The 72,089-nt window shown below is 38.6% G+C and overlaps 4 protein-coding genes and 1 long non-coding RNA gene across 8 annotated transcripts in view; all 5 read left to right on the top strand.

Moving 5' to 3' along the window:
• The window catches only part of LOC127959063 (sterile alpha motif domain-containing protein 3-like), a 5,380-nt gene extending 3,173 nt beyond the window's left edge, over window positions 1-2,207 (top strand). Inside the window, exon 3 of the mRNA XM_052558053.1 lies at window positions 2,184-2,207. Coding sequence (XP_052414013.1) covers window positions 2,184-2,207 — 24 coding nt within the window. The remainder of the gene's footprint in view (window positions 1-2,183) is intronic.
• Window positions 2,208-16,136: 13,929 nt separating this feature from the next.
• LOC127959325 (uncharacterized) lies at window positions 16,137-16,831 on the top strand. Of its 2 annotated transcripts, XR_008154241.1 has the most exons (5): window positions 16,137-16,153; window positions 16,245-16,361; window positions 16,479-16,526; window positions 16,615-16,698; window positions 16,786-16,831. It is a non-coding gene; the product is annotated as an uncharacterized LOC127959325 (long non-coding RNA). The 2 variants fall into 2 exon arrangements; XR_008154240.1 differs by lacking the exon at window positions 16,137-16,153 and having other exon boundaries at window positions 16,160-16,361.
• LOC127959323 (structural maintenance of chromosomes protein 5-like) lies at window positions 16,829-18,857 on the top strand. 2 transcript variants are annotated; one of them, XM_052558406.1, is made up of 6 exons: window positions 16,829-17,364; window positions 17,477-17,530; window positions 17,648-17,692; window positions 17,778-17,842; window positions 17,909-17,975; window positions 18,208-18,856. In XM_052558406.1, exons 2-6 carry the CDS (start codon window positions 17,522-17,524, stop codon window positions 18,523-18,525), a joined length of 504 nt encoding a protein of 167 aa, XP_052414366.1. In that variant the 5' UTR covers window positions 16,829-17,364; window positions 17,477-17,521; the 3' UTR covers window positions 18,526-18,856. The 2 variants fall into 2 exon arrangements, with proteins under 2 accessions (XP_052414366.1, XP_052414367.1); XM_052558407.1 differs by lacking the exon at window positions 17,648-17,692 and having other exon boundaries at window positions 18,208-18,857.
• A 629-nt stretch (window positions 18,858-19,486) lies between these two features.
• Window positions 19,487-61,480, top strand: p4hb (prolyl 4-hydroxylase, beta polypeptide). Of its 2 annotated transcripts, XM_052558435.1 has the most exons (12): window positions 19,487-19,788; window positions 20,917-21,123; window positions 22,165-22,298; window positions 22,374-22,511; window positions 29,976-30,029; window positions 48,906-49,010; window positions 49,160-49,285; window positions 49,368-49,568; window positions 53,541-53,661; window positions 55,643-55,824; window positions 58,446-58,556; window positions 60,212-61,480. In XM_052558435.1, exons 1-12 carry the CDS (start codon window positions 19,650-19,652, stop codon window positions 60,275-60,277), a joined length of 1,584 nt encoding a protein of 527 aa, XP_052414395.1. In that variant the 5' UTR covers window positions 19,487-19,649; the 3' UTR covers window positions 60,278-61,480. The 2 variants fall into 2 exon arrangements, with proteins under 2 accessions (XP_052414395.1, XP_052414396.1); XM_052558436.1 differs by lacking the exon at window positions 29,976-30,029 and having other exon boundaries at window positions 19,488-19,788.
• Window positions 61,481-61,624: 144 nt separating this feature from the next.
• Window positions 61,625-64,192, top strand: ppp1r27b (protein phosphatase 1, regulatory subunit 27b). Its single transcript, XM_052558437.1, has 3 exons — window positions 61,625-62,963; window positions 63,235-63,385; window positions 63,561-64,192. Exons 1-3 carry the CDS (start codon window positions 62,732-62,734, stop codon window positions 63,679-63,681), a joined length of 504 nt encoding a protein of 167 aa, XP_052414397.1. The 5' UTR covers window positions 61,625-62,731; the 3' UTR covers window positions 63,682-64,192.
• The last annotated feature ends 7,897 nt before the right edge of the window (window positions 64,193-72,089 follow it).

The following is a 72,089-nucleotide window of genomic DNA, read 5'->3' as shown; positions in this document are numbered from 1 at the left end:
AAAATATCTTATAGTGACAAGGAGAGTTATTTGTACTATTCTCTAAGAATGGGTCTGTGCATAAAGAAGTTTGCACATGCTTGTGTGAGCTGAATATATGTGAGGGTTTTTCTTGTGATGTTTTCATATCTTTGCAAGCTAATAGTTTTTGAGTGCAGTGCATCTGTTTGAAAAATAAATGCTGAGAGTTTCAATTTTGCAGCTGTGTTGATTTCATTTAAAAATCTGGTTCCAGGTAGATATCTAGAACTTCTTGTGAAAGCAAGCAGTGAAGTCTAGTAAACTCAAAAAGTTAAGTTCTGATGTTGATGAAAAATTACTATTTTATGTCAATTAGACTTGGTTAATGGTTGTGAAAACATGAAAAATTAAGTTCAGCCAATATGTTTTTAAGTTGACTTAACAAAAAAATCTAAATGCTTATTAATTGATACAATACGTTGGCCCAATTTACTGCAAGTTATTTCAACAAATACATATAAGTTGAGTGAACTTAACTCCTCATGTTGGCTAAACTTAACTGAGTCAATGCAATAAGATGACTTGACCAAGTCAAGTTGTGTCAACAAATCATTTTTTACAGTGTATTGGAGCAAATGATATTGACTCTAGCCCAGCTTCATAAACCCACTCCTTTATTTTCCATGCAAATCCTTTACCAGTTGCATTTAAAATTTCCCAGCAATCATTCAGAACTTCCCTTACAGGATGACTATCTTTTTGTCCTTGTAAGTTTACCCAGTATGCCATTGCTAGTTTCTGTCTTCTTATACTTAATGCCATTTCTGAAGTCTCTACTTGTAATGCTGCAATAGGTGTGGTTTTAACTGCTCCTAAAATTAGTCTTAATGCTTTAGCTTGCATGACATCTAATTTCTTTAACAACGTTGATGATGCCGACTCGTAAACAATACATCCATAGTCTAGGGTTGATCGCATAAGCTCAACATAAATGCCCTTTAATGACTGCTTATCAGCACCCCAATCTTGACCTGCTACTGCTCTCATTCCATTTAACATTTTTCCACATTTCTTTAATATAAAATCTACATGGTCCTTCCATGATAATTTGTCATCAAACCATACTCCTAGATACTTAAATTTTGACACTTTCTCTAAAGAAGACCCATATAATTTAAGTAGTTTATTCTCTTTAATTTTCTTCCTTATAAATATCTGGTAACATGTTTTGGATATTGAGAATTTAAATCCCCATTCTAATGACAATTTTTCAACTACTTCTATAGTTTCTTGAATTTTATTCATATTAAAAGATATATTCCTTCCTCTTTTCCACATTATTCCATCATCTGCATATAACCCAGTGCTAATTCCCGGAGCCACTTTTCCAAATATGTCATTAATCATTATATTAAATAATATAGGACTAATCACACTTCCCTGAGGTGTTCCGTTTTCCACACTTAGAATTTGATATACTTCACCACCCGCTTTAACATGAATTGTTCTGTCAAATAAAAAACTTAAAACCCAATTCTTCCTTCTATTCCTGTGCTCTTCATTTTAATAAGTAATCCCTCCTTCCACAACATATCGTATGCTTTTTCCATATCAAAGTAAACTGCCACTAGTCCCTCTTTAACTGCTATAGCTTTTTTAACATCTGTTTCCAGTTTTACTAATGCATCTAATGTTGATCGTCCTTTCCTAAAACCATACTGATTAGATGCCAAGGCTCCCTTACTCTCAAGTACATAATTAAGCCTGTTCACAATTATTTTTTTCCATCAGCTTACATAAATTTGATGTAAGCGCTATTGGCCTGTAATTCCCTGCTATCGATGCATCTTTCCCTGGTTTAGCTACTGGAATTATTACTGCATGTTTCCATGACCTAGGCAGTCTTCCTTCTGTCCATATCTTATTAAACAAGTCCAATACTGCTTTAAGAGTTTTATCATTTGCGTATTTAATCATAATATAACAAATTCCATCTTGTCCAGGTGCTGTTGGTTTTATCCTCTGTAATACTCTTTTAAGTTCCCATATTTCAAAGTCAGCATCTTATGCCCCTTTTCCATCACGTCTCTTAGTATAAATACCAGGATGTTGATTTAAAATTCCCTTTCTATTCATTCTGTATTTCTGATCTAGATTTTCTGTACTGTGTGCTTTCTGAAAGGTTTTAACTAATAATTCTGCCTTGTCTTTTTCTGTTATAGCTGTCCTTCCATCTCCTGAGATAACTGGTATGTTCCTGGTTTTATATACTCCAATCATCTTCTTTAACAATCATCTTCCATACCTCTCCTAATTCAGTTTCCTTCCCTATGGATGCACAATAATCTCTCCAATATTTATTTTTTGCCTGCTTAATTGTCCTTCTAGCCTTTGCTCTCTCCCTCTGATATTCTATTACTGCTTCTGATGTGATAGTTCTTTTCAGCCTTTTAAAATGCTTTCTGGTTTTAATTGACTTTCTGCATTGATCGTTCCACCATGGAACAGCTTTCTTCCTCCCATTTCCTTCAACTTTTGATATACTTTTTTCTGCTGCTTTGACTAAACTCAAAGTTAATTTCTCTGCACACTTATCAATATCATCTTCTGTACTATAATTGTTTAATTCTAATTCACATGTTTCATTATACTTCTCCCAATCAGCTTTTTCAAATTTCCATCTATATTGTTTTACCATCATACTTCTTTGCATTTCAACTCCTACCGTACAAATTATTGGAAAGTGGTCACTCCCAACTGAAGACTGTTCTAACACCTCCCATTGACATTTTGCTGTATTGACGCTGAGACTATTGTTAGATCTACACATGATTTTATATGCCTCCTAATGTCAAACCTTGTTCCACTACCATCATTTAATGGAGCTCCCCTGTTAATTATGCATTATAAAACATGTTTACAGCAAAATCACAAGCATGCTATATTTTGTAGGTAACAGACAGGGTTTAGATTAAGCCTGTGAAACCTGGGGATAGCGTCTTTAGACCTTTTGCTTATAGGTTGCTTACTTTACACCTTAGTTTTAATAAATTAGTAACTTCAAAAACAATACCACTATATGAAAATGACTTATACACTTCAATTTAAATAATTATTTCAGGGAAAAAAACCCATCTCGGTTATGTATGTAACCATGGTTCCCTGAATAGGGAATGAGATGCTGCGGTGACGTCACCACTATGGGAACACCTTCGATATGACGAATATCTGAAGCCCTATACCATCCCGCCAATCCTATTGGCCAAATAGCGCATGGCACCACCCTACGCATGCGCACGCATCATATACCTGGGTGCCGCGCACCATTTCGCTCAGATTTCATGACTGAAGAAGAAGAATGCTATCCAGGCCAGGACCGCAGCATCTCGTTCCCTATTCAGGGAACCATTGTTACATACGTAACCGAGATGTTCCCTTTCATAGGTCACTTCGATGCTGCGGTGACGTCACCACTATGGGAACGCTATACCATAACGCCTGACGTACCTGATAGCTGGGATCCGAGGAAGCATCTGCTCAAGCACAGAGAACCCGGGAGCCAGGAGCCATCCTCACATCCAGACTGTAAGACTTGATAAAAGTCGCAGCACTGCCGCAGCACAGATATCATCCATTGAAGATCCACTGAGAAAAGCTTGAGAAGAAGCCACAGCTTTTGTGGAATGAGCTTTAACTCCTAAGGGTGAAGTGAGCCCGCGCGACTCATAGACTAAAGATATTGCCTCCACCAGCCAATGGGACATGCGCTGTTTTGTAACTGCATGGCCTTTATTCTTATGTCCAAAACAGACAAACAGCTGGTCAGACTCACGGCATGGGGCTGTACGATCCACATAAGCCTTTAATCAGAATCAGAATCAGAATGAGCTTTATTGCCAGGTATGTTTACACATACGATGAATTTGTTTTCGTGACAGAAGCTCCACAGTACAACAGAATGACAGTGACAGAACATAAAACACATAATAAAAGAATAAAAAATACAATAATAATGTGTGCTTTAATAATTAAAGCTCTCACAGGGCAAAGACTTAGATCTCCTGACCCCGCCTCAGCAGGGGGTAAAGCCTCCATGACCACTTGCTGAAAGCGAAAGGGATTAGATGCGACCTTAGGAACATAATTAGGCCTCGGTCGCAACAGCACCTTCACAGAGCCTGGTGCAAATTCCATGCACGAGGATGAAACAGAGAGAGCCTGTAAATCCCCTTGAGGGAGGATAAAGCCATAAGAAGAAGTGACTTCAGAGTAAGGATTTTATCCGGTACAGTTTCCAAGGGCTCAAATGGATGCCCCGATAAACCCTGCAACACAATGGATAAATCCCATGAAGGAACTCGCACGGGGCGGGAAGGCCTCAGCCGTCACGCACCATGTATGAAACGAGAAACCAGTGGATGACGGCCCACTGAGGCACCATCTATATATCCGTGGTAAGCTGAAATGGCTGCCACGTAAACCTTTAGAGTGGCTGGTGTCACTCCATCAGAAAAACGGTCCTGAAGGAACTCCAGCACTGAAGCCACTGGGCAGTAAACTGGATCCACATTACGATTTTCACACCAGGTTGTAAACAGTCTCCACTTGAAAGCATATAAGCGTCTCGTAGAAGCTGCTCTAGAATTCAGTATAGTCTCAGTGGTTTCAACCGAAAGACCGGGACACACTACTGATATTGGTTATACAGACTGATCAGGTCCGCAAACCACGGCTGCGTGTGCCACCGCGGAGCCACCAGCAGCAGCTGTTCCACTCTGTCCAGCCATATTCTGGATAATACTGCTGGGATCAAACAAATCGGGGGAAAAGAATACAAACTGGTCCTGGGCCAGCTGTGAGCTAACGCTTCCATGCCCAGGGGCGATGGGGGGCATAGGGAGAACCATAGCGGGCAATGCGTAGTCATGTTCGACGCGAATAAATCCACTCTCGCTTCTCCGAAAATCTGCCATAAGAGATTCACCGTCTGGGGGTGTAATCTCCATTCCCCTTGTTCCAGAGCCTGTCTGGATAGCAAATCCGCTCTGAGGTTCAAACGTCCGGGGACATGAACAGCTCGGATCGACAGAAAATTGTTCTGAGACCAAAGAAGAACATGTCTCGCCAGCCTGCACAGGGGGCGAGAGCGTAATCCTCCCTGATGATTCAGGTATGACACAACCGATGTGTTGTCTGATCTGAGCAGCACATGACGGCCAATCAGCAGATTCGAGAAATACTGGAGGGCCAGAAAAACCGCCAGTAATTCCAACCTGTTTATGTGCCAGCTGCGTTGTGCCACTGTCCACACTCCGTGGGCTGGGCGCCCTTGACAAACAGCTCCCCAACCGTCCTCCCCAAAAGACGCGTCCGTCGTGACAGTCTCTCGGAAAGCACAAATCCCCAGCCGGACCCCGGTCAGGAGAAATTCGGTTGGCATCCATAGTTTTAACGACATCACACACCGCCGTGTCACCGAAATCGTCCGATGCGGAAGACAACGAGGTGAAATATTTCGTCTTTTCGTCCACCACTGGAAAGGGCGCATGTGAAGTAATCCAGACGAATTATGGGGAATGCCGCTGCCATTAGACCTAAAAGTCTGAGGCATAATCTCCCTGTCACTGTGCGACCCGCTTTGAAGCGCCGCACGCATGACACAATTGACTGAATGCGCGGGAGAGAAAGCTTCGCTGTCATCACGTGAGAGTCCAATTATATTCCCAGAAAGGTTATCCGTTGAGAGGGGATTAAAACACTTTTCTGGAAATTCGTGCGTAAGCCCAGGCTGTTTAAATGATTCAGCACAAGATCCCGATGAGAGTGTGCTTGAGTCTGCGATTGAGCTAACACCAGCCAATCGTCCAAGTAATTGAAAACACGAACGCCCTGGAGCCGCAATGGGGCAAGAGCTGCGTCCATGCATTTTGAGAAAGTACGGGGAGCTAAAGCCAAGCCAAAGGGAAGAACGCGGTACTGATACGCTTTGCCCTCTAAAGCAAATCTGAGGAACTTCCTGTGTCTCTTGATGATCTGAATATGAAAATATGCATCCTTCAGAACATCGGGCTCTGCCGCTAGCGGAAAAGCGGTGGCTGTGCAAGCCGTCATAAATGGGTCGTTTGTGCATGACTCTTGAATCGCCCCTCAAATTTTGAAAGCAGGATTGCGAAGAGTGTCTGAGGGAAAATTTGGCATTACAGCTCAATCCAATGCTGCTCGAGGCGCTGACGCTGGTGAGTTGGCGGAAAAACCTTAGGACCCCAATCCTTGTGAGGGGGCGCCATAGGTAAAGGCTCCTCCTGAGAGGCTGCTCGCTGGTGGTGAGAGGAGGTTGAGTGAGAACGCGTGGGCGCTTGCCGGCGTTCAACCTCCCTGGGTCTGCGGGGAATCAGCTGGCGGAAAGCGGCTGATTGCTGTTTCGCTGCCCTGAACTTTTCCACTACTGAAGTGACAGCCTCTCCGAACAAACCATCCTTGGAAACAGGGGCATCCATGAGGAAAGGTTTGTCCTTTTCCTTGATATCGGTGAGATTAAGCCAGAGGTGGCACTCAACTGAAATCAAACTGGCCATGGAACCGCCCACTGCTCGAGCAGTATGTTTGGTAGCACGTAGCACCAAATCCGTTGCTCTTCGCAATTCCTTCACTGCCTCGGGTGTGATACCCTCCCCTTCGTCAAGTTTCTTCAATAGCTCCGCTTGGTAGGCTGCGAAGTCCTCAGACCCCGAGGCCGAGGTGGATAAAACGTCGTCATCATAGCGTCCACATCCGAAGGAAATGGCGCCACATGCCTCCGGTGTGGGCTGTAAATCCTCATTAGAGAAGACGACAGGCTCAATAAAACTTTTACTCTGCAACAGGGTAGGGGAGAGCGAGCGATGCGGAGAATATTCCAGAGCTGCGCTGTCCACGAAATCCATGTCGCACGTGTCACCCCAAGCTATCGCCTCGTGCGGTGCCTCGGCAGTCACAGAGGTGACATGACAGGGGTTAGACTCGGGGGCGACATCGGAAAATACTTCCACCCTGGAGCGCAGTACTCTGAGCCGCAGGCCCTCACAATGGGGACAGGAAGAAAGGCCACTTTATCACCGCCTGTGTGTGATGCAAACCAAGACATACTATGCACCTGTCATGAGTGTCACCCATCGTGATGTACCTGGTACACGGCTCCTTGCATTTCTGAAAACTCATCGCGTCCACGAAGAGGAGTTAAACACTGCTCGAAGAAAACCGCTGGAGAACACGAGATGAATCTTAGGGCACAGATGATTCGCTTCCCTGAAGGAATGTAATCTGAGCGAAATGGTGCACGGCACCCAGGTATATGATGCGTGCGCATGTGTAGGGTGGTGCCATGCGCTATTTGGCCAATAGGATTGGCGGGATGGTATAGGGCTTCAGACATTCGTCACACCGAAGGTGTTCCCATAGTGGTGACGTCACCGCAGCATCGAAGTGACCTATGAAAGGGAAATATTCTCACAGTTGTCTCTCACAGCAAGCTGTCACATTCGTCTTCTTTCCAGTTTAACGGCGGTTGGCATCCAGCTTATTGGTGCATTACCGCCCTCTTCTGTTCCGGAGTGTGGATCAGATAATACGTTTTCCTACTAAAACGTACACATCTCTCACATTGTCCCCTAACATTAATATCTACACACACATCATGCATTAAAAACCTGCCTAAAACCCCTGCCTCCCTTAAAACGTAATCAATATTCTACTCTGTACCCTAATTAAAGCCGCCATATTGCCAACAACTTATCGTTTTGAGATCTCGCGTGGTTCTGTGTGATTTGGACAACATCAAGTTACGCCTCCTACTTCAATTAAACTCTAAAAGAAGAAGAAGAAAACAAAGCACTAGTGAGTGTGTCTTTCCTGCAGAGACCTATAGAGTCTGGGAACATGACGTCAGCAACGCAATGCATTCTGGGACTTTAGGACACGGGCGCTGCTGTATGTATTGTATTGTATTGATAATAGACTGTTTTGTTTGCTCTCTTGCAGTAAGAAGGAAAAGAAGGATTGTCTTTTAGGTAACATTTAATGTAAGTCTATCAAATCGATTAATCACATCCAAAAAAAAGTTGTTTATATAACGTACATTTCTGTATATTTATAAATATATATATATATATATAAATGCACATACATACGTGTGTATATATCAGACCAAAGGGACAATCCTTCTTTTCCTTCTTACTGCTGCTAACCAAGCTATGTGACGCCGCTTTGTTAACTCGGAGACCTGAGTTCAAGGTGCGGTTTTCCAGCGGGAAAGCTGAAAAATCGCACTCCATTCAAATTATTTTTCCATGCCGGTCATGAGTATGAGTATGGCAGTTAATTACACAACAAGGTTTTACCATTGTAACTTATTGTTTAGCTGTAGAGAGCAAACAAAACAGTCTATTATCAATACAATACAATACAATACATACAGCAGCGTCCGTGTCCTAAAGTCCCAGAATGCATTGCGTTGCTGACGTCATGTTCCCAGACTCTATACTTGGGTCGATCTACCCATCCCTACATTTTACGTATTGAAAGATGAAACATAATTTAAATCGTTTACAAAATTGACATTGTATGACGTTTATTCCAGTATTTTTTATAATGTGCATACGTGTATGATATGAGCACACGAGAATATCTAATCAGTCTATAGATTTTATTTTATTAGTAGTATTATTTTCACCGCTGTGAATTCATTTTCAAGACTGACAGATTCACTTCCAGGTGCTAGGAGACGCGCGGTCCACTCACAATCAAGGGGCAAGGAACTCGACCGGAAGTTGAAGTCGGGTGGGGGCTGCCATCTTTTAGCAGAACTTCTTTTTTTTTTTTTTATATATAAAATTTTTCAAATAGTACAATATGTCATATAAACTTTGAACTTAAATTTACATCAACAACTCGTTTGAGGAAAAAAATAAATAAAGATGTGCTCGCATTTAAAACAGTACAAACTCACATCATATCAAGTAAGAAAAATAAAAAATACAAATACAAATAAAATAAAAATAATTACAGGGGCTGATAAAACAACATAAATGCTACAAGCGTGTTTAAGAACATAGGACTGTAAACTCAAAGAGCAAGAGACTCTGACATTGTTTCATATAACTCGTTTATGGACTGGTTTTCTTCCGATAACACCTTTAGAGATGCTATATAATTTTTTATTTAATTCTTAAAACAGTTTATGTTGGGCTTGCTGTTATTCCACTTATTTTTGTGTATATGATACTTTCCCATCATGAAAATAATGTTCACCATTTTAGATACCTTTTTTGACATACCATCCATATATATCATCACTTGAAATTTGTTAAACAAAGAGTTATTGATCCCAATATTTAACCATCGATAAACATCCTTCCAAAACCCCATTGTGACTGAACAAGAGAAAAAAAGGTGTTCAATTGCTTCGTGTTCTGTCATACAAAAAACACACAGATTAACTTCAAAATTAAACCTTTTCCTTAGGGTTTCAGCAGCAGGATAAATATTATTTACTAATTTGAACTGAATTTCTTTTACCTTGGGTAAAATTGGCCATTTAAGATAGCTACAACTAGTCTTTGTTAATGTAACTTGATTATCTGTTATCTTTGTTTTTGTTGGCTTTTTGATATCATAGAATAATTTTTCTTTAAACACACTTCCAAGTATTTTGTTATTACATTTTCTTTCTCCAAATTCCAATTCACCAATTTTTAATTCAGGAAGTTTAACAGTCACATTTGAATTTGTGAGGATATTTTTAATCATGAATTTTAAGGCAAGTGGAATAGCTCTACTGATTTGGTTAAATTCTCTATAAGAGCATTTCAAATTAAACTTATTGACAAAGGAATTAAACTGCAACAGACTGCCATTTTTATCCATCAAGTCCGTAACGTATAGAACATTTTTATCGTACCATTCTTGTTTAAATAGTGTCTTTCTGTTAATTAATATGGTTCTATTATTCCACAAAGTGGAACTATGCGGTGTGAAGTTATGAGTGAACATCATTTTCCAGTAGAGCAGTATCTGTTTATGGAAGTCAGACAGTTTGATTGGAAGTTTAGTTATTTCAAAGTCACACCTTAACAAAAATTCTAATCCACCAACATTTTGGAAAATATATTTTGGTATGTGGAACCATATGGAATTTGATTGTCTCAAATAAGCTTTAACCCAGTTTAACTTTAATACACCTATCATGGATTCAAAGTCAGCAGCTTTCAGCCCACCATGTTTATAGTCTTTAACCATCACAGACTTTTTAAGGTAGTGTGTCTTATTTTTCCATATGAAATTAAAAATGATTGAAATTACCTTTTTAATCATTTGGGGGGGGGGGGGGGGCATAAAGAGATTGACAAGGATATACTAATTTTGATAAACCTTCTGCTTTTGTTAGTAAGATTCTACCAAGAATAGAGAGATCTCTCATGAGCCAATGATTAAGAGATTTTTTCATACTCTCTATTTTCTCTTCAATGTTTAGTTGTTCTCTCTTATTTTTATCTTTAGACATTATTAATCCGAGGTATTTTAGTTCAGTTTTGACAAGTATGGAGTCTATATTTGTCTCAGCACATGGATGAAGACATAGTATTTCACATTTTTTCAGGTTTAGACATAATCCTGAAGCTTTGGAAAAAATTGATATTATATCTAGGGCTTTTCTAATTAAAGATTTATCTTTTAAAAAGATTACTGTGTCATCTGCAAATTGGCTTATTCCATATTCGTAATCGAAAATGTTGATTCCTTTAATTTGAGGGTGATTTACGATTAGATATGCTAGCATTTGTGTACATAAAATAAATAATTTCGGTGAAATTGGACAACCTTGTCTAATACCACGCAAAATCTTAATTTTTGGTGTCATTCCAGGGTTGAGGGAGATGTAACTATAAATATCATTATAAAACATTTTTATGATTTTGCAGAACCCTTCTCCAAATCCGAATTTTTTGAGCACCGTAAAAATGAAATCATGTTCCACAGTGTCGAAAGCTTTGAAAAAATCTATGAATAAAACAAGACTATCTGATTGAATGAATGATTGGTAGTCCATCATATCTAGAATCAGTCGAATATGATTATGAATATATCTTCCCTTTATTAAAGCTGATTGATACTCTTCGATAAGTTTTCCAATTACATGCTTTAAGCGATTTGCATACACTAAAGCAAGAAGTTTATAATCATTACACAATAAGGTTATTGGTCTCCAGTTGTCTAGCATCAACAAATCTTTTTGAGGTTTTGGTAATAAGGTTATCAATCCTGTTTTCATTGTAGGGGACAAACATCCTTCCTTAATGCATTCCAAAAAAAGCTTTATATAGTAACTTTTTAATATCTGCCCAAAAATGTTTTAGGAATTCAGATGTTAGCCCATCTATTCCTGGGGATTTGCCATTTTTCATTTGTTTTAATGCAGTTTCAATTTCTATTATAGTTAATTCTTCTTCGAGTATGTGTTTGTCTTCCACATCCAATTTTTTAATGTTTTCATCGATTTTTTCAAATAAAAAGTCACAATCTGATTTGTTAAATTTTGATTTATATATGTTACTATAAAAGAGACTAATTTCATCTTGGACTAATTTCTGATCTTCCATTGTTATACCATTTATTATAAGTTTATTTATTTTTTTCTTACTTTGTCTTTGTTTTTCAAGTCCGAAGAAATAAGTTGAACTTTTTTCACCCTTTTCAATCCATCTAGCTCTTGATCGAACATAAGCTCCATTTGTCTTTGTTGTGTACATGTCATCTAATTGGGACTGCAATAACTTTAATTCAGTAATGTTGTCTAAGGATAATTGTACATTACTTGTTAGTTGGTTGATTTTGTCAATTAGATCCTTTTGCTTCCGTTTCCTTGTACATGATATTTTTTTTACCTGTGTCAACTGCTATTTGTCTGGTTTTGAACTTAAACCATTCCCATTTACTGATATCACTCATGTCTAGCTTTTCAACCTCTGTGATAAGAGACTTCACCTGTTCACAAAATTCAGCATTTTTTAAGAAATCATTATTTAACTTCCAGATATTTGGAGAATGTAATTGCTGTTTGGATGTTAATAGGTTAAGACTAATCATGCAATGGTCTGTAAGCGGAGAGGCTGATATTTTACAATCTGAAACATCACTACATAACTCGCATGAAATCAGCCAGTAATCTAATCTTGAACACTGACCGTTTCCTGCAGAGTTATACCATGTAAACTGAATTGATGTTGGATTTAATGCTCTCCAATAATCAATTATATACGTTGTTGTAAATAAAGACAGTATAGTGTCGCTATATACAGGTTGAGAATTCCTATGAGGTATTCGGTCTAGCCATGAATCAGGGGCTATATTATGGTCTCCTCCCAATATCACTTTATCTGAATCATATGTTGTTTTCCATTCAATTATAAGTTGGCTTAATTTTTCATACAACTTCACATTGATTGCTTGGTTGTTAAAGCCATAAACGCATATCAAAATGTAATGTTTGTCATTTGTCTCCACAACCACCATTAACCAGTGGCCCTCAGAATCTTTTTTATGATCAATTATGTTACCTGGAAATCTATTGAATAGTATCATGACTCCTGCTGAATGTGATGTTCCATGTGCAAAGAAGGCGTAATCCCCCCATTGATTTTTCCAAAATTTTTCATTGTCCATAACAGAATGAGTCTCCTGTAAAAAGATGCATTGCGATTTCTGATCCTTACAAAACAAAAAAATGGCTTTACGCTTTGTAATGTTATTCAATCCCCTAACATTAACTGATATAAAAGAAAGTATGGTTGTTCTAAATGAGCTTAACTTTGTTTTTTTTGCAGGAATGAACATGTTGTCCTGAGAACATATCAAAAATATAGAAAAAACATCAACTCGAAATTGAAGTCCTCTAACCCCTTTTAGCAGTTAAATCAATTAAATTTTCACCTGGTAAGATTCATACTAACAGAATATGTAAAAAAAAAAAAAAAATACCTGAGAGTTTATTTCTGTAAAACTTAAATACATCTTACCATGTTACTGAATTTTTGCTCTGAATAAGCAGAAAGTGTCTGAGCATTTGCTTACTACACAGTACTTAGGGGTCAACTCTGTGTCCATCAATGAGAGCATATCCTTCTCTTAGGGAGGCCTTTTTTCCGTTTCTTCTGGCTTCTTGCACCTTAGGCCAAAGCTTTGCACGAGCCTCACGATCTTCTTTTGAAAAGTCCTCCTTGAACTGAATGTTCATCTCTCTGCACACTCTTGCCTCTCTTGATCTTCTCCATACTTCATCACGGACAGTTCTCAAGGCAAACTGGATGATTACAGGTCTGGGCATCTTGTTGGTAGCTGCATCGTTCTTCTTTCCCAAGCGGTGCACTGTGTCAACTGACTCACGTAGTTTCTCCACTGACACCGGGATCACTCTTGTCAGGATGCCGATCACAGTCTCTCTTGTATCCTCTTTGTCTTTTTCAGGAAGGCCCATCAGTCTAAGATCCCACCTTCTCTTATACCTGGCTTGCTCCAGACATATCTGCTTCAGTGATGCATTTTCTTTTTTCAACAGCAACATTTCTTCCTTCACTTTGCTTATTTCTTCCCTATTTTCTCTCACTGCTTGTGTATTAGCTTCCATTCGACTTTCAAAAGCTTTCAGTCTGTCATCTTGTTCATCAAATCTCTTTATCAAAGTTTGAATTGCATCTAAGATGGTTTCATTTGTTATCTCACCCGGCTGTTTTTCCACATCTTGATTCTTTGGTTTCATTTTCTTGGGATTTGGGCTAGGCAAAGGTGTGTGGTCATGAGACATTTTCCGATTTTCTTCCTCCATTGCCTCTATTTCTTCTTCCTCACATGCCTCGCGCAGGGCCGTCAAGTTATAGTCGTGGTCAGTTAACAGTTGAGCTTTAGCCACTTTGCTAGCGTTAGCCATCTCGTTCACGTTGCAGAACAAGAAAAGAAAAAAAACCGAGTACAGGTAGTCCGCTTCGAAAAATAGAACTCCGTGGGGCTGAGATGTTATTTATGCAGTTCTTACGTGAAGTTGTTGGGATTTTTTCTGTCCGAGATTAAATGTTTAGGACGATTTCAAGACTTTAATAACGGAGCCTGCAAAAACGCTACCGCTCACTCCGCCATCATAACTCCTCCTCCTTTTAGCAGAACTTCACTTGCGTTAGCATTCCCATTGACTCCCATTCATTTTGGCATCACTTTGACAGCGAATAACTTTACATCTGAGGCGTTTAAAGACTGTTTGTCCATTATTTATTTCTAAAGATACACGACAATGTATAAAGGGCTCCATTACCTTCTATGTTACATTATGGCCCGTAGAAACAGTTTTTGTAAAAATAGGCTAATGATTGCGTCATAACCATAGACAGTAAAAGAAATGGACACAGCGACCCCATTGGAACTCAATTGAGACAAATGAAGCCCAGTTTTAGCGTTTTTTAGCACTTCCGTTTCTGACGCGCAGACTCAAACGAAGCTTGACGACGTCAGCAACCTGTCTGCCAGATGTAAATCTTCTAAGTGGCTGTGCGTGCAAACTGCCATCGTTAATCTTGCAGAGACGGCGAGCTTGAGCGGGGAGTTCTTTGTCGTGAGTGAGCAGGAGTAAGTATTCTGATTAATTATTTTGTATAGCATTTTAAAATGTAACACCAGTACACCATATTAAGTTAATTGCCTGCGAGCTTCTCCTCCTGTCTGTACGATAATGCGACAGAGAGCCGAGTGGTTATGACGCAATCGTTAGCCTATTTTTTACAAAAACTGTTTATACGGGGACATAATGTAACATAGAAGGTAATGGAGCCCTTTATACATTGTCATGTATCTTTAGAAATAAATAATGGACAAACAGAGTCTTTAAACGCCTCAGATGTAAAGTTATTCGCTGTCAAAGTGACGCCAAAATGAATGGGAGTCAATGGGAATGCTAACGCAAGTGAAGTTCTGCTAAAAGATGGCAGCCCCCACCCGACTTCAACTTCCGGTCGAGTTCCTTGCCCCTTGGTCATAACCACTCGGCTCTCTGTCGCATTACCATACAGACAGGAGGAGAAGCTCGCAGGCAATTAACTTAATATGGCGTACTGGCGTTACATTTTAAAATACTATACAAAAATAATTAATCAGAATACTTACTCCTGCTCACTCACGACAAAGAACTCCCCGCTCAAGCTCGCCGTCTCTGCAAGATTAACGATGGCAGTTTGCACGCACAGCCACTTAGAAGATTTACATCTGTCAGACAGGTTGCTGACATCGTCAAGCTTCGTTTGAGTCTGCGCGTCAGAAACGGAAGTGCTAAAAAACGCTAAAACTGGGCTTCATTTGTCTCAATTGAGTTCCAATGGGGTCGCTGTGTCCATTTCTTTTACTGAACCATTACGTCATAACAGTCTGAGGACGACAGCGCCAGACCGACTGTTTGAGAGCGGCAGTGGGCGGGGTAACAGTCCGATGCCGGAAGTTCATGTTTAGACGTGTTTGTTTAGACTAGACAGTAAAAGGTTTTTAGACAGTAAAAGATAGACATTAAAAGGTTTAACTATGGCGGAGCACACTGTAGAACAAGGAAAAGAAGAAGAGAAAGAGGTAAAAAGAAGTTATATATTTGATAGATGCAACATACTTAACATTATAACGTTACGCTTATACAAGACGGCTCTGTACTGACATTTTTTTTTTAAAGGAAGTATTTTGTAAGTTAGACTAATATTTAGCAATATCACAGTATCACTTTGTTGGGTTACATATTCATGGTTTGTGATTTAATTTTTTGTTGGCGTTGTATTTTACAGCATTTGTTAAATTTTCTGACCATGAGAATTACATTAATTGTATTTTATTTAACCGATAGAAGCACATATCGATTCAGAGAGGGTCAGCGCCTTGTTTCTACCATGAGGAAGCAGGTGGAACTGATGTTGTGATGGAGGACAGAACCCCGGCTGCTTCAATGGTTACAACAGGTGGTGAGTGTTTTCATTCATGGGTTAAATGGTGGTAACATACTTTAGAAACTGTGTGGTGTATTTTATTCAGTGTATAATTTATGTCTTCACTGCAGCAGGAATGGTTTGTGACATTATACAGTTGTCTGCCAGTAGAAGTTTTTGGGATTTCAAGCCAAGTGATTTGGCAGTCATCATTGGTAAAATTGTTTGTTTTTATCACACTTTTATTAACACATTTTATGTATACTGAATGTAATTCTGGTCTCTTTATCTTAATCTGTGGTAAAGCTTAACCAGATTTTGAGTAAAAATGACAGAGATGAGACAATTGCTCAAGTTGGAAGCATTAAACTGCAGCAGAAAGATTTCTTGACCTTGGGCCTCAATGCAGCGCTTGAGGCAACAGTAAGTGGACAAATAATGATTTTAAAAATAGAAAAATTGACCATAGAGCTAATATATATTTTATTAGTAATTAACTAATGTTATCATATAACTAATATATAATATATTTAAAAACAGATTGCAAACAGCTGTCTTAATGTGATCGTCATGGTGGCTAAGGAAAAGGTATTTTTGCCTACAACTGTATAACTCATGATCACCTGGAGACGTAATTGTGTTTTGTAATGGATGTGCAAATGAATGTTATGCTTAGGGAACAGATGTGTTTGCAGCAAATTCCTATGTTGTAGTTACCTGGCTACCACCACTTGAATTGGACCCATTTTTATCGTTTCCAGTAAGTCCATCAAGTTATATTTTATCTAAAACTGGAACAGTTATAAATTCAGTTACAACAAATTAATGGTTCTTATGTTCACCCAAGGATAACATAGGATCCAAGGATTACTGCTTGGATGCCATGGACACTGGATGCTATGTGTATGTTGTTCCCTTCATTTTTGGGTGAACTAACTCTTTAAGATTATATGGTGATATTAGGATTCAATATACTAACAACTGTATTTCACAGGTTCTGAAGCCTAAAAAAGGCTATGTATTTTTTTGATTCAACTCACCCCTACGGGATTTGTGATGTAAAATATGTGACTGTCTTCAGGTTGCATTACATATATAAATATTATGTTCAGAGTTCGCAGTTCAAGGTTTGCTGTTCAAAGTTCGTTGTTCCAAAGTTTGCTCTTCATTGATGTTCACTGCTGATTGTTCTGTGCATGATGTTCATTTGCATGATGATCTGCATGCTGTTTTTATATTCTAAATTTTAAATGTTGTTTTTGCAATTCAGTCAGGGGTAATTTTTTTTTGTTTTAGAGTAAATATACGTTGCTTTTTTTGTCCAATTTTTTTGGTTATAATATATTAAAATATTTCTGTTTGATTTTGTTGCAGTAAATTGACAAACAGAATCGCTCCAGGACCATGGAAGCTGATCAAGAACAATGTTAGTTTTATTAGGCTTTCAAAAAAAACATAAGCTACTTATATAGATTGTGTTTTTATATGTTTGTCACATCATTTACAGGTATAACTTAATGATAATTGCATTGTTTTAGAATGTTCCACAACAGCTGACTGGCTCCGTGGACTGTGGGATCTTCATGCTGATGGTGAGGGAAAAAAGGGAAAGTAAAAAAAAAAAAAAAAAAGTTAGATAAATCATAAGATTGAAACCATTATATGGTTGCCTGAACTTGACTGATTTCCTTTTTTGGGGGGAATTTCAGTATGCTCTGCACATGGTCTTTGAGGCACCCTTTGATTTTACAGCTGTAAGTCTTTGTTAAAAATATATATTTTAACTAGATGATATAATCCATTAAATTGACCTATTAACACTTTCTCCCCTTATGCAAGTCGGATTTTCCTCTTATTCGAAAATGGTGGTGCCTTATTCTCATGGAGAATTTTGCCATTGAAAGGTAACTCTCTTGCTTTCTCAAGTTTTTCTCTGTCTATAAATTTACTTAAAATTGTATTTGTCACAGGAAACATGCTGCCGTTGATGTGCATGAGCCACCTAAAGCACAAGAAGACACCGAAACCGGCGACATGGTATGTTTTTATTGTCTCAAACAGGCACATGAAAGAGCATAATTTCAAAACATTACTTTACATGCATCCTGATTAAACCACAATGTATTGTTGAGGCCACTTCCAATCTCCCCAGGGACAACAGATGGAAATGAGCTAGCAGCCAAATGTGGTGCATCTCTTCTCTTGTGAGAATAATTCTTTTAAATGAATTAATTATTTCATTCCTTTTTTGTACTCTTCTCTCATGAAGGAACCACAGATGGTCAGAGACCTCAGGACCGCAGTTGGATGGCTGCGGAACAACTGCCACTCCTTCAGAGGTTCTGTGCAAGAGCCATCATATCTGAACCTAGAAAAGGAAGAACAGGAAGAGGCCCTTCTTAAACTTGATCGGGCGGAAAGAAAAGATGATCTGGAACTGGCCAAAGAGCCTTTCATGTTTCGGTTCCAGTTTCAACAGGACATGGAAGTTTTTCTTTTCGAATGTCACGACGAAAGGCACCTCAGAATAAACTCCATGTTTATGGAGTTTTCATTTGTTATTTATTTTTCTCTTGAGAATTATTGATGTAAAATTTGTGCCTGTATAACTTTTATAAGATTTATTTTCTTTGGTTTGATTTTGTTTTATATAATTTATCTAGTTTGATTTTGTAATTTTATTTAATTAGAAAACAGCTAGTGTGTGATTTTATTTAAAACTCATTTTATTAAATTAATATTTTTTTGTGTTTTCAGTCCATCATATTATTGTGTATGGTGGTCTATGTTGTTTGAGTATTTAAATTTATTTTCAACTGAATAAAATGTTCAAACTCTCAAGCTTTATTTTCATTGGATTATTTATTTTTAATTTTATGCTTTGTCTAATGTATAATATTGTTAATCAGTCTTAAATATACATTTTCAAATAAATCGTTTAAAACAAAGTCTTAATAATAACGTTGTTTTAAACTTTAAAAGTTCCGAAACACGGAAGTAGCGTAATTCCTTGCCCCGCCCACTTCCGCCCTCAGACAGTCGGGCTGGCGCTGTCGTCCTCAGACTGTCGTGACGTAATGGTTCTGCGGTTCTGCAGTCAGACCTATCTCCACAATTTGTCCAAAAATTTAATTTTTGTTATTCAACTGTTTATTATCTTCGGAAAATACCATATTCACAAATGTAAATGGTCTAATTCACAACCTAGCTTTAATGTATTTCATCTGGACTTTAAAACATATTACAAAACAATAGAAAACATGCAAAATATGAAGGCTACAAGAACATTTCATCTCCTGAAGGAACTGAATATATTTTAATTTTCCCCTTCTATAAATTAATATGTTATTATCCTCTGGTCTGTACATTTTTTTTTTTTTTTTTTTTTTTTTTTTGTGCAGGTTGCACAGTAGTTGTAGTGTTCTCTGTACCTATTGTCCTGTGCATTGTTCATAATAAAATTAAAAAAAAAAAAAAAAAAAAAAAAATCTCCACAATTCAACACGAACTGCGTTCGGCCTGATAAATGCGCATGCGCAGCAGCGCTGTCCTCTCTGTTTCCTGCGCTCAATGCCACGTAATTAGCGGCAGACGCAAAATTCAAGCAACACTTCAGACTGTTAAAGGTGAAAGCAGACCCGCTGCGCTAACAGTGTCCCAGGTTTCCATCACGGTATTATCAATAATTGGCACGTTTGGAAGTGATCCAAGATGCTGAAGTTGTTGATTGTGTGCGCACTGGCCGCTATGAGCACGGCTGATATCGCCGAGGAGGAGGACGTGCTCGTACTCAAGAAAAGTAACTTCGAGGAGGCCTTCAAAACTTACCCAAATATCCTTGTTGAATTTTGTAAGTAACGTTAGTCACCAACTTTGTTTGAATTGTTGCTGCGTTCATGTCGATAGCTTGTGCATGAGGAGAACGCAAAACGAAACCAACTCTTAGTGAAGTGTGTTGTTTTTTTTTATTCTTAGTTTTGCAGTACTTAATCTCTTGCAATCATAACCCAATTAATAGACGTGCGCTAACCAAATGTAAATGATAACATTAAACCGCAATGTAAGAACGTGAGTTAATGATTTGAAGAGGTATTTGCCACTCGCCCCAAAACGTTCAACGCTGAAGTACAGTACGTCGAATCCATTTAAGAATAATACATTCAAGTTGGTAGATTTTATATGTATTCAGGGCGATGGCAGTCTTGGAGCAGTAGCTCTGAGTTCCTGTCGTGTTGAAGATAATGAATTCATTGATATGCTTTTTCACTTGATTTCCTTCTGCTTTGTTTTTCGGTTTCGCCACTTAATAATGGGATGCATTATGTTATGGTTAAGCAAGAATGAGTTTTAAACCAGAACAGACTTCACAGACTGTGTGTAACCGGGCTGCTAGGTTAGTTTATCTACGCTTTATCGGGCTAAATTTATTGGGCACTCTTGAGTATATCCTGATAGAGGGACGTGATGGACTCTCGAATTAGCCAATCACTAGCCTACACGAGTGTTTCGTCATACTCAGAGGTGTGACTACGAGTAATATGGGACGGACTTTGCAGCAACATCACGTTAGGTTGACGTGTACATCAGAAAAATAACTTGAATTCAATTTGGTATTTAAAAACACTCTTCATGTGAACAATGTAATGAAAACGTAAACCATACAGTCTTTCATAAGTGTTTTATCTGATAAGAGTGAGTATTTGTTGCATGTGAATTTTTATAACCACTGACCTTTGGTCTTGACTTTAATAGCATGTCAGGTTGTGAGAGATGACGTGTTGAGAAAGATTAGAGTAATATGTTTGGCTTACTTAGTTTATTCCGTTTTACTGGGTTGAACACTAGAGTGTGTATATGTATGTGTGTATATATATCAAATTACTGCTAATGTGGCTTGTGTAATGAATGTAAAATTGCTAACATGCAGTGACCGTATATGTCAGGTTTATTGCATTTAACTATTTTTTGCTAACTGCAGATGCACCATGGTGTGGGCACTGTAAAGCCCTGGCCCCCGAATATGCCAAAGCAGCTGGTATGCTGAAAGCTGAAGGCTCAGACATCAAACTAGCAAAGGTGGATGCAACGGAGGAATCTGAGCTCGCTCAGGAGTTTGGTGTTCGTGGATATCCCACCATCAAGTTCTTCAAGGGAGGAGAGAAGGAAAACCCCAAGGAGTATTCCGGTTAGAGATATCAGCCACAATTTTCCTGTATAATATTCATGGTGCATCTTTGTCTGTGGACTACTAGACTGTGTTCAGCTTTTGACTTCTTCTTTTGTGTGAAGGAAAAAGGTTTCATTTTTTTTCCAAAATCAATAACAAGCCTGGCTTAAAACCAGACAGAAGGAAATCAGTAAGTGCACAAAGTTCTAACAGGTTTGTTTTGGTTTTAACTGCTGTGAAGTGTGACTGAGCTGTATTGATGCCATCTTATACCATAAAGCATTATTCAGTTTAGACTGGTCAGTGGTCTGCATACCATTAATGTGAGTGCTAACTGCTGAAGACGTGCATGTCATTCTGTACGTGGAAGCCCGGAGTTCCAGCCTATTTGTAGAAGGGCCCCTCCCCCTTTTCCTTCAACAGTCAGTTTCTCACGTTGCCTTTGGTATGGTTGCTGTAGTCTGCTCTCCATGGCTGTCTTACTCCTGCAGGCCAGACCTGTCTCAGCAAATGCAAGTTCCATGACTTTCAGATGTCTCAAGGTCATAAAAAAAAGTAACACTCTTCAGATTCCTTGAGCGATCAAAGAAAACTAAATTCCAGAATATTTAATCTTTGTCGAGTCCTTGATGGAAGGGCTCTATAAGGTTGAGACCGTGTCATGTCAATCACATTGACAGCATGTCGGTCCTGCCCTGTGGTCATAAATGGACATAAATTGGTGCGGATGCGTGAAAGGAATACTTTAGTTATGTTTACTGCATTTAATAGCGTGCATGTATATTTAATATCAGTGCATTATTTCTGTAGCTTAAAGTAGAACTGGGGATTAACACACCGAGGTCACATGTTTATTTCCAAATTAATGCATGAACTGATGAAACGCAGTGCAAGGTGCTTTGGGGAAAAATATATATATATTAATAATGTGCCAAATCGAAATGTGGCACATCTCCTATAGTTGATATGGTGCTTTTTTTTCTGTACATGTACAAGTGTTTGCTTTTATACCACCAGTTTCCTTTGTCTCACTTTGACATTCTCATTCTCTGTTTACAGCTGGCCGACAGGCTGATGACATTGTCAACTGGCTGAAAAAGCGAACTGGCCCTGCAGCTACTACTTTAACTGATGTGACCCAGGCAGAGTCTCTTATTGCTGATAATGAGGTTGCAGTCATTGGGTTCTTTAAGGTAAATGTCATTGTTTTCTTCAGCTAGTTTAGTTTTGGGTGCTTTTTTCACATAAAAATTTCGGCTTCTTTGCAGGATGTTGAATCAGAAAATGCCAAGGCCTTCATTAAAACAGCAGAGGCTGTGGATGACATCCCCTTTGGCATCATCTCTGATGATGCAGGCTTTTCAAAGTTTGAAGTGGCCAAGGATGGTGTTGTTCTTTTTAAGAAGGTAAAGAAGGTTCTCTACTTTAACTCTGCTGACAAAATTTCAGAACTGATAAATATTGATTTATAACTTTTTATATTAATGGATCCCAACTAGGGCTGTGATGAGATCTAGTAGCAAAAGATTTAGCAAAATTTAAATGTAACTATTAGGGATGTCTTGATCAGTATTTTGTTTTTGCCCCCCACCTGATCCTAGTCATTGAATTTTATCAGCATCTGCCAAAACCAAGTTTTCCTGTTGGAATTTCTATTTGGTGCACACTTCATTTAGTAAAATCAATCCAATGTTTAAAGAGTTGTGCAGAGAGTAAAATAAATAAAAGCACACACTTTTTGTTTATACACACTGTAAACAGACATTGGCAGATGTATATTACAATGGTAGACATTTGTAAACAGGCTTTGTGGTCAGTTATGAATATGGGACTACTAATATAAACTCCTTATTTTATGTGTGCAGTAAGCATAATAATTGCAAGATAATATGGAGATAAGGTTAGAAAGAATTTAGCTTGCGGTGTCAAAATGCCAGTCATTCAATCTGAATTGGGACGCACCCATAGGATGTTATGACGGTGTCGTCTCATAGTCTGACAGCTGATAAGTACATCAATAAATTAATGAGTGACCATTACAATGTGAAAATTAACAATGATGGCTTGACATTGAGCACATTTCCACTGCAAAGCAGCATGTACAATTAATAAAAAAATTGCTGTTTTTAAAAAAAATCTTTGAGAAAACCACTAGCAACAACTGGTTCTTGACACCACATGCTATACAACTTTTTCTGCTGATTGCAAAAAGCGACTGAGCCCAACTGAAAGAGACCTGGTTGGACTTGGCACGATGAGTTGTCAATACCAAATTACATTCATAATCAGCCTGACAGTCGTGTGGTGTGTTCTCCGCTTAAACGCCAGGCTCTCGAGAGACAATTTAGGTTATGAAATCCATAAGAGTCCATAATTTAAGTTCTCAGTTCAGCCACGGTAACATGATCCTGCTGCACCTATTGTAGTCTCCTCTGGCAACACTGTTGTTTCTATTTTGGGTCTTTGCTCGGCCATGCAATGATTTAGATTTTCTAGTTCTTACTGATTAAAGCAGACCTCAGAGCTTTCCCTTGACCTTGGAATACATTAGGAAATGATGCTCTCGTTTATCATTGTTAGTGATTAGTAGGCCTGGGACGGTATTTAATTTTTTTCTTACCGTGGTTGAAAAGCAATAAATTCCCGCGGTATTACGGTAAACCGCAACCCAACCCCCCCCCCCCCCCCCCCCACACCACCATGATCGATGGACTTCCACTTTTGCACACACACGGGAGGTGTGTATATAAGGAACAGGTTTATTTTACTTTTTTTTTTTTTTACATTTTAGAACAAGAGCATTTAAAACAGAAATGGAATGGTGTCTGAAATAAAAATTCTGCAAAACGAAATAATAGGCGAGCCATCATATTTTTTGGGGGCGATAATTGATCGCAATTCACAACAGAGATCTGAAGATAGAGCATCATAAAGACAAACAAACACATTTTTATTTGTCATATTGATCAGTAATAGATATTAATTTGCATGTTTATTTTCCATGTTTTTACCTTCAGATTAGGCTACAGTCGTCGTCATCAAACAATCACTTAAACTATAATGACTTTTGCGCACACAGAGGCTAAGGCAATTGAGCATAAGGAACACGTTTATTTAACATTTATTATTTCACATTTAGAATAATGATTTACATCCCAGCCTTCATATTTTTTGCTAGAAAAACTAGCATGGTCACTTTGTCAGGTTTAAGGGAGGCCCTGAAAGACGTAACGACGTTACCTGCAGCACTGAACACACGTTCTGAGGGAATGCTTGTAGCGCAAATGGTCATATATTTTTGGGCGAGGACATTCATCATCTCCTCCATGAGCTCATCCTGCACCTCGTCAGAAATGTCAATATCCTTATACCTAGGGTCGACAAACGCGGTCTTTGCCAATAGCTGTTGAGTTGAGGGTGCACTGTATTTTTCCATCAAAACGGCAGACATTTTTTCTTTCTATTTTAATATTTATATAGATATTACGTGTGCGCTTTTTTTGTCTCAGTGGTTGATGAAGACTCTTTAACGAAGGCATATAGAGTAATATAAATATGTAGACATATAGGCTAAATTAATATAAATATTTAAAAATCTATAATATATATAAATATTATTTATATTATATTTTTCATATTTATATTTATTTAGCCTGTATCTCGTGTGCGCTTTGGTCTCAGTGTGGTTTAAGGCTATAATTTAACGGATGCTATTTAATTTAACAAAGTGTCGGTGCTCAAAATATTGTGGTTGTTTTTTTACTTACAAATAAGATAAATATAAATATTTATAAATAATATTTATAAGTAGGCCTACTAAAAAAAAAAAAAAGACTGTATTGTAAGATGCGTCCTCAGGTTGGACGTATTTGAACGTGATACCGGAATCTTTTTGTAGCAAATTCTACAAATGGGCTCATTAAAATTGCCTGGAAGTCCTTTTTTCATCAGGTTCAAAGCCTAAATGTGCCCATATTGGCGACGTGACATTTGGCTTTGCCACCAAGTTAGCCCTCTCTGCCATGTTTCGATGGAATAGTAGCTTAAATGCACAATTGTCGGCTGCACAACCACGTGAGAGAATTGTGTTAAGCAGAATAAGCACGTGCAATTAAAAACTGAGGTCCTGCTTTTTTTGTCTTTCTCATGAGTCATCCGCCTGTATTTTATGCTTTAGTAAAATGAATATATAGGCTACAAGACATTACACAGGTACTCTAGTCAATACAAATGGATGGTGCATAGATACATTTTTTAATCTAGATTAATCTCACTGTAATCTTGGAATTAATCTAGATTAAAATGGCTCATTTTACTTCTGCCGAAGGCATTCAGATGTGCAGGCCAATGTTGTTTTTTTTTTTTTTTTTTTTTGGTGCGGTGATGACCGTTACAGGTTTAGACCCGCAGTAGGCATCACGTGACTGCGGTAGTGCGGTAACCGTCCCAAGCCTAAGTGATAGGAGTTCTGCTGTGAAAAAATAATTTGCTGATTTATAGAAATCGGTCAAATTATGAATTCTTTGAGCAAGGTGGAAGGATGTGCTTTTTAAATGTACAAACAATTTCTGGCCAGATGAAATCGGTAATTCAATTTCAGGCTGTAGCAAAGTCACATTGTGCAGGGGACTCAACTGGTTCCTGCAGTCGTCTGAGGCATGGTCTTTACAGGGGATCTGTATCTGGGGCTCATCTAGTTGTACTGGTCTCTGCTGTCAGGTCTATAGAGGTCCTTTCTAGGGCCCTTTCCACCATCTGATCTGGATACAGACTGGATCTGTTGGCTGTGGTGACCTCAGAATAAGAGAGAAACAGACTAATATTAGTGTATCCCGTTCTTCTAAAGATGTAGCCAGTACATTGGGTGTTATGGGAAGTGTTCTCGGTTCTGGTTTACCCAATTAATGCAGCCTAAAAATCCTTTAACTGATTTGGATATTAGAAGCGTATTAGTGTGTTCTGTGTAAGCCAGGTTAAATAGATGGATCTTTAATCTAGATTTAAACTGCAAGACTGTGTCTGCCTCCTGAACAATGTTAGGTAGGTTATTCTAGAGTTATTCTAGGCACCAAATAGGAAAATGATCTGCCACCCGCAGTTGATTTAGTTATTGTAGTTATTCTCAAAAAATGCAAGAGTTTTGAGAGCGCAGTGGACGTGGAGAACTATAATGTAACGAGCTTGTTCAAATACTGAGGTGCTATACTATTCAGGGCAATAAAAGTAATGAGCAAGATTTTTAAATCTATACAATGTTTAATAGGTAGCCAGTAGGGATGCAGACGACTAATCGATTATAGGTTAATTGACGATAAGAGATTGATCGATTAAGGTTGTTGATGGTCGGTTAACTGATTTAATGTTGGGTTGCATGCGGCTCGTGCGCAGAACATGTGTGAGTCGCTGTGAGTGATGGTGACTTTATATAAATTAATCATTAATTCGGTGTACTAATTAAGCTTTTAATGTGATGTAAACTTTAAAAGTACATTAAAATAAAAATGACAAGTTCTTCAACATGAAAAGCAATAGAAATGTAGTAACTAAGTCTTTTCATCAGATAACTGTGCTTTGCAGGGCTGCGGGACACAGTGACAGGACAGGTAGTCTATTCATTCCTACAACTTAATTCGTTCCTACGACTTATTAATTTGTGGCAATTGTCCATGTTTCGTTAATTTTGTTCCCTAAATAACCCATGATTTAACTGAAATAAGGGAACAAGGTAATAGAAACAAATTCTTAATTCATGAAATCTTTAATTTCCCTTCCCATGTTTACCACACACAGTAAGAGATGTGACTTTAAAAGTGAAAGATAATAAAATAAACCTGCAAAATTAGTAGATTTAAGAAATGAAACCGGCATACTAGAACAAAGCTACATTAAGGCTAGATCTCGAATGACATCCAGAGACATGGTCGCGATCTAACATTTTCCTAACCCTGCGAAAAAAAAATAAAAAATTCTGTCTCCGCTGTTTCGATCGCGCTGGAGCACACATTCTAGCGATTCAAACTTGCTACTTATAATTTAAACTATTCAAATACATTGCAAATATGGAAACATTTGGGTTTGTGCTGAAAGAGACATGAGCAGTAATCTCCAAATAAATCTAGTCAAAGCCTTGCTCGGCCATCCTTGTCTGCACGCACGCACTGTCACGATCTAAAGCACTTGTGTCAGATTTTAAAAAACAAATAGGCTAAGCCTACCGGAACACAAAAATTCTAAATATGACATTTTCTAGAAACAGAATCCAGCAGGATCAAATTAATGTGAGCACCAGTGTGTTTTGCTGCAGCAGCGCCGATGGATGCGGTTCACTTAATGCGCAGTGCAGTTAAGCGCGCCACAGATAAATTAGGATCATTTTATTTTAAATGACATAATGTCAGTTGAAAACATTGCAATTGTGTCTTAAAATACAACTACGAGCACCACAAAAGAATTTAAAGAGGTGCGTTCAGCAGTCTCCATGCAGGATAGGTAAGTCAAAGTAAATCTATCTCAAACGTATGGTGCACTCTTGATTTTATGAAATGATCATAATCTCATCTCTTTTATAATCCTGCTACTAGCATTTTATTCAGACTAAAACCCCATTAATTCAAGTGAGGAAGCGTTGTGTGTGTGTGTGTGTGTGTGGCTTTTGCACATCCTTTCATGGCAGTGTAGGGAAATTTACAGTTAAAACCCAAGGACCAGATATTTGGCAATGAAGACCAGGAGTCAGAGATGAGTTAATTTTACTTGAAGAAAATAGTTTGCAATTTCATCAGCAGCAATTTCATCAGCTTCAATACTCTCGACTGAGTTCGTAGGCCGCTCCCAGTACAACTCAAAATCAACCATAGTTATACCCTGACAGAGGATACTAATTGCGTCAATACATAAGTCAACACAATTCTGATTGTTTCCAAAACCTAGATAAACTCTCCAAAGACGTATATCTGATACGCTGGACACTGGCAGTTGATGGTTTGTCCTGGGACTGTCTGAGCTTCTCCCTGTTCAGACAGATACTAACACAAATACACAGAACTTATCTAAAATCCAAGGCTTTCTAGCACTGGCGAGTGTCTTATTATGGTTGGATACACACACATAATATGTGGACATTAATCTTGAGGAAAATAAATACAGGGTAGAACAGGATTCTTTTTCATAAGCGCACATAAGGTTACACATTTCACTCTTGCCATAACTTGATTAATAGTCAAACAAGAAATCATGTAATATCAGTATGAAGGATATGGCAACTCGGCATCCACTCCTTCAGCAGTGACTGCTGCTTGCAATAGATGCATTTTGCAGCATTATGGTTAATGATTAATTGATCGTTAATTCAAAAGACAATTATGGAATTAATCGATATTTTGCATCCCTAGTAGCCAGTGCAGTGTTGACAGAACTGGGGTAATATGGTCTTACTTCCTGGTAGACTTGTGCCGGTATTCGGTAATGCGATATATTTCAGTGATTTAATATGCACGATATTGTTATCGTGGGCACTTAAATATTGTGAATACATTACAAATTATTTAGATTTTGGAATTAATTTTAAGAATATTATTCCCATCAGCTGCTTAAAATGCACAACACCGCTGTATGCTGCTTGAAAGAGTGCATGCACTCTGATGTAAACAAGCAGCATGAGAAGCACATGGAGGAACACGTGAGCGACGCGCTGAATGAAAGCACATTCAGTTTCTGACAGCAGATGGCTAATACTTAGACTTAAAGCTGTGTTAGGTAACTTTTGACGCTCCATCGGTTAATAAACCGAACTGCTTGCGTCTTGCGGAAGAACATCGTAGGCGGAACTACTTCTCTCTGTTTATGTCTACGACGAATCACAAAGGTACTGGGTTACTCCGCCGCGGTACCCCCAAAGCAATCTAAAATAGTCCGAATATAAACACTTTTTATAGGTGCACCCTAGTGATTCAGGGCAAGCTAAAAACACGGTTTGGAAAATGGGTTCATGGTGTACTCGCTTATTATATACATTTTTCTACATTTTGAACACAAACAAAGTTACGGACCGCAGCTCTAATTGGTTGTTTCTTACCGGGAGCGGATGACTTTCTGCAAATGGCAAAAGGACCACTGGGAGGAGCCAGAGGAGCTTGATTTTTATATATTATTTTTTTCACAGATTATCTGTCTCATATTCTAATGTCAGGACATAATGACAGGTTTATCAAATATGTAAAAAATATATTTTTACAAAAGTTACCTACTGCAGCTTTAATAGGCTATTTATCTTCAAACGTTATTAATTTTTTATTTTATTTACTTATTTATTTTAAAGGGGGGGGGGGGGGTGAAATGCTATTTCATGCATACTGAGTTTTCTACACTGTTAAAGAGTTGGATTCCCATGCTAAACATGGACAAAGTTTCAAAAATTAAGTTGTATGTTTGAAGGAGTATTTTTGCTCCCAAAATACTCCTTCCGGTTTGTCAAGTTTCGGAAAGTTTTTTTTGAGTATGGCTCTGTGTGACGTTAGATGGAGCGGAATTTCCTTATATGGGTCCTAAGGGAACTTCTGTCGGAAGAGTGCGCGCTCCCGTATAGCGAGGCTGAGCACAGACATTTCACTGATCAGAGAGATTCACTGATCAGAGCGAGAGCGTCGCGAAAATTCACAAAAGAAGTGTGTTTTTGGTTGCCAGGGAAAGACAACCCTGCACAGATTACCAAAAAAAAAAACGCATTAAGGGACCAGTGGATGGAGTTTATTTTTACAGAGCATCAACGGAGTTGTGCAAGTGTTTTTGTTTGTTCCCTGCATTTCGAAGAATCTTGTTTTACAAACAAGGCCCAGTTTGACGACTGATTTGCGTATCGTTTATTTCTTAAGGATGATGCAATCCCAACGAAAAAGGGTCACGATCGTGTGTTGGATCCGCAGGCGGTGAGTAAAACTACTTAAAATATCTCTGCCTCCTTGTTAGTGCGTCCCCTCCCATGCCGGAGACCCGGGTTCGAGCCCCGCTCGGAGCGAGTCGTTGCTGCTGCTGCTCTCGTTCAGTTTCAGCCTCGATCGCATTCTGGATCATAAATAAACGGCTAAATCTGACTGTAAGCCATGGTTTGTTTTGGATGATGGTTTTCCCTCACGGTAATGTCACAGCTTCCACATGCTCTCAACGCAAAAGCCTACTGGCGCTCGTGATTCTTTAGCTCCGCCCACACGTCGCGCCTCCAGCCGGTCGTGTTTTTCCGGGAAAAATCGGTACAGACTATCTTTCTCTTATGGATATAATAAAACTAGTTATGAGTACTAGTGTACTAGTTGGAGTTATGAAGGATGCAGTACTACTCTATAGGTACTCAAGATTAACAGGATATTGAGTGAAAACGAGCATTTCACCCCCCCTTTAATCTGGATTACAAATGCCCTAGATATTGTTTGAAAGTGTTTTGATTAGTGCTGCAACGACGGGTCACACTGTTTGTTTACATCTCGCGTAATGGCATACTGGGAATGGAGAAAGTTGCATTCTATCACAAAAACAGAGACCCCTGTTATCAAAAGTATGGGAATACTTTAAACAGAGGACAAATAAAATGGCCCTTTGTTCCCTTTGCAAAACCGATATGGTGTACCACGGCAGCACAACTGCGATGCGCTAGCACCTCAGAGGAAAACATCTTGGCGCTCTCCGGTGTTACGGTTTAACTGGCTACCGTGTGATCATGTGGCCAACTTCCTGGTTCAGGTCTGATATTCTTGTGCTTGCGGCATTCTGAAAAGTTGAGATATTTTTAACTCGATGCGGTGCGGACGCGCCTGGAAAAAATGAGCGCGTCGCGACCACTTCGCTTCCATTATGAGCGCATTTATCGCGCGCCTACATTGGAAATAACGAACTTGAGCGCGCAAAAGACGTGATATGTGAACGGCACCTTAAAAGACAGCGCGCCGCGAGACAGTCACAAACCACCGAGCTACCCCGAATCAGCTCCAGATCTCTGGAAACCATGCTAAACCATAGCAGAACCCTGACTACATTTTATGGTTTGTGATGCTAAAGAACATTTCATGACGTCTCAGACAACTGCAAATTTATGGCTACTGTTGTTTAATTATAAACGCTATCATAAGCTCATTTACCATAGTAAAATAATTTTCTTTGCCTCTTTATTATTTTATACTGTAAAAACTTCAACCACATAGGTTGAAGCACATTAGAAGTTGTACTTTATATATATTTTTTTGTGAAGTTATCCAAAGGATTCATTAGCTAATAAAAAAAAAACATTAGATTATTTATTGTAATAAAAATAATCGTTAGATTAGTCGACTAATCAAATAAATTATCGTTAGATTAGTTGACAGAAAAAATAATCGTTAGTTGCAGCTCTAGTTTTGATCATTTATTGTGCATTCACACTTTACATTATGGCTTCATTAGTTAACATAAACTGCCAATTAAAAAATTATTCTGAACATTCATTAATCTCAGGTATTCCAATATATTAATAACACATTGTTAAAATTGAAAGTTGCAACAGTGTTATTTAATGAGCTAACATGAACTAAGACTTGTATTTTTTTTTTTTAACAATTTAATAACTTCTATAGACCCTTTTACAGTTGGTAAACAATGTGACGTATTTGTGTGGGCGGGGCTTAGCTGGAGGCAGAAAGATTCCCCTCAACACTTGAACAAATGGTAGCTAGCGAGTTTTCTTAGCTTGTTTTTTTTTAACAATGGCTGGAGAAAATCTGAATATATCTGCTTTATCTTAATATTTAAGGTCACTCACTGTCCGGGACCGCGATAATTATTTGAAAAAGTTAACTTTAACGGACGGAACCAGATTGGTCGACCCGTACACAATCACTCATTGGATGGACGATCTGACAGGATTACCTCCGATTGAGTGGCCTGACATCTACACTTACCTGATAGAGAAACCGAGCGTGTATAGTAAAGAGAAAATGAGGGCGTATAGATCCTTTGATTAAATAAAGCGTGACATTACAGTAAAATTATTATTAAGATGTAATTAGTTTCTAGAAATAAAAATTCTGAAGACTGCAAATTATAAACTTTCTGTATTTATTCTTTCTTACCATGTTCTTAAATTCCGGTCACAATTAATCACAACAATGTATATAAAATGTTCTCCGTCGATTCTGGCAACCAACAACACAACAAGACTACATTTTAAGCTCCTTGCGTAGCCGACCCTGTGTTGGTTTGTATTAGCCGCCTCCAGTTTTCCGTTTGTTTTGCCTCCAGCTAGCGCCGTGACGTACCTCTGACGTCCGCGCAAAAGGGGTCTATAGTAAATGTAGTTATTGCTCATTGTTTATCTGTGCACTTATTGGATGAGCACTGTGTTGTCCGAACTGATTACACTATATTTTATGTAAAATCGTTTTCTGTTTTTAAACTGTCTTAAATTCATTAAGTCAAACTTTAAATCCTTTTCAAGTTCTTAAATTGATTGTTTTATTTTTGATTATTTTTCTTCAGGACTTTCTTTTTGAATTACCATTGTGTATGAAATGTGCTATAAATAAACTTCCCTTGCCTTGAATATAATGCATTAACTAAGGTTAACTAATGAGGTCTTACTGTAAAGTGATACTTATTGGTTTTTATAGTTCTTTTGCACTTTAATGTGTAAAACATTTAACTTTTATATATATTTCTGTATTGCTTTGTTTTAAATGTTTAGTTATTTTTGTTATAAGAAAGTTAAGTTGGCTTGAGAAAGCCAACTTACTGAAATCCTATTTAAACTTATTATGTTGGCTTGAAAGGTTTAATTTCACTTTTAAATCGGTCAAAAATACTGTAAATAATACAATTTCCCTCAAACTGACAAGCTAAACCAACATATCTGATTATTACAGGGGTCAGGGCTCATTAATAATTGACTGGGCAGAGAGCAGTCAGAAAGATGAGCAAAGAATCAGCTGCTGGTCATGCAGGCATTGTCCCCACGGAGTTCACAACGAGCGAATTCATTAAGACCTTTTAAAATGACGATTGCACTCAATCCACACGTTAGAAGAGCTAAATTCAGATGTTTCTGAACTGTTTAAAGTAATAACATGATATATTTACGGCAGGCAACTGCCCGCGAGCTTGCGATGCATTTCTCTGAACACTTGAAGTCCACAGAGAATTTACAGCCTTTCACTTTCATTAAAACACTGCAGCGAAACGGCACAAAACAATTAGAAGAATGTATTATACACATGAAAATTAGTGTTTATATGTGCTTGTGAGATTTTCTCTGTCAGGCTGAAACGTCACCTCAATTGCTATCCATCGTCACAACATGGTGAAGTCATTTTATATTTTTTTAAGAGCTTAAAATAAAATATTAATCCACACAATCCACTCAGAACACAACAAGAGCAAAATCCAGGTGTTTGTTGAGCCGTGCAAAACGAAATATTATTTGACATTGAGGGAAAAAGTCACATGACAGCAGCGTTTCTGGGCGAGATCGGATAAATAAATACACATTTCATTCACACTGCCAAGCTAAACTCACATATGTTATTATTATCGGATCTCATTAATAAATTGTCTCAGGTCAAAGAACCGAGAGAAAGACTAGAGCGAAATAATGAGCACTTCATCAGCCAGGCTATTTGACAGCGTGATACAGCTTATGAATACTGGAAGGAAAAAAAAGTCACGACAGCCTTTTAAATTAAAACAGTGCAGCGAATCAACACAAAACAATTAGAAGAATATATTATAGAGATCAAAATGAGTGCTTGTATGATCTTTTTGTCTTAAGTGAAAATAACATCCATTTCTCCAGCTTCAGAGGACAGTGATTCTGGCTTTTCGTCTGTAGATCGGACAAATAAAGTACACGATTATTTCAAATTTCATAATAACTTGGCAAATATAAACGAAACCAGCCAGGTGAACATAAACTGGTGAGAAATAAATTGAAAATGGGTGGTATTAATGCTGGATTGAATATTAAAACCCCTTTACTTGCAAACGTCGCCGACGGCCCCAGTTTATTATTGTTTCACTTTCACAGCACATTAAACATCACTCTTTATCTAGAAAAAATTGTGCATCAATTGAAAGTTTAAAGAATCAAGCTTCGATATTTGACCAATGTTTTGATAAAACATTGTTGCAGTGACAGTTATTTAGTAATTTATGTCAGGAGTAATAAATCCGTATTGCCACATTTTTAATAGAAATTCACCACTCATTCATATTCAGTCACGTCAGCAGCGGTTTATTTGTGTTCACATAGACTCACTGAACAGCATCAATAAGGATTTATAGACCAAAGATGCATATCCACGGAGATATATGGATATATTTACTGATGTTTATTTCATATTTCTTCAGACAGAATCGTAATTTCTATTCATTTTCCACTGATTTATGCGATCTGATGATAAACAGCCTCTCCCAGTGTTCTGTATGTGTTTGCAGTGCTGGGTGCTCGTGTGTGTCAGTCAGACTTCGATTGGTCCTTCGCCATGTCAATCTTAGAATGTCATAACCGGACACCGCCACATCCAGTGTTGGGCAAGCTACTTGGAAAATGTATTGAGCTAAGCTACCAGTTACTCTACAGTAAATTAAGCTTAACTACACTGAAGCTACCCCCTTGGGAAATGTAGCAAGCTAAGCTACATCAACAGTAGCTTGCTACATCTAAGCTACTTTTAAAATTAAATTTTTATGTTGAACACGTTTTATTACAAGTCAATGCTATCTCAGTGCTCAAAACTGTCAGTCAAACAGATAGGCAGGTGTAATTTATTAGTTTAATAGTTTTTTGTGTTCCTTATCACTTTGGCAACAAAAACAATCAAAATACATGTAATTAACAATGTGCGCACAAGTAAGTGTATGCACCTGTTGCATGGGCATGCTTAATATACTGTAGGCCTTTGCAGAACAAAATGCAAGACCTCCAAACAGTACAAAAAAAATGGCCAGGCTGGACCCTGATAATTTTTACAAGCAGCATCTGAAAACATGTTTTCTCTCTGTTATCTCGGTCAGTGTCATGTACTTGTCGAGGTACGGCCACGGCGACTCACTCCTCGGGATTAATTGTACTCCGACCTCATCCTATGCCATCATTTCATCAAATATTTTTGCGTGACTGGCCAAGGAGTGGTACCATCCGGAGCAGAAGGTGGCGGTAATGCATCATAAAGATGGTTGGTTGGTTGCTATCCACCGTAAACACGAACAAGATGAAGTGGTGCCGTCACGTCACTACTGATCCAGGATCAGCGATCTTAGCAGTTGTATTTCCCGATTTGAGTTTGAGCTTCAGAAATGCTTGCGAAATGTAGCTTGTGTGGAAGCTACCGCACTACTTGGTAAAAAAAAAAAAGAGCTTCGCTACTGAAAAGCTATTTGATTCAGCTACGACCAAGCTACTGAGAAATGTAGTTAAACTAGTAGCTTCGCTGCTTGTAGCGACGCTACTGCCCAACACTGGCCACATCGTGTCACATGCTTCCTGTAAACTTCCCGGTTCATATCTTACCATAACACTGAAACACCTCTAAAATCATGCTAGTCGCATGCTAGTCATGCTAGAAACATGTTAATCAGGCTAGCAACATGCTAATCATGCTAGAAACATGCTAGAAACATGCTAGTCGAATGCTAGTCATGCTATAAACATGCTAGCAATATGCTAATCATGCTGGAAACATGCTAGCAAAACATGCGAATCATACTAAAATGATGCTAGTCGCATGCTAGTAATGCTAGAAAAATGTTAGCAACATGCTAATCAAACTAGCAACATGCTAGCAACATGCTAATCATGCTAGCAATATGCTAGTCGTATGCTAGTCATGTTAGAAACATGCTAGCAACATGCTAATAATGCTAAAGTCATGCTAACAACATGCTAGTCATGTTAGAAACATCCTAGCAACATGCTAATCATGTTAGACAAATGCTAATCATGCTAGCTACTTGTTAGTCGCATACTGATCATGCTAGCGACATGGCTAGTCACTTGCTAATTATGCTAGCGACATGCTAGATACCTTGCTAGTCATTCTAAGTACATGCTAGTCACTTGCTTGTTATGCTAGCAAAATGTTAATCACTGTCTTTTTTTAAACTTCTTAAACTTTTCAAACTTTTCAAACTTTCTGGTCAGGCTTTCTCAAGCCAACTTAAAGTTTGTCTTGACAAAATTTTTTATCTAGTTTAACCTGTTATACTGTATGACCACTTTTTTTAAACAAAATTTCAATACCGTATACAGTGATAAAAGCATGATCAACTAACCGCAACAGAAAAATTAGATACCGGTATTTCCCTACTTCCTGGTTCTAGTAAGAAATTCTAACAGCTGCATTTTGAACCAGCTGGAGTTTTAGTAAGCGTGCAGAACAATGACCCAAAAAAGCATTACAATAATATAACCTTGAAATCATAAACACTGGGATTAACATTTTTGTATTTTACATTGTTTGCATAGGTCATAATTTAGATTTTTTTTTTTTTTTTTTTTTTTTTTTTCGATGGATAAATGCAGTAGGGATGCACCGAATCCAGATTTTTGGGGTTCGGTCTAAACCGAATACCGAATCCTACTCGCATCCTTATTCCATTAACACAGTAAAACACATTAATGAAGTAAACAACGTGCACAACAATGTATTTTTAATTTTTTTGAAAATTAACTTTTTTGACAATTACCAAGTTTATGCTTACCCAAGTAAACAACCAAAACCTTTCAATAAAAGTGCAGCAATGCAAAGAAGTGTTTTTCTTTTCTTTTTAAAAATCAGAATATGTTTGGTGATTTAACTGAAATTAATGTAATTGAACATTAATTCAATAAACATGGATAGTAGGCGGTTTAGTTTTCGTTTATAGGCTACGATTAGAACAGTAGCTAAATATTACGAGAAATATTACGTAAGATCACACATCTCCTGCATCATAATTAAATTAACGTAAAACCTCTAATCTTTCACATGAAATGAGTTTAATAAAAAAATTTTTTTTAAAAAGACACTCTGGATTAACAGGTGACAGCCGGTTGCGAGTGTGGGAACGAATGTCCCCATCAGTACTGAAAAGTATTTCACTGGGCACAGATGTTTACTGGCACACAGAGGTAGAATTTTGTCGTTTTTGCCATCAGTGGAAATCGCTGCTGGTTTGAATTTCACCACTGAAGAGGATCCTCTCTAAGAGGAATCAAAGGCTCACTGAAAAAAAACTCTTATCTCCACGTCAGCACCAGATGTGACTGGCTGGCTCTGTAATGCTATGGTATAAATCGTCCCAGCCGATCAAGATTCATGAACAGTTTAGTTTAGAGCAAACTGTCGGGCCGTGTTCCTCATATAAACACCTTCACGCAATCAACGGCTGCGTGACGTTGACCAGCGTAGTGCAAGCCTCGGGTTCAGTTCGGTAAAAAAAAAACTTAAGGTTTGGCCGAAACCGAACCCCGTCAAAAAGCCCAGAATTCGTCCAAATCCGAACCCTGATTCGGTGCATCCCTAAAATGCAGTTTTAGAAATGTGGCTTTCTAAGGAAGGATTGCTATCAAATAGCACACCTAGGGTATGAAGAATCGACAGAGCAGCCATCAAGTCTTAGACTGTGTTCTGGGTTATTACATGCAGAATTTTTAGGTCCTATAATTAACGCCTCGGTTTTTTTCTGAATTTAACCGGTAGAAACAGTCATAATTTATTTATTTTTTTATCGACTATGCATTCCACTAGTTTTTCAAATTGGTATGTTGCGCTGGGCCGCAAAGAAATGTAGAGCAGAGGATCATCAACATGATACCTCTTCATTCACTGCTACAAATTGATGGCAGTCATGTATACGATTTAAACCATGTTAATGCATTTCCATTAATGCCAACAAGCTTTTCTAGTCTATGTAAAAGAATGTTGTGATCAATAGTGTCGAATGCAGTGTTCAGTAGCACTAATAGAGCGATACAACCATGATCCGATGATAAGAGTAGGTCATTTGTAACTAACTAGAGCGGTCTCTGTATGATACGGTTTAAATTCTGACTGGCAATCCTCACAGATACCATTTTCTCTAAGAATGAATATAATGGTTAGGTGAGGATACCTTTTTTCTAGTATCTTGGACCGAAAAGGGGGATTCGAGATCGGTCTGTAATTAACTAGTTCTTAGGGTCTTTTTTATTTTTTTATTTGAGAGGCTTAATAACAGCCAGTTTTAAGGTTTTGGAGACATCCTAAAGACGATGATAAATTAATAATAGTCAGAGGTTCTAGGAGCTTAGAATAGGGTATAACATGTTTAACAAGTTTATACAATTCTTCCTTTCCTATAGAATAGTCATTACTGCTGTCCTGTTGGAAAATGTCAACACTTGATGTTTTATTTTTCGTTAATTTAGCCTCTGTATTGAATAAACACCTAGGGTTAGGCCATCCTTAAATATTCTTGTTTGCTGTAACCCGACTGACCCTGTCAATTTAGGACAGATTGACAAAGATTTCTATTATTTTGTGGTCAATATAGCCTGCATCAAAATGAGGTTTGCAATGATGCGCCTGAAGGCACGGGTTGAAGACCCAGTCACTGATGTCACAATATGCTAATTTATTTAAATTCATACCTACGTAATCACCATCAACAATTTTTATTTATTTATTTTTTTTTACATTGAAACTTTACAAAATATAGTCCTACCTACCGATGCTTTTAAAAAAAATATTTTTTTTTTTTTTTTTTTACCGTTACTGCAAACCAAAATATTTTAAGGATGGCCTTATGTTCGTTTTCTTCTAAAAGAGACAAAGTAATCAGATCTAGTAATTTTTAATGCTTTTCTGTAGGATAGGTTACTTTCCCGCCAAGCAATATGAAATGCCTCTAGTTTTTTTTTAATCCAGCTGTGCTCCATTTTCCAGGCTGCTCCCTTTAGGGTGCATGTGCTCATTATACAATGGTGTCAGACTGTTTTCCATAATCTCCCTTAAGCGTGAAGGAGCAACTATATTTAAAATGCTAGAAAAGAGAGTCCATAGTTTCAGGGTTTTTCCTGGGTCAAAATTGGTCTTCGGTGGTGGCTGACCGACATGGTCATCCACACACAGCAAAGAATAACCTAGTACCCACATGATCGGCAAGTCCAATATTGACAATAAATGTTAAATTTAAAACAAATACAAAGAAACAGTTTTTTTTTTTATCCTATTCATGAAAAAACGATCACTGTCATCTTTTCTTGACCTCTTTGCAAAAAAAGCTGTGATTTTTTTTTTTCCCATGACTGGCTTTCATAGTTAAGAAAGATAAAATCCTTTTTTGATAGACCTGATAATAATTTTAGTATAATCATATCAATTTAAAAACGTAACGTTAAAAGGTATAAGTGTATTTTTTCCCATTTAAAATGTAATAAATTTTTTAGCTAGCTATAGCAACAGATCTAGTTTCATCTTACTCCAGTCTAACTTTAAACTAAATTATTTTATAGGTAATTTACTACACATTGTCATAGGCCTATACATACTGTGGATTATTAAGGCTAATTTTACTTAACACTCTTGCTAAATGGGGTAAGCACACTTACTTTCTCATTCCAGATGTGTATGTTCTTCTAAGAAGTAATGATTTGTTATACACCGATTCAGACACTGACGGGCAGACCAATTGCTTTAACCATTCATTATAATGAATCGGCTCAAAAGAGTCATTAGGTCACAAATCAGACTTTAGCGGACATGTTGTGTGGGAATCCTGGCTTTTAGGACATCACGAAAGATTTGTCAACACACACACACACACACACACACACAAAACGCCTCATAACTGTATAGATTTTTTTTTATTTATAAATACATGGTGCTGAATAATTTTGGTCCCAATTTTATCATTATCAATAATATTATTATTATTATTATTATTATTATTATTATTATTATTATTATTAATCAATTTCACTAGTGGTCCACTGTATGAAGAATTTTTGGGTATAATATGTCGCAGTTCACTTTATTTTGCTATACTCACCTGCATAAATGTATTATAGTGTCCTGCACCTACTAGGTAAATTATATATCTGGTGTCTGAATAATGGCTGGTTTGACTGTGCATTAATTATTGGTAAAAAGAAGTAATTCAGTCGAGAGCAGTGTATGATTTTTTTTTTTTTTTTTTTTTTTTTTTTTTTTTTAATCTTTCATTTTCTTGGATTAACTAACATTCCACGCGGTCACTTTTAGACACGATGAATCCATCCAATATAATGCACATCAAATTTGATGAACATCAAACATCAAAGACCTAACCGACCATTTATTTCGAACATGCTTTCCAAGACGGTATGAATTTGACTGTATTTGTATTTGTCGGTACAAGAGCAAAATAAGGCAAATTCAGTGTTTAGGCGTTTTGAGACTCATCTCTCTGCATGAGCTCTGAACACCAGAACACCGCGGTGCTGAATTGGACTTTCACATCCTTTTCTGTTTGTTTAAACTGCGATATGTATTTGTTCATTCAGGTGCAGGGGGAAGTTCGAGGAGAACTTCACAAAGGAGAGCTTGGTTCAGTGTTGCTGTCTGTGATATGCGACTCTCTCTCCGCGTGCTCACCGAACATAGCGAGCTCTGCGCGAATAACAGCTTTTCCGTGTCTTGTGTTGGAATGCTTTAAACTCTTTTTAATGTTTAAATCGACAAGTGGCAAGGCTTAAAAACACGTTAAAATGGTAAGCTTTTGTGACCACAAGCAGCAGTGGCCTGTCAACTATCCTGAGCGTCTTTTTAGGCTGGTCTCAGCCAGGCTGTTGAGATCGCCAGGGGCACCCCCTCAGCCGTGTGCCCCTATAATCGTCACCACCTTTCACCCCACTAGCGACGACCCTGGGATCAGCTGATTTTTATGTGAGGGAGAGGGCAAAGACAGAACTGAAGATGGAAAGTGCCCGCGCGGGGGTGGAGCGCTGTTCTCGTTTTCTCCGTCACTCCGTCAGTAGTCTGCTTCACTCACAAAACCCAATTACAGATCAAATAAGGCTTTGGCGGGACAAAAAATCGTTTTGCCGGCCGCCAAAAAAATTTCAATGTAGGAAAAACCCTATAGTTTGTTACATCAAAAGGTTTTGGATATGCTAAGGAATTGGGATGCATCAGGAAGATTACTTACAAAGTAGTCTTTTGTGGTAGAAGTGATGCTCTCACCTCATGTTTGCTCACTTTGCTGCTGTCGGCTGACTGCAAATGATCATAACTGAAGGACCCCTATGGCCAGGAAAAGACTATAGTAGTCCTGTGCAGAGAGGAGGAAAAAGGGGGGGGGAAAAGCCCAAAATGAGGCCTCTGCATCACTTAAGTAGCCTAGGTTTTATAATCCTGAGGAACTTCTTGGTTTTAAGTTAGTGTTTTAATGTCTGTGATAATATCACGGCCGCATCTGCCTTAATATTCTCAGAGTTTCCATGTTCCTTTCCGAAAAATGAACCATAATTTTACTATAAAAAAAAAAAAAAAAAAAAAAACATGGTTCTTGTAGCAGTGGTAACATCAAATTAACAATGGCTTTATTTCAAATCGCTTCAAATAATTTGTGTAGTATTCAGATATTTTATTGTGGTAATAAAAACGGACATAAGCAAACAACCTTTAAAATGCATTATTAAAAATGAGGCAATAATGATTGGTTAATAATTGTATGGTCTTATTCAATAACTGTTAAAATAATTGAATACAAAATAAACCATTTATGTACATTGCATGGGCTATTATTACAAAGGGCGCCAAAGGCCTGATAATTGCTGTTGTAACACTTACAAGGATGATCAAATCCTTGTTTAATATTGACCAAACATTTAATTCAAATATCCACTTAATCTTTATTTTTTGGCCACCTTTTTGTGATCGAAATGCAAGTCTCTATAATATAAAAAAGTGGATATCACAACCCTTACAAAAACTAATCCTTGGTTTTATTATAGTAAAATGTTCTTGTCATTTCTGAATGCTTGAGACTAGTGATGGGAAGTTCGATTCTTTTCCACGAACCGGTTCTTTCGGACGGTTCGATTCAATAAACAGGTTCTTTTACACTCTACGTAATGATGTCATTGGCGATAACGTAATGGCGTCACTTCTATCAAACATTCAAATATATAAAGTCAGTAATCATAACTTTAGTCAGTTGAAAAAAACTCAATCATGAAAAGCTTACAATTTAAGTTTTGCAACAACGCACCCAAATACAGTGTAGCCGCACTGGGTTGTACATAATTAACTCAAATGATATATAGGGAATTTGGGTAATTAATCAGGAATATGATTAATGCATATATATATCATATGACAGTTACATTAATATTATTGATTATGAAAAATGGCTCAATTGCATTTATCAATAACTCATTACAGGGAACTGTTATTTATTAATGTCAATATTCCATTCTTCATATCAATTATAGTAATATCTCTTACTGTAAATTACAGCAAATCAAACAGTGGTTTGTCCAACAAACGGCCATAAGATTAACCCTTGTGGATTGTTCATTCACTACCCTTTCGAGTTGTTCGTGGATTAAAACATCCACTCAATTAAACTGCTTTAAAAATGTATCAGATTCATATTTTTTAATTTTTTTTTTTTGCATAAATCTGTTAATCAACTTCAGTCCTGATCAAAACTACCAAATGTTTAAAAAAAAAAAAATCCAAGAATTTAACTCTTTAATTGCCAAGTTCATAAATGATGTGACTGATTTGGGGGGAAAAAAACACACAAAATTGCATATTTTCAATATAAAAGTAATTGTGGCTGGATTTTTTTTTTTTACTTTTTATAACCGTCTTGGGCATGTAAAAGATTAGTAGCAACATTGGCTTTGATGCATTTTTAGTTTTTGTGCAGCATTAGATTAATTTTTTTTTCTCCCTAATTAGTTGTTGGTGGCTGTTTTTGCCCCATTGACTTACATTATAACGACATTTTTTGATTGCAAAGCCATGACACCTTATAATCTTGTATTTTTGAATGTTTGTGGTTTTCCCTTTTGGGAAGAGGTTTCTTTTTTTTTTTTTTTTTTTTTTTTTTTACAGTTGATCACTAGGTGGGACCATTAACCCTTTAGATAGGCCTGTGCAAAAAAAGGCTTAGTTTCTGGCTTGTATATGGAGTTATATGGAGTATAACAGCAAATTATATTGTCTGTGTATGTGTGTGTGTTTGAGAAAGAGAGAGACCTTTGCGCACTTACCTTGATGAATTTCAGAAAATCAAAATGTACACCTCAGCTCTCAGAACTACATGGAGTAAACAAAAGTGTATTTATGCACCTGCTGCCTTTTAATGGTGGTGAAAGTATTCTGTTAAGTGATGACGTAAGAAGCGCTGTTTCGGGTCCAGGCCTCAACTCGCTTCACTTGAGAATATGACCTCAGCAGCCATTCATGAGCATTGTTTATTCATATTGATAATTTAAGCTAAACGCTTTCAAACTTACGATATGCACTACAGTCTCCCAAACACAAATAATTTTATATATATATATATATATATATATATATATATATATATATATATATATATATATATATATATATATATATATATATATATATATATATATATATATATATATATATATATATATATATAATTATTTGTATATATATATATATATATATATATATATATATATATATATATATAAAATATATTAGGGCTGTCAAAAATAGCGCGTTAACGGCGTTAATTAGTTGGTTGTCGTTAATTACGTCAAATTTTTTAACGCATTTCACGCATGCGCAGTGTGACAAATTATTCAGGTTAGGAAAGTCTCGTCGATTTCTGAATTCTCAAGATAGTAAAAAACAGCGGCGAGCGCCGCGACGAAAACACAGAAGAAGCTTAAGGTTTTTAACCCCATTTACTCTCAAATACATTCATGCCAAGCTCGATAAACAGAGACGACTCTGGTAGTTGATATGCTGGAGCTTCTTCTTCCCGTTATAGCAGTGATCCTCAAATCTGGCTCGCGAGTTTCATGCAGAGTTTAGCGCAGACTCCAATTAAACACACCTGCTTGTGATTTACTAATGATCCTAAAGACACTGATTAGCAAACTCATGTGTGTTTGATTAGGGTTAGAGCTAAACTTCGCAGGAAAGTGGATCTCGCGAGCCAGATTTGAGGATCACTGTGTTATAGCGTCCTGTGTTTCACACTGCGCATGCGCAGAACGCCTACATGCAATGCAGCGAAAATTACAGCTGTTTGGAAAAGCATATGCATTTTTACTTGGTTTTACTGGCACTTGAAGCCTTCAGAACGTGAAAATATCGATCCTAAAGTATTGTGGCAGAGCAAATGAACACCTCCCAAAAACAAGAGTGCCCAGAGTGCTGCTTATGTGATTGTGGCGCATGTTTGTGTTTCTGAGTTCATTCTTTCGAGTTTCTCTATGCATAATTTCATAGATATGTGGCTATATTTAACCACTGGTTCACCTAAAACTCTTACACTATCTGTAGTTAAATGGCATGGTTTGATATAGTGCTCAGGTAAATTTGATCTAAGTAAATGTTAAACTTTTGAAATTCAGAAAAAAAGAACCACATATTGATGAATCAATACATGAAAATTATGTATCTGTGTCCTGTTATTTATCTTTTGGTATGCATTTCAGAAAAAAAATGGTTAGGATTCAGGTGTAGTTGCAAATAGTGATTAATCATGATTAATCCACTGAAAATTCTGATTAATTTGATTAAAAATGTTAATCATTTGACATATATATATATATATATATATATATTTATTTATTTATTTATTTATTTATTTATTTATTTTTAGATTTATATTTTCATTGTCTGGCTATCAGGGACTTTGGTATGGAGTTAAAGGTTAAGATTATAACTTTTTTGCTAGTATTCTATAACATTGTGAGTTTATATTAGCACCTTTTTGTTGTTTTCTCGTGGTAACTTATAGAGTGTTTGGACACGGAAGCGTTGCTACATGACGTCAGACTTTACAAGGGAATAGACTAAACAAAAGCAAAGTACGTGGATTTAAACACTTGCATGGCATCGTGCTGGTCATTTAATGGTGAGAAGAGCAGCAAGCAACTTGTACCAAAGTTTTAGAAATGATTATGCAGCTTGACCCCTCCAGCGAGCTGCAGCTTATTTGAAGTTGGTATTGCACTTTGGTTCATAATACATTGTTCATAAATTTAATGCAAAGTAGATTTTTTTTTTTTTTTTTTTTTTTTTTTTTATACAGGATTTTAAGGTTTTAAACTGGCTTTACCATCAAGAAAATATGAGCATTTCACATATAGGCCATCTGTACTTTTCACCATCAAAAGGAAGCATCTGCATAGACACACTACTTTTTTTATAGTTTACTCCATGTAGTTCTGAGAGCATGAGGTGCATATTTGGATTTTTTTCCGATACTGTTCATCAAGGTAAGTGCACAAAGGTCTCTCTCACAGCCTCTCTTTCTCTCTCTCACACACACACACACACACACACACACACTATAATTTGCTATATTACTCCATATAACTCCATATACAAGCCAGAAACTAAGCCCTTTTTTTTTCACAGGCCTATCTAAAGGTTTAATGGTCCCACCTTGTGATCAACTGTAAAAATATTTTTTTTTTTTACCTCTTCCCAAAAGGGAAAACCACAAACAAGAATGTGGTGGTCATGGCTTTGCAATCAAAAAATGTTGTTATAATGGAAATCAATGGGGCAAAAACAGCCACCAACTACTAATCAGGGAGAAATTTAAATCTAATGCTGCACAAAAACTAACAATGCATCAAAGCCAATCTTGTTACTAATTTTTGACATGATAAAAATATAACTATTTATATTGAAAATATGTAATTTTGTGTTTTTTTTTTTTTTTTTTTTTTTTTAAATCAGTGACATCATTGAACTTGGTAATTAAAAAGTTAAAATCTTGGAATTTTTTTTTAAACATTTGGTAGTTTTGATCAGGACTGAGGTTGATTTAATAGTTATGCGAAAAAAATATTTCTGGTACAATTTTACAGCAGTTTAATTGAATGGATGTTTTCATCCATGAACAACTCGAAAGGGTAGTGAATTTGCCCACAGTGTACCGTTGAGTTTTTGAAAAAATTCAAAGCATTTTCCCAAAATATGGGTCAAAATAAGATTGGTCACCAAAAATCATTCCATTAGCTCAAACACAGAGAAAGTGAGAGAAGGGAGGTGAGAGAGAGAGAGAGAGAGAGAGCGTGGTCACAGAATGAGCTCAGTTATGCAAACTTACAGACAGTAAACCTTGAACGACACCAACGATTCCAATCATAGACAAACTTTAAGCAGCATTTAAATCTCCATAGAAAACGATACTTGCAAGTGTCTCTGTGTGACGCCAGACCGGCGCGCATGTGAGATGCGTCCTTGCTGAGTTGCTGAGGAATCGTGCTATTTGAAAAGTCCAACAAAAAAAATGTTTTGGAATTAGTCTTCCTCGTGTGGAGAGGCGAATAAACGCTGACACAGTCTGGTGTTTGCTAGATAACAGTAGAGCCAGGGGATCAGCGCAATATTATAAAAGGACCTCTAAAGTCACACAATAGAGAATGAAGTGAATGAATGTAAACTACTGCAGCAAAGCAAATCAAACACCGCATTTCTGTTGTCTCTCCGTGCATCTCTCAGAAATAAGAGCTTTGTAAGAGTAATTTTACCTATAATATTACAACATACACGTTCTATTATTTGTATATATTTAAAAGGCAATGATTTTAACCTTGGGATATGATATAAGAATGAATAGAATAAGCACAGCGCGCTCAAATCAAACACCCACGCAGTGCGTCTCAGTCTCTCAAAAACCAAATCAGTTCTCTCGAGAGCAGGCTAATAATCAGCTTAGATACAGAATTTTCTACTCGTCCTACATGTTTGCATTTTTACCTTTTTGCTGATTAGACTCTGTAAAAGAGTTCTGCATAATGAAAATGTGCGCATTTTTGTCATGACATCTCTCTGCTTGCACTATAAATATTATTTTAGAAATAATTTTAGTTTAACATGACATACTTGTTCAGTGATGACGAAGAAAAAAAATATTAAAAAGTCATAACTGTCTTAAGTAACTGTATGACGTGTCCGAATGATACGAAAAATGTGATTGTTACAGATACAAATACTGGCTGTTACATGAAACTTTAAATATGTAATGTCACAATTATAAAGTTTTTAAAATGTACACGTAATTGTTGCATAAGGATATACTTTAAGTATTTATTGATATAAACTATTTAATGTGTTTTCATTTACAATAGCATGAACCACAAGTAGTCGAGTAACTCAAAAAAAAAATCGATTAGTAGAATCCAGTAGTCTTGCAACCCCTATACCAGGTATGCTCAAATCTGGCCCACGAGATCCATTTTCCTGCAGAGTTTAGCTCTAACCCTAGTCAAACACACCGGAGCATGCTAATCAGTATATCTTCAGGATTATTTGAAAATAACAGGCAGGTGAGTTTGATCAGGGTTGGAGCTAAACTCTGAAGCACATTGGCCCTCCAGGGAAAGATTTGAGGAACCCTGCCCTATACTGTACAGCATTAATTAGTATTCCATTGTTGTAAAGGGTAAGTTTAAGGCTATCTAGGTGTAGACGTAATTAAAACACAATGTAACGGGTAGAAAAATGAGTAAGAAACCTCTAACGTTAAACTTTTCAGAACGCAGCAAGTCCACTGCTGGTCATGCACATCCTTTCCCGTAACAAAATTGAAAGCTAAGCCAAGATGGAGAAACAGTTGATCGCTGTCCAAGGATATCCATTTTTTTTAAATGAATTTATTAGCAGAGCTACTGCAATACTGCAAGGGATTTTTAGTGCTGGAAATCCATTTATCCTTTGCTGAAACTTTTGCATCTTCATGGAGAGCGGGTCATGATTGCCTAGCAACAGCAGACGCCACTGGAGCGTGAGCGTATAGTGCAGGCTACAGAGTGCTTTGGGAAAAAAGGAGAAAGTTGCGCGCCTAGCGTTTTCAGTCGCAACATCATGCAAATGTGGTTTTGTTTTGAAGGAGTTTTTTTTTTTTTTTTTTTTTTTGCTGGACTCTGTCGAGACCATCGAGAACATTTGGTGAGTCCAGTGGCCAAGTCTGAGACAAGTCCGAGTGCAAATGCAACGAGTCCGAGACGATAGTCCGGACTTGAGTCCAAGACCAGACTCGAGTACTACAGCCCTACGAATTGGACCTCACCACTTGACTAAAGTCAATCAGCCAACTGTATTAGTAAAATCATAGCCATAGGCAACAGTCTTGCTAGAATTGTATTTTGTAAATAAAAAAAATAAAAATCGTAATTAAGTTCTATTTTGACCCCTATTGTAGTTGTTGTTTTTTTTTTGTTTTTTTTTACTTCGTTTGGGGAGTGGCCACAACAATAAAATTCTTCTTAGGAGACCCATTTGGCTAGCAGTGGCCCTGCTTCGGTCACTAGAGAGAGGCTTTGGGATTGTGTCTAGGCACCCAGACACCTACTCTGAGGCAGTAGGGACAATACATTTCGTTTTAGAACGCAGCTGCTCTCTTTGTGTGCTATTAATGCCCACTATATGTATTGAATCTGCTGCCCTGTGGCAAACAACTGTTGCAGTCACGTTTCTATGCTTGAGTGGTGCATAGTTCCCTTGTTAACACTCAATTATAGTGCATTTTGTTTCTATGGACATAGAGAAACTCGTTTTTAACTTTTTCTTTCTCTCACACTCGCTGAATTGCTCTTGTTTATTTTTCAGTTTGATGAAGGTCGCAATGCATTTGATGGAGTGGTCAGCAAAGAGAAGCTACTGACCTTCATCAGATCCAACCAACTTCCCCTGGTCATTGAGTTTACAGAGCAGGTACTCTCTATCCACACTTGGCTCTTGTTGTATATACTGACATTACAGATGTGTGTTTGACCTGTTGCATACAGACTCAGTTGGCCTATTTATAATTTCATTAAAAAACTGATTGAACAATTGATTCTGAGATTATTTCTTGGCTACAGACTGCTCCAAAAATATTTGGAGGCGTCATCAAGTCCCACATCCTAATGTTTGTTCCCAAAACGGCCAAAGACTTCCAGGATAAGATGGACCAATTTAAGAAGGCAGCTGAGGGTTTCAAAGGCAAAGTGGGTTTATTTTTTTTATTCAACTGTGTCAGTGTATATTTTGATGAATACATGGAACTTTAACCTTGTTCTCTTTCTCCAGATCCTCTTCATCTTTATTGACAGTGATGTGGATGATAATCAGCGAATTCTGGAATTCTTTGGTCTTAAGAAGGAAGCGTGCCCAGCAATCCGCCTCATTACCCTAGAGGAAGAGATGACCAAATATAAACCAGAAACCTCAGAAATCACAGCAGAGAACATCATCTCCTTCTGCACAGCCTTCACAGAGGGAAAACTTAAGGTCACTAAGTTAGTTTGGGTGTAGGTTTAAAGCTGCTGTCTGTAAGTTGTGCCTCTTTTGCCGCGTTTCCACCAAAATTACCCGGAACATTTGTACCAGGAACTTTTTTTTTCCCGGGAACTTTTTCCCCCTAGACCTGTTGCTTTCTGCGTTTCCAACGCAGTGTAAAGTACCAGGAAGATTAGGCAAATAATCTGGTGACGTAGGTCTGCGCGCGTTTCTCAATACAAAGTACGATTTTGGACGTGCATCCTCGGTAGTTCAGACTTTGTGAATTTGACTCGGGAGTGTAATGTCTGCGACGACGCGAATACGGTAAATCTGCAAACAGCAGCGTACTTCATAACTTCAGTCAGCTGACCATGGCTACTGCAATTTTCCTCTCTGTATATTTACAGAAGTGTACTTAGTTCAGGGATATGTGTATAAATACAGCCATTACAATGAAACGAAATATTATATACATTTGCCTTTATTTATTTTTATTTTAACATATAGATAAACTGAATACAGACCAAAGATAACCTGATAGATTTACCCAAAACAAATTATATTTTATGTTTAACTACTAAAGAGACTAAGGACTGAGCTCCCGCTGATCGCGTGGAGTTCACAGTCTCCGAGATCGGCGAAACACATTTTTAAATAGGCTCTGTCTTTATAAATAAACCACAGATTTGAGTTTTAAACAACTACATTGTCACCTGAAATACTTTTAAAATTACATTTCATGACACAATAACAGTAATATTTTTAAAATGATCCAAATAAATGGTGGTCGAACTCAACCAATGCTGCGTGAAGTCAACCAATCAGGATGTTTAGCGCTCCAGTCCCGCCCCCGAAAGTTCCGGAACTTTGAAAAAGTACTACCTCGCCAGCAGGGACTTTCTGAGGGGCATTTTTTTACCAGGAACTTCTAGTTCCTGGTTCCTGCGGTGGAAACACACAGAGTACCAGGCCAAAGTCCCTAGTTCCTGGGTAAAGTTCCTGCGGTGGAAACGGGGCATTTGTTGCCATCTCTGTTGCAAAACCGTTTCAGCGCACAAAATTGTGCATATCACCAAAGTGCGTTCATCCTGGGGTAAGCATGTTTATTCTGAAACAGCCACAAATATCCATGTTCTGAGGGATCCTACGTGTTGATTCCCCATGTATAGTGTGAGCAGTCAAATCGCCACTCGACGATCGGACCGTACAGTGAGTGCACTTTAATCGTGAGCTTTGGCGTTACATCGCATGTGATCTACTCGTACAGTGTGAGTTGGTACCTTGCCAAAATCACACTGTGTATGCCCAGCTTTATTGACGTGTTTTTGCTGCATTAAGTAATGTATCGCAGACATCTGTTGATTTCTTGAACACATTTATCGAAAACCACTCACTGCTCAAACACCAGAGTTTTGTAAAGTGCTGAGTACTGAAATCTAAAGATTTCAAAAAATACTGCTTAAAAAAAAATTTGTTGAAGAAATGGAGCAAAATCAAAGCTGAGCCGCTGAACATCTCCAAACAAACAGTTGTTTTGTTTATGAACCTGCATTAAATGCATCTGAGTCATTTTCTCCAGATAACCCCCGAAAAGAACTTAAATTACACTCTGTTTTAATCGTACAGATAAGAGCAATACATCAATCAAATCTGTAAAGGGTCTACTTTTTTTTTTTGGATACAGACATAATAACAAAACACATTTGTGCACTTATAAAATAAAGATAACACACAAGGTATGCTGTACAAACACGTCATTAAAATGAACTGTAACTCCGCGAATACTCAACGAAGAGATATGAGAGAGATATCTATAGAAAGCCTGAAATGTCTACTTTTAAACTAAACAGGTGCTGCCGAAAAAAAAAATTCTGAGATAAAGTAATCCATATGAAAACAACGCGATGTCTATTTTTCATATCTCCGCTCATTATATCTAATGTGACCACGCCCCCGCGCTTAACGCGCTATTCAGATTCAAACTGAAGCGCGCGGCTTGAATACGCCCACACAGAAGAAAAAGCAGCCAGACTGTTCTTCGAGTTTTTATTTTATTTTACTGTTTGCTTCGCGATGAGAGGAATAAGACATAAATCACTCCAAAAAGATGTGATGTGGTTGAGGATTTGAGAAATGGATTTCCTAAGAAAAAAGAATGAAGCACTTTATTCAGCAGAGATCATAAACGAGAGTAAGTCTTTTTATTTATTTGTACTAGTTTTCACATAACGTGTAAATATTTTACTAGTTAGACCTTCCAAATACTTTTTCCAAACTATAATTCCTGACTAAATGTATAATCAAGTGAAACATTATGAAGTTTCAATAACAGTATACAATACTATAACCATTCAAAAGCTTGATGTAAATAATATAAATGTGTCAAATAGAGATAACTCTAACAAATGTAAAAACAATGCAGTTCTTTCAATTTATTCCCCCTAAAAAAAACGGAAAAATATTCTCAGCTCTTTTCAACATTAATAATAATAATAATGATGATGATGATGATAATAAATGTTTTTTTTTTTTTTTTTTGGTAGAAAATAAGATTAAAAGGATTTCTGAAGGATTGTGTGACTAGAGTAAGGATGCCTAAAAATTTGTTTGAAAGTCAGCTTTGATTGTCCCTAAGAAACTGTTTAACTGCTCCCCCAAGTGGATATTAAATTATGTTGTGGGATAATTAAATATATTCTTAATAAACTACAAACAAAAAATTATATACTTTTTTTGTTCTCAAATTCTTTCTTGTTAGTCCTCCCTTACAGTGGCACAGTTGAATGAGAGGCTCATTATGCAGCTCATTATGCAGGGCTTTGTCTTCTCAGGTGTAAATCACAATGATATTCATGATAGTTGACGCCTACTCGCATATGACTTTTACCAACAAAAAGTGTCTTAGAAAATTTAAATCAATATATTGTTTTCTGTGAATTTGTAAACAAGATGATTTTCACATAATTTAGAAAGAAAAATTCTAGGCTACAAGCTCCAGTTCTCAACAATCCCGGGAACCAATGTCATGTATGTGTTTTATGGCCTTATTCAAGTGATTTAACATTTTTAGTTTTTCACTAACCATGCGTAACGTTTTTTTTTTTCTCAAAAATACAATCATGTACATGCATGCATTTCACATATTATTATTATTATTATTATTATAGCCCAGTTTGTGCTGACTACAGTGATATTAGACTTTACCCATTTAGATATTTATAAGAAACTGAAAAAAGCACAAATATCAGGGCATGACAAAACTTCTCCAGGCCCCAAAAATACCCTTAGACTCCAGAGGGTTAATTAAAGCCAGTTGCTTGCTTCATTCCTGAATGAATTATGATTCTGAATGATTCCGTGATAAACTCAATGATTCGCAGCCACCTACTGGCAGTTTTACTTTAATTTTAAAAGGATCTTTTATTTAATTTATTTCTGTAATCAATTTTATTTAAAACATTAACCTCAACATGAACTTCTGAATTTAATTGCCACCTGAGCCTCATTAAACATCTGAAAATATATCTGCAAGCCACTTATGTTCTTCTGTGCCACCTCAGTAGTATAAATTATTTTTAATACTTATTTGATTTGATTGGTAACCTATTCTTACTGTACGCATGTGGTGACCTAGAAGCTGGGACAACTTTTTTTTTTTTTTTTAAACCGACATGGCACAGCAGCATGCTTAAATTTCCAGTGAAAACCTACCAGTACCACTCAAATTAGAAAACGTTGTTGTAAACTATCCGTTTTGAACCCTGGCTGGTTATGTACTTGCTCAAATATTGATTTTTAGATCAATTTTAACCAAAAAAAAAGTTACAGACTGCAGCTTTTAAATGTCTGACGTAAAGGAGGAAATTAGTCTTTATGGTAGATTTAGTTACCTAAAATTGGCACTTAAATGTGTTCTGTCTTTTTGGAATGATTGTTTTGTGTGTCTGTGTGCTTGTTTTGAATGATTGTAATGTCTTTCAGCCTCATTTGATGAGTCAGGACATTCCCGATGACTGGGATAAGAACCCGGTCAAGGTCCTGGTGGGCAAAAACTTTGAAGAGGTTGCCTTCGACCCTGCTAAGAATGTATTTGTAGAGTTTTGTACGTATTTTGTCTATATAAAAGTGTTTTTGCTTAAATGCAAGTTCTGTAGTCTTGTCATTGCATGTCTGCCTTGGTTTGAGAGATCACTTTGCATGGCATATTGCCTGATATTTTGAAAGCGGGATCTTTTAAGTGCCCCTCCTAATAACCACATGGTAAACACAAGATTCCTGTATCTGTCAAAATGCATACTGCTAATCCTGGCATGGGCACCTACACAGGATACTTAATTTAAGAGCTCTCTTTCCTGTATACTCTTTAACATGCTCTAATAGAGCAAGAAATGCTGTGATCATTTTGGCTGGTCCTGTGACTTATAGTCAGGTGTGACTTATCAAAATTAATTTGACCAAGAAATTACCCAAGAGCACTCTCGCGGCTGTAGACGGTAATGTTTTCTCTTGGTTCTAAATAATTGTGATTTATAGTCCAGTGCGACTTGTTGTTTTTTTTGTTTTTTTTTCTCTCACCATGACGTATTTCTGGACTGATGTGACTTGTATTCAGGTGCGACTTATAGTCCGAAAAATATGGTACATGCATGCATGCATGCATATACACACTCGCCTAAAGGATTATTAGGAACACCATACTAATACTGTATTTGACCCCCTTTCGCCCTCAGAACCGCCATAATTCTACATGGCATTGATTCAACAAGGTGCTGAAACCATTCTTTAGAAATGTTGGCCCATATGATCAACTTGCACTTGATGGAGATTTTTGGGATGCACATCCGGGGCACGACTGTTCCACCACATCCCAAAGATGCTCTATTGGGTTGAGATCTGGTGACTGTGGGGGCCATTTTAGTACAGTGAATATTATTATTATTATTATTATTATTATTATTATTATTATTATTCTGTTGAAGAAACCCAATTTGAAATAATTTGAGCTTTGTGACATGGTGCATTATCCAGCTGGAAGTAGCCATCAGAGGATGGGTACATGGTGGTGATAAAGGGATGGACATGGTCGGAAACAATGCTCAGGTAGGCCGTGGCATTTAAACGATGCCCAATTGGCACTAAGTCACCTAAAGTGTGCCAAGAAAACATTCCCCACACCATTACACCACCAGCCTGCACGGTGGTAAGAAGACATGATAGATCCATGTTATCAGTCAGTTTACGCCAAATTCTCTCTCTACCATCTGAATGTCTCAAGAGAAATCGAGACTCATCAGACCAGGCAACATTTTTTTCCAGTCTTCAATGGTCCAATTTTGGTGGACTCGTGCAAATTGTAGCCTCTTTTTCCTATTTGTAGTGGAGATGAGTGGTACCTAGTGGGGTTTTCTGCTGTTGTAGCCCATCCGCCTCAAGGTTGTGCATGTTGTGGCTTCACAAATGCTTTGCTGCACACCTCAGTTGTAATGAGTGGTTATTTCAAAGTTGCTCTTCTATTAGCTCGAATCAGTCGGTCCATTCTCCTCTGACCTCTAGCATCAAAAAGGCATTTTCGCCCACAGGACTGAAAATCCTTGAGCAGAAAAAAAATACTGAGCAGATTGTGAAATACTCAGACCTGCCCGTCTGGCACAAACAGCCATGCCACGCTCATTGTTTACATCCCCTTTCTTTCCCATTCTGACATCCAGTTTGGAGTTCAGGAGATGGTCTTGATCAGGACCACACCCCTAAATGCATTGAAGCAACTGCCATGTGATTAGATAATTGCATTAATGAGAAATTGAACAGGTGTTCCTAATAATCCTTTAGGTTTGTGTGTATATGTCAGTTAAACATGACTGACTTTCCAATAATTGAATGGTTGTTAAAATGGAGGTTAGTTTGTCTTGGACAAAAATTTTTAGTCAGACTATAGTGTTTTTTTTTTTTTTTTTTTTTTTTTTTTAAGGGATGATTGTGGTTTATATCTGGCTGAAGTCAAACTTTTAAAGTGTGTGTAAATTCACCTTTCATTAAGATTTTTTTTTTTATTTATATATTCCCATTGCTTTTCCTTTATACAGATGCCCCATGGTGTGGTCACTGTAAACAGCTGGCACCCATCTGGGATCAATTGGGTGAGAAATTCAAAGACACCGCAAATATTGTTGTGGCCAAGATGGACTCCACAGCCAATGAGATTGAAACTGTCAAAGTGCATAGCTTCCCCACGCTCAAGTTCTTCCCTGCTGGTGATGACCGTAAGGTATGGCCTCGAGACAATTTGCTTCTGTTTGGGTTTATTTTTAGCATAATGTAATGTGAATATAAAAAAACAAAAAATTCTTTAAGGAATTGACAGTTTGCAAAGAGCTTGATTGACAGTTGATCTGACTGATCAGAATGCGTATATTATGTACCAGCATGTGTATATAAACTTGACTAAGTTTGCAAGGTATGTGAAATGTTCATTAGCCATTCAAAGATTTGTTTAAATTATATAAATGCTTATTTGCTTAATGCTGATGGCAAACGAAAGTATTATAATGTTGACTTTTATATTTCTAATAGTATAAAAGCAATCGTTATAATAATTTTGTATACATTAATTCCTTTTGTTTAAAAGTTTTATGACTATTCAACCGAACTGTTAACTATGACCGTGAATGAGGGATAATGTGAGCTGTCAAAAAAAAAAGTGTCAGGGCAATTGGTTAATGTCAGTGGTTCTAAACCTTTTTTGGGCCAAGCCAGTCCTAGAGGTGTCTCACCAGCCACCGTCCCTGCTGTGCGAAGCGAAGGAAGAGGTGTGCTTTTTTTTTTCTTTTTTTTTTCTTTTTTTTTTTTTGTAGTCTACAGTTTCTGCCTTTTATACTCAGAGGTGGGGGAGGCCACTCCCAGACACCGTCATGTCTGCCAGCCATTTGACCAATCCCCCCCCCCTCCTTAGTCACTGTTGCTCACTCTGACAAGCAAACGGAGATGCTCACTGTCTTACAATGATGGCTTTCATTGGAAAACCTTCCGATGTGTTTCTGATCAATTTGGGACACAGATGGACCTTCAAGGGGGACTTAAATATACCATGGAGGGATATATAATATATATTTAAAACAAACATAAAAATAAAGATCACCATGCAAACGGGACAACGGTTACAGTCGTCACAATGATAACATCCCAGATCAACACAGTTTAAATACTGCAGAGTAAGATTAAATTTACATTTGACCAGATTAATATGGTGAGGCACTCGTGTGTGTATATAAACCTTTTTGTGTCTTTGACTTGAACTGCACGGTACATGACATGAGAACCGTTCGCCATTTAGGTTTGTACATTAGCATGGACTCTCTCTTAAGTTACATGGGAAAGCTATCTCTAGGTAAAACTAGCTAACATTAGTGTTAATGTTAGTATGACAACCAGAAAATTGTGATATTGTTGTTAAATGCTTAGGGGACATTTTGCTTTGTTTTGGTTGGATTTGGAATTGGAGTAAAGTTACATTGCCTGTCCACTCAGGATAACTGGAATTAGTGTTACAAGTACCGTAGGCACATAGTTTTTCATCCTTTTGTAGCATATGCACCATTAGACCAATGCAAGCTTAGAATCTTCCTATATTTCTTTATGGCACTGAAACCTAAAGATGTCAGTTCTACTCGCCAAGTAACTGATACTAGACTGCCATTAGCTCATCTGCATGTCAGGGGAGGGGCTTACCGATAGGTCATTTGGGGCTGGTGTAACGTAATCTCTTTTAATGCAATGTAATAGGGTTTCTGAGGAATGGACAGAAGGAGTGTATCCTATAGTGAGATACCTCACTTAACCGGGGTTACACAAAATAACCTATTTAAATCTACCCCCCCTTTTTTTCTGATTTTTTTTTTTTTTTTTTTTCACCTGGATTAGTCAACAGATTTACAAATGCTTCGATATAGCTTGCCCCACAACACATGCATAGGAAACAAGACACTCCCAACCCAGTGAATTCACCCCTTGTCTAGACCCTGAGAGCTCTAGAGGTTCTGCATTGATCTATTTCTAGAATTAAAACTTTTCCTCAGTCCAGAGTATCTTTTGTTTAAGTGGAGCACTGAATAAAAGATGTGCCTGCAAAAGACCCCCATCCTGGAGCCCAAGACCGGTTTCCCACTGAAGCTAAGCAGGGCTGAGCCTGGTCAGTACCTGGATGGGAGACCTCCTGAGAAAACTAGGTTGCTGCTGGAAGAGGTGCTAGTGAGGCCAGCAGGGGGTGCTCACCCTGTGGTCTGTGTGGGTCCTAGCGCCCCAGTGTAGTGATGGGGACACTATACTGTCAACAAGCACCGTCCTTCAGATGAGACGTTAAACCGAGGTCCTGACTCTCTGTGGTCATTAAAAATCCCAGGATGTCTTTCGTAAAGAGTAGAGGTGTGACCTCGGCATCCTGGCTAAATTCGCCCATTGGCCTCTGACCATCATGGCCTCCTAACAATCCCCATATCCGCTGATTGGCTTCATCACTCTGTCTCTTCTCCACCATTAAGCTGGTGGGTGGTGAGCGTTCTGGCGCACTATGGCTGCCGTCGCATCATCCAGGTGGATGCTGCACACTGGTGGTGGATGAGGAGATACCCCTTGACTATGTAAGCGCTTTGAGTGTCTAGAAAAGCGCTATATAAATGTAAAGAATTAATTAGTTGTTGGTAAATGAGTGTGATGGATTTTCGTAAGTTACTTCTAAACCTAAATCTAGGCTAGAGCCCTGTTTTGCAAGGTCACCCAGGTGCGATCATCTCCATAAATTAAGATATCTGTATAATACTCAGTTGTTGTTGTTTTTAAATGACTTTAACATTTTTTTTTTTTTTTTTATCATTGCACCCCCCCCTTCTTTAGGTAATTGACTACAATGGTGAGAGAACGCTAGATGGATTCACTAAGTTTTTGGAGAGCGGAGGAAAAGAAGGTGGGGCACCAGCAGATGATGAGGAGGATGAAGATTCTGATGTATGTATGATTTTGGTTGCAGTTCAGTTTTTCTTCAATTGTTTGGTTTAACTTCATTGAACTGTTCATACCATAAGTATACCATACCATAATTTCAATTGAATAACTGGCAGCTTTGGTCACACAGAAATCGGTTTCTGCTTAGTTTGTTACTTCAGTAAATAAACTTTTGGAATGTTGGATTTTGGATGTTGAATGTTTTGGATGTTTGCAAACATTATCAATTATATTTTCAGCTTTTCCCTTTTTTTATTTATGCTTATTTCCTTAGTTATTTTTCGGACACTTAATTTGGGTGTTATCAATTGTCTACTGGATGACCCATTGCTTCTGAAGATTCAAAATAAAATTTTTTGACATTTTTAAAATAAGGACATAATTTTTTACTGCATGATTATCATTGTTTCATCATAAGTTTAATCTGCACCAATTAATATTAAACCATGAGTATGCAGGTGTTTTTTTGAATCTGTCCTTAAAAGCTTGACGTGGACTTTTTTTTTTTTTTCTGAGGTCTGCTTTTCAAATATTAAAAAAAAATCAGTTGTCAATGTTGAAAAATTTTAAAGCACTGCATAGTCTTCACTGTGTAAATTAAATATACATTGATTCTATTAAAGCTACTAAAATTCAGTTGAGTAACATTAATGGCACAGACCGTTCTAAAGACTGACTAAATAATAATAATTCATTAAATTTATATAGAGCTTTTCTAGGCACTCAAAGAGCTTTACATAGACATCACCTCATCCACCACTAGTGTGCAGCATCCACCTGAATGATGCGACGGCAGCCATACTGCGCCAGAACCCGATTGGTGCATGCATTACTTATTATTATTATTATTATTATTATTATTATTATTATTACATGGACAAAATCATAGTCTCTACAATTCATGTAAAAGGTAGATTCTGATATGACGATTAATTGCAATATTAAATTGTGAGATCACCGACCCATAAGTTACCATGAGAAAACAGTAGTTATGGTTGTTAGTTACGAAGTACCACTATTCAAGCTAAAACTACCAGTATTTCAAGAGAATGGGTTTAATCCGGTTTGTTTTTTGTTTTTTTCATTGCTAAGCTGGCTTCACTGATCTCCAGATCATATTAGACCAGTGGCCCATTTTTTTTTTTCTAAACAATTTGGCTCACAGATTCTGGAGTTTATCACACTGATTAGGCGCAATCCAGGACCACAGAAATCCACCCAGAGGAATACTTCTAGGAATTTTAAATTTAGAACATTATCATTGCCGCTAATGCCCAACACAACTGTTATAGCTATTTACCTTCAATTTCCCCCCTTCCCACCACTTACCATCACTACTGACAGTACTAAGTCAGTCAACACTAGCTAGTCCGCACGTCCCAGCTATGAGGGAAAGGACTCTGCAACCGAACACTGCTGGTAACTCCTGTGAACTCGTGCCGGTTGCACTTGTTTTGCTGCAGGGATTACTGGCATGTTTGTGGCAGGGCAGATTTGTTTTGATGAATTGAAGTCATTCTCATACACATGGCCTTCTAGTAGGGTAGACCATGACTTGTGACTCGAAAAAATTTGTTTCGGTGTGCAAATTTCCCAATTGTTGCCACTGCACGAAAAATATATTTTGTATTCTAAAAAAAATCTTGCTTTTTCCACAGGATCTGGATCTTGATGATGCAGAAGAGGATGATTCAGATGTGGATGAGGGACACGATGAGTTATAAGAGTCATGAAGAAAAGGCGAGACAAACCCCTTCACCACCACCTCCAATTTAGACCTCCCTGTCTACGAACACTAAAGCTTTTCTGAACTAATCCTAACTAAACAGCCCCTGGGCATTACAGGGTCTTTCAGCCAGCTGCCGTTACCAGTCCAGCCCAACCATCTGCAGCCCAGAGAATGCCTCTTTGCCCACAAAAACTTTTATCTCTGAATTGTTTTACTGTACAGTTTGTTTGTTGCATTAAAACATATTAGGTTTTTAGGTTTAATTCTAATGGTAATCTGTTGAACTGCTCTTTATACCTACCCACTACCTCCTTTTGTGATCTGGAGGATCAGTATTAAGATTTTGCAGTATAATTCTGGAAATACTCTCCTGATGAAGGAGGGGGATGGCCAATTATCCTGCCTTAATTCTGCGATATGCATGAGTGGACATTTCAGGGCAGAGGAGCTGTAGGTCATTCCATTTGGGTGGAAATAAAAATTATGGGATGCTATTACAGTGTGAACCAAACTGAGGTACCTTTGCGGTTTCATTAGTCAAACCACATTTTCATATTTTTCCTTTTCCAAATTAACACCTGCTACTGAATTATTTTTAAAGATGTAAAAGTGTAGAACTTATTTAATTTTATATTTCAATTATTTTCTTTATTATAATCTTCCATACTGAAGGGCCCAGAAACAGCACTTCTGTTGAATTGCCTGGGGCAGAGTTGGCCCTGTCAGCTTTCTGGTTGTCTGGGAGGATGATTTGAAATGTTTTGCACTTCATTCAGATTCCATATCCGTTACTGGAATAAAGATTTATCATATTGTATGGACAATAACTCCCCTATACCTTGCTTTCCATCACTTTAGTGTAAGATTCCTTCGTGCAGGTATAATAACAGTTGATGACGTCAGAGTGATGGGGAGGAGAAAGTGTTCTTGTAACCAACATAATCAGTCTTTTCCCCTTCTTATGCCAGGGTTCAGGGTTGTGCGCATGTGTGATTTGTCTAACCCTAATGTTGTTGGTCTTTATCTATTTTTCTAGGAGCGGTGAATTTCAGGGGTGATGTTTAAAGAAAGGGGGGGTTCAGAAATTCAGTTGAGAGGATTTGGGTTTTAAAATTTGTCAAAATGTTTGAGACAAAGCATTCCATTGCATTAAAATAGATAATATAAACTGGTGGCCAAATAAACAACAAAATAGTAATGTGTTTGGTGTGCGTTTTATTCAATTATTTTCCATTTTAAAATTACAGATTCAGTCAGTTAAGACAATTCAGTAGGGTTCAGTAATTCATTAGTACAACAAAGACCTCATGGTTCTCAAGCTAAAATAAACAACAAAAGATATACACCCAATTAATTTTTTTTTTTTTTTTTTTTTTTTGGGTGGCAGTTTTACCAAAAGGAATTAAAAAATGACTGAAATTACTGCCTTGTCTACCCACAAAGCCATTATGTGACTGTAAAACTGATAAATTCTTTGAACTGCTTGTACCATAGTTTTATAGCTTGAGCTTGACAACAATTGCCATTGAATGCTGTCCTAAGAGCTGCATTAACATATTGACAAAAAGAGTGGAGTACGTGATGAATTATTATTATTATTATTATTATTTTTTTTTGAGGGGAGTATTCCATGTTTCACTGGGTTTTTACCATTTTAAATAACTTATATGCTACATTATACCCAGAACAGGGAGAAACTTCTGAAACTGTTAGTAGGGGTTGATTAATAATAGCCCACAAAATAGAAAGTAAGGTAGACTTAAAGTAGAAATCACTGTAAGGCCTGCTGATAGGAATAATGACATATTAATCTGATTAAACAGTCATCTGCAAATAGAGCAAGATCATCTTTTTTGCTGGCAGCCAACTTAAAGATATAGAGCCAGGCTGTTTGTTTGTGTTATTTTTAAATTCTAATTGTGACTGTAAACATGTCCTTGCCTTCACGTTTTGCAGGTCGTGCCATTTTTATACCCTATTCAGTGTGTACTAGAAATTACTGTTGGTTTCCCTGCTGTGTGGCAACAGGAGCTGGGGGTGGGGGAATTTATCTGGGGAGGCTTGGTTCAAATGTGATGTGTGAAAACAAGCTGAGGTTACAGATTTTATTGCTAAATTGGCTGAGAATTGTAGGGGTGTGACTCCAGATCACACCCACTCTGCTTCCAATTCAGTCATCTGAGCTATGAGACGACAATCTCTTAATATAGTCTATTGGGGGGTGTATATAGGGTACACAGAGCCCTGACTTCAGACTAACTTCTAAACTACTATCTAGGAAGGTGCTCTACATGAAGAGACAAACCATCAACCAGACAGACTGAGAAGCTGCAGTCATCAAGACCGGCACCTTGGACAAGAAGAAATTCTGAAAACCTCTGAGTGTGCGGAAACTTTTAAGCCGAAATTAAGAATTAGAGCAGAATCTTTGGAACAAGAACATTAAAGAATGAAATACTACCAGTGTCCAGTCACCCAGACCATACGTTATGAGGGGTGCAATCCAAATGCCACTAGACCAGTGTCATGCTTTCATTCACAGTCTTCTTTCAAACCTGTTCGCAATGTTCACTTTCCCAATGACATAGTCTTTCAAGATTTTGTCCGTCAAGGAGAGCTGGAAAGAATTGGACGCTTCATTAGAACCAGAAGAGTGAGTCTAGACACCATCTACCATTCAGGTAGGAAAATCAACTATTTGTGTACTTTACAGAGTCTGCTATGGAAAGCAAATCTATGCTCAGTCTCCATTAAATACTCTGCATGCAAGCAATTAGGAGTTATGCATTCCCTGATCTTTAAATAAAGGCTATTTATCCTAATAATCAGCAATGCCATTTTTGTCTAGTTAGCTTTTTGAATGTATAATCCAAAGTGGCTCAAACTTTAACCTACTGATAAATAAACTGTCTGAGCCTGTCCTTTAACATTAACTCCTTGCTGATTGTCCAGGCATGGCAGCAATTCATGAAGCAGTCCTATCTGGAAACCTGGAGTGTGTGAAGCTTCTGGTAAAATTTGGGGCTGACATCACCCAGAGGGATGAAGATGGATGGACTCCCCTCCATATGGCCTGTAGCGATGGCTTTCCAGAAATAGCGAAGTAAGAAAATTTCTTAATTTAATGTATTATTTGGACTATGGTAAACACAAATTAGAACTGGATATTTAATATATTACTACTACTCATAAACAATTACATTATCAGCTATGTTCTCAAGCAACTTTTAAAGGTAGAAAGATTTAAAGGTAGTTTTTCTTATATTTTGTTTTGTCAGGTACTTGCTTGCTTTGGGTGCAGACACTGAGGCTGAAAATGATTGTGGGGAGAAGCCTGCTGACCTTATTGACCCAGATAGCAAAGAACTGCTTGAACTCTTTGGGGTCGGTGGTGCCTGAACTTGCCTGACACTATAAAGTTCTGATTTCTCTCATCTGTTATGGCAGTTGCCACATTAAAAGGATGAAACCTGTAAAGGAGTGGAACAGCCACTGTGTATGCAGTGGAGCTGGTAGTTGATACACTTGACGGAGTGTCTGGTTATAATTGTCTGGTCATGTGAATTTGGACCAGTGATTAGGATGCGAGATGCACTTGCCTCCACCAGAAGGAACTGTTCCAGTGTAGATGACACAGTGTGTTCTTGCTGTAAGCTAATGAGTCACAACAGATTTTCTGTAAATTTGTTATAGTTAAAACTTTCTATTTTAAACCATGTTCTCTTTTTATATCTCGATCAATGCACTATGGTATAAGTTTGATGAATAGCTCACTGTGATTGTATGGGATTTTTTTTTTTATTAATTTACATAAAACATGAAATTGTTCAGAAAGTCTTAATTTGATAAATGTATTGATTCATGTTTTTATACCTATATATACATTAAAAAGACAATGCTTTCTGTTTTATTTTGGATGTTGTCTGTGTCCATAGCTACAGAATATACATAAAATAATAATGTATTAATCTTCAGGAGTAGTTGTAAATCCCAACAAAGGTGAAATGTTATATGTACATAAAATACATTTGGTTGATGGTATTAAAGTTAAACTAATGTAACATATCTAGGGGTTGATATCTGCAGATCTGACTTAGGCTATCTCAGACTCAACTTTTAGCCAAGGTTAGACCAAATTAAAAATTATGAACCGCTTTTCTGCTTTATTTGGAAAAATGAGACCGAATGTGTTCAAAGGACATCAATGATAAGAAATTATAAGGAGGGTGGTCCTAATACTTTAGATTTTAAAATCATTAGCCAGACTTTCAAAATAAACTAGATTAAGAATTGTTTATCTAATGAGTTACCCTGGTTTTGAGTACCTTTAGTTTTTCTTGTTCTCTAACTGTCCTGGAAAATTGATTTTGAACATCATCCTTCTCCCCGCACATATGTATTATTTGAAACAATGAAAATATATAGTCTGGTAACAAATTACTTTATGTGTGGTATTGCTGTTTAAACAATTTCTCTACTATTGCATTCCATGGTGTTTATGTATTAGACAAATAATGCACTAACTTCTTTATTAGAAGTTTTTTTTTTTTTTTTCAGGAAGCCACTCTAAAGCACAATTTAAATGGAGGATCTGTTATCCAAACTCTGAAAAACATACAGATCTATCCTCACAGACTTTTTTTAACAAAGTAAAATAAAAGTTCACTTAAATAACCATTTCAACCATGGTATGCAGTACACAATCTCTGAACACAAAACACCTCAAACCCTGAAGCAGATGGGCAACAGCAGCAGAAGACCAGGCTGGGTCTCGCTCCGGTCACCTATGAACAGGAAATGGAGGCTACAATTCACACAGGTTTACCAAATTTGGACAATAGAAGATTGGAAGAACGTTGCCTGATCTTGATGAGTCTCGATATCTGCTATGACATTCAGAAGGAAGGGTCAGAATTTGGCATAAAGAACATGAAAGCATGGATTCACACTGCCTTGTCTCAACGGTTCAGGCTGGTGGTGGTGTAATGCAGGGGATATTTTCTTTGCACACTTTGGACCGCTTAATACCAATTGAGCATTTTTTTTTAATGCCACAGCCTACCTGACTACCTGTTTCTGACCATGTCCATCCCTTTGCGACTACAGTGTACCCATCCTCTGATGGCTACTTCCAGCAGGATTATGCACCCTGTCACAAAGCTCAAATCATCTCATACTGGTTTCTTGAACATGACAATGAGTTCACTTTACTCAAATGGCCTCCACAGTCACCAGATCTCAATCCAATAGAGCAGCCGACAAATCTGCAGGAACTGTGTGATGCTATCATGTCAATATGGACCAAAATCTCTGAGGAATGTTTCCAACACCTCTATGCCACAAAAAGGGGCCCAACCGGTACTATAGCAAGGTGTACCAGTGAGTGTATATCTTCATTGTATTTATTTTGTAATATTGATAAAAAATCTATTCTACATCTGTTTTTATCATTGCCCGTTCGCCAAGTCTTTTTGTTCAGAACTTACCATGTTAACTTTTCTAACCTTATTTTTTTTGTAAAATTTAGTAACAATGCCAGAACCTTCTTTTCTCATTCTACTGATTTGTTATAGCTTCATGTGATTTATGTCCGTTTTCCTTCTGTGACTTCACAACTGTTGCAATATTTTCATTTGCATATAATAATACTTGGCTTCTAGCTGGCAAATGTATTATGCAACTGATGCTTTTTTTTTACATTTTCTTTTATTTCCAAATGTAATGGTTTCTGAAAGTAATGTGAAAATCCTTCTGAAAGGCAAGAACCTGGTTGACAGCTCTGCTGAATGAACCGCAATTGTACTGTGGGAAGTCGTTTACGCAAATCGGTTCTTTTGAAACGTGATAACTGGATCAACAAACCGATTCAGTGATTCTTCTACGGTTACATGTGAAGTGATTCAGATTATAGAAACCGCTCTCAGTTACTAACATAACCTCGGTTCTCTCTAGATGAGGGAAGGAGTGTTACGTAAGCTATCTTACGCTATAGGAAAATCCCTTTTCCTCGAGAATACTGAAGCCAAAAAATGTGCACGCCTATTGGTCGCTCTGCAGCAACTGCTGTAACCTATCAAAAGACACGTCCCACCAAAATGAGCGTGGCTTTCATCTAGAGAGAACCGAGGTTACATTAGTAACTGAGACTACGAGAGTCCTCTCATGTTGCATAAACTAGCTTACGCTACGGGAACCCAATGTAAAACGCTGTGTGTGTGTAGTAACATCCACACATTTATTCCCCAGGGCATGTGCCCGAGGTATACAAAATAGTGAGTATATCCAGACCAACAACATGGGTCTGAGAATATAATATGACCATCTAAGAACAAATGTGCTTATAACAGTATAACAGTCAGATCTGTAAGGCTTAGTTCCATGCTATCAGCACGCTCATAAAACACTGTTTGCACGACACAGTCCGACAAATCAGTGGATATACACCTAGACTGAGAACAGCTTAGCCTGTAAGGCAGGAACTTCAAGGTTATTGAATCGAATGAATGTAGACGGGGAGGCCCAGCCTGCCACAATACAAATGTCCTGGAGTGAAACACCACTAGACCATGCCCATGAGGAGGCCATGCCTCTTGTGGAATAAGCTCTGATGCCCAGCAGGCAGCAAATGCCCTTATATTCATAAGCCATTGCGATAGCATGAACTATCCAGCTGGAAAGGCTCTGTTTCGACTTGGATAGCCCCTTAGTACAGCCAACAAAAGAAACAAAGAACTGCTCTGACTGTCTGAAAACAGCAGACTGTTCAACATATATCCTCAGTGCCCTGACCGGGCAGAGGAGGTTTGCATCATCCTAGCTATCAGATCTTGGAAGAGCTGACAGTGAAATGACTTGTGCACTGAATGGAGTGAAAGGCACTTTGGGGTCATAACCGTGTCTCGGTTTGAGAATGACTCAGTAGGTCAGTAGGTCCAAACTCGATACACGCAGCACTCACAAGAGAGCGCATAGAGGTCGCCCACTCGCTTGACTGAGGAGAGAGACACAAGGATAGCGGTCTTAAATGAAAGATACCGCAGATCCACGGTCTGCAGCGGATCGAAAGGGGTGCCCTTCATAGCGTCCAGGATTGTGGAGAGGTCCCAGACCAGAACCAGAGGGGGTTGGGAGGGTTTAATCTCCTAGCACCAGCCATGTACACTTTGAGCGTGGAAGTGGACCTGCCCTTCTCCAACAGCTCCTGAAGGAAGGAGAGGATCTCTACAACACTACAGCGTTGTGGGTCTATGTCCTGACCCAAGCACCAGCCGGAAAACACTGATCAATTTGAGGTGTAGAGCCTTCTAGTAGAAGGTGCTCTCGCCTGTGTAATAGTGTTCAACACTCTGGGATGTCCGCAGGTACCCGTTGATGACCCAGACGTGCAGGGCCCATAGGTCGGGACGCGGTTGTCAAATGGCATCCCTGGCCTGAGATAGGAGATCACTCCTCACCGGAATCGGCCACGGGGCCGTACTCGCTAGCTGCATCAGCTCTGGGAACAAACCTGGTTCTTCCAGAATGGCACCACGAGGAGCACAGAGCATTCGCTCTCCCTGATTCGATTGATCACCTGTGGTAAAAGTCTGAGGAAACGCATAAAAGGGGGTGGCTGGGCCATACATGGGCCAGCACATCTCTCTCTTTGGTGAAAAGAGCACACAAGGAGGCGTTGCGCCAGTGTGTGGAGGCTCTGTGATCTGAGACCGCCCTGGCGGTGTATCTAAGAAACCACCGCCATGTTGTCCGTATGGACTAAGACAATTTCCCTTAAGCAGTGGAGGGAATATCCCAAAGCATTCTCGACTTCTTTCATCTACAGACAGTTTATGTGTAAGCGCCCCTCCTGGGCTGCCCACAGGCTGAATACCGGCCTGCCCTCGTAGAGGGCACCCCAACCTGACTTGGAGGCATGACTCAGAACTGTGTGGCAGCACTGGAGCCCTGGAAGGTGGCAAACTGGTATCAGTCAGGCGTGCATTTGGGGATGATCCCGAACCGAAAAGTAATCTCTACAGATACCTCCAACTAAAGCCGGTTCTCTAATCAGCGGTAAATTCCATCGGGGCGTGATTTCGCATAGAGCAGCTGTTACTACACAGAGGCATTGTTAACTGAGAAGCTGCGCGGTGATAGCTTCGGTGGGCATGGGCTCGTCCTGTGGCCCGGGAACCGCTGGCTTGCTCACTTGTCGCTGGGTGCCCTCCGGCGTGCGTAATTCCTGGACCACCCTTCGGGAAAAGGGCGGCGCTTGCTCCCCAGCCTAACAGTTTTGGGTGGCCTCCACCAGCTCGATGGCATCCACCAGCTTATCAACATTGGTGAGGTTCCGCATGCTGACTGCCTGCCGGAGAGGACGGGGAAGGGCCCATAGAAGGTGGTCCACTACTATGAGCTCCACTACCTGGTGTATGGTGGGACCCCTGGCCAGTAGCCAGAGTTGGGTCAGGCATACGAGGTCAGTGACTTGCAGGCCGCCGTGGGTTGTAGGACCAGCTAATAGGCAACATTCAACCCGCCCTAAGATTTCCTTCTTCAGCTCTTCATATGTACCGCTCTGCTCTGGGGTAAGCATAAAGTAAGCCTGTTGCGCCTCTCCCGCCAGCAACGGCGCCAAGATCCGCGACCCACTTGTCCCTGGGCCACACTCCCAGGCGGCGATCATCTTGAACATTTGGAGGAATGTATGGACATCATCATGCGCCGTCATCTTGGGGATGAGCTGTGCACCCTGGGCTCGAGGGTCAGGTAGTGGAGTTCGCGGGCCAGCGGCCATGTGGAGGGCGGCGAACTCGCATTCCATTTCACCTTGTCGGGAGTCCATGTGCTCCATTATCTGTTGCTGGCGGATGCTCTGCTGATCTTCCATCTTCGGGGGAGGAGCGCCACCTGGGGAAACAGGAAGGGGACGTGAGCCAAACAACCCGAAAAAAACCTTTCATAGCAAGCCAAGTGAGGTGACAATGAATGTGGTGGGATCCTGGTGAGACCCTGGTGACGGGTAGTTTTAGCACTATATGAACCCTCCCATGCATCGATCATGTGGTTTTGACAGATGTTTTTTGCCGGTTGTTTGAACTTTGTCCCAGTTAAGTTGTTTGAACTTTGTCCCAGTTAAGTTGTTTGAACTTTGTCCCAGTTAGGTTGTTTGAACTTTGTCCCAGTTAGATTGTTTGAACTTTGTCCCAGTTATATGGTTATGTGTGTGTGTGTGTGTGTTTGTGTGTGTGTGTGGTTATGTGTGTGCGTGTGTGGTTATATGGCTTGTGTCACAGGCCTGCGCCCTCCTGAGCAGTATATAAATGGGATCTGTTATTTCATATATGTGACATTCAGTTATTTCACATTTATATATAAAATATTATATAATCTAAAACAATTAAAGGTTGAAAGAACATTTCAGTTATTTCACATTTATATATAAAACATTCTATGATTTATATAATCTAAAACAATTAAAGGTTGAAAAAAAACATTTCAGTTATTTCACATTTATATATAAAACATCCTATCCTTTATATAATTTATATAATATAAATAATCTAAAGTAAGTACAAAATAGTGAGTATATCCAGACCAGCAACATGGGTCTGAGAATATAATATGACCATCTAAGAACAAATGTGCTTATAACAGTATAACAGTCAGATCTGTAAGGCTTAGTTCCATGCTATCAGCACGCTCATAAAACACTGTTTGCACGACACAGTCCGACAAATCAGTGGATATACACCTAGACTGAGAACAGCTTAGCCTGTAAGGCAGGAACTTCAAGGTTATTGAATCGAATGAATGTAGACGGGGAGGCCCAGCCTGCCACAATACAAATGTCCTGGAGTGAAACACCACTAGACCATGCCCATGAGGAGGCCATGCCTCTTGTGGAATAAGCTCTGATGCCCAGCAGGCAGCAAATGCCCTTATATTCATAAGCCATTGCGATAGCATGAACTATCCAGCTGGAAAGGCTCTGTTTCGACTTGGATAGCCCCTTAGTACAGCCAACAAAAGAAACAAAGAACTGCTCTGACTGTCTGAAAACAGCAGACTGTTCAACATATATCCTCAGTGCCCTAACCGGGCAGAGGAGGTTTGCATCATCCTAGCTATCAGATCTTGGAAGAGCTGACAGTGAAATGACTTGTGCACTGAATGGAGTGAAAGGCACTTTCGGGTCATAACCGTGTCTCGGTTTGAGAATGACTCAGTAGGTCAGTAGGTCCAAACTCGATACACGCAGCACTCACAAGAGAGCGCATAGAGGTCGCCCACTCGCTTGACTGAGGAGAGAGACACAAGGATAGCGGTCTTAAATGAAAGATACCGCAGATCCACGGTCTGCAGCGGATCGAAAGGGGTGCCCTTCATAGCGTCCAGGATTGTGGAGAGCTCCCAGACCAGAACCAGAGGGGGTTGGGAGGGTTTAATCTCCTAGCACCAGCCACGTACACTTTGAGCGTGGAAGTGGACCTGCCCTTCTCCAACAGCTCCTGAAGGAAGGAGAGGATCTCTACAACACTACAGCGTTGTGGGTCTATGTCCTGACCCAAGCACCAGCTGGAAAACACTGATCAATTTGAGGTGTAGAGCCTTCTAGTAGAAGGTGCTCTCGCCTGTGTAATAGTGTTCAACACTCTGGGAGGTCCGCAGGTACCCGTTGATGACCCAGACGTGCAGGGCCCATAGGTCGGGACGCGGTTGTCAAATCGCATCCCTGGCCTGAGAGAGGAGATCACTCCTCACCGGAATCGGCCACGGGGCCGTACTCGCTAGCTGCATCAGCTCTGGGAACAAACCTGGTTCTTCCAGAATGGCACCACGAGGAGCACAGAGCATTCGCTCTCCCTGATTCGATTGATCACCTGTGGTAAAAGTCTGAGGAAACGCATAAAAGGGGGTGGCTGGGCCATACATGGGCCAGCACATCTCTCTCTTTGGTGAAAAGAGCACACAAGGAGGTGCCCTCCGGCGTGCGTAATTCCTGGACCACCCTTCGGGAAAAGGGCGGCGCTTGCTCCCCAGCCTAACAGTTTTGGGTGGCCTCCACCAGCTCGATGGCATCCACCAGCTTATCAACATTGGTGAGGTTCCGCATGCTGACTGCCTGCCGGAGAGGACGGGGAAGGGCCCATAGAAGGTGGTCCACTACTATGAGCTCCACTACCTGGTGTATGGTGGGACCCCTGGCCAGTAGCCAGAGTTGGGTCAGGCATACGAGGTCATTGACTTGCAGGCCGCCGTGGGTTGTAGGACCAGTCGTGGAAGAGTTAGGCAGCGCTAATAGGCAACATTCAACCCGCCCTAAGATTTCCTTCTTCAGCTCTTCATATGTACCGCTCTGCTCTGGGGTAAGCATAAAGTAAGCCTGTTGCGCCTCTCCCGCCAGCAACGGCGCCAAGATCCGCGACCCACTTGTGCCTGGGCCACACTCCCAGGCGGCGATCATCTCAAACATTTGGAGGAATGTATCGACATCATCATGCGCCGTCATCTTGGGGATGAGCTGTGCACCCTGGGCTCGAGGGTCAGGTAGTGGAGTTCGCGGGCCAGCGGCCATGTGGAGGGCGGCGAACTCGCATTCCATTTCACCTTGTCGGGAGTCCATGTGCTCCATTATCTGTTGCTGGCGGATGCTCTGCTGATCTTCCATCTTCGGGGGAGGAGCGCCACCTGGGGAAACAGGAAGGGGACGTGAGCCAAACAACCCGAAAAAAACCTTTCATAGCAAGCCAAGTGAGGTGACAATGAATGTGGTGGGATCCTGGTGAGACCCTGGTGACGGGTAGTTTTAGCACTATATGAACCCT

This window comes from Carassius gibelio, chromosome B6 (assembly GCF_023724105.1).
Source record: "Carassius gibelio isolate Cgi1373 ecotype wild population from Czech Republic chromosome B6, carGib1.2-hapl.c, whole genome shotgun sequence".
NCBI classification, from domain to species: domain Eukaryota; kingdom Metazoa; phylum Chordata; class Actinopteri; order Cypriniformes; family Cyprinidae; genus Carassius; species Carassius gibelio.
This window is presented reverse-complemented; position numbering and strand designations above follow the sequence as displayed.

Excerpts from the sequence above, each read along its gene's own strand:
- p4hb (XM_052558435.1), top strand. The coding sequence starts at position 19,650 with ATGCTGAAGTTGTTGATTGTGTGCGCACTGGCCGCTATGAGCACGGCT. Across the intron at positions 22,299-22,373 it reads CAGTCATTGGGTTCTTTAAG|GATGTTGAATCAGAAAATGC; the intron begins GTAAATGTCATT and ends GCTTCTTTGCAG. Across the intron at positions 55,825-58,445 it reads CTGCTGGTGATGACCGTAAG|GTAATTGACTACAATGGTGA; the intron begins GTATGGCCTCGA and ends CCCCTTCTTTAG.
- ppp1r27b (XM_052558437.1), top strand. The coding sequence starts at position 62,732 with ATGAAATACTACCAGTGTCCAGTCACCCAGACCATACGTTATGAGGGG. Across the intron at positions 62,964-63,234 it reads AGACACCATCTACCATTCAG|GCATGGCAGCAATTCATGAA; the intron begins GTAGGAAAATCA and ends CTGATTGTCCAG. Across the intron at positions 63,386-63,560 it reads GGCTTTCCAGAAATAGCGAA|GTACTTGCTTGCTTTGGGTG; the intron begins GTAAGAAAATTT and ends TTGTTTTGTCAG.
- LOC127959323 (XM_052558406.1), top strand. Across the intron at positions 17,843-17,908 it reads GAGAATTTTGCCATTGAAAG|GAAACATGCTGCCGTTGATG; the intron begins GTAACTCTCTTG and ends TATTTGTCACAG. Across the intron at positions 17,976-18,207 it reads ACACCGAAACCGGCGACATG|GAACCACAGATGGTCAGAGA; the intron begins GTATGTTTTTAT and ends TCTCTCATGAAG.